Raw genomic sequence first — 72,089 nt, 5'->3', positions numbered from 1 at the left:
TCTATCTCCAATTGACTCCAAATTGAAATGTATATGGTCAACAGCGCATGAAACAATAAAGTGAATGTATAATGTGTTACAGTTGTTCATGATTTAACACATTGATATCCAATTCCTGTATCACTGTGGCTTTGAGTTATCTACCATTACTTTTTATTAACAAAAACAGAATAAAGTCAATTAGAATAAAAAGTAAGCCATGTTAATCTGACATAACCATTTTAGTCTGTACTGCCTGCTAGGATATTTCTTCAACAACATCCTGACAGCATCTGGCTTTCCACATAAATAAGCTTCACCATTTGTAATGAAAGGATGAGTCATTCTTAAAAGGCAGTGACAAGTCCTTACTAATATTTAAACCACTAGAGAGTCAGTGCAATAGGACATGACAGGTTGAGTGGATATTAGAATCCATGGGTTACGGTATTAGAGTGACTGGGAACATCAAAGTTGCCTGTGCCCTATCCCTGCTGGAACTGTGATTGTTTTGAACAGAATGTTGAAACCATATTGTATTGTCAGAGGGCGAAAAGCCAGTCATTCTCGCTGAACACGTAGTGCTGACACGCTGGCATGACAGGGAATTGCACTAAAGCAGCACAGCTGAGTTACTATTTTAGTCCAGATAAACATGCCAGTTTGTAAGCATACGCCAGGAATCCCACAGCAAGATTCGCAAAGAAGCTAGCTTATTAAACTGAAAAGCAGATTAACACCTAGTGTGCTGATGTGCACTGGTTCTTTATGTTGTAACACTCACTTGGGAACAGAGAAGAATAATTATTTTTAAGAAATAAGCAAAACATAAACCTTACTCTGAGGACAATGTGATGTAAATTGAAGCCTCAGAAGAAATTATCTCAACTGGGAACAATACACTTGAAAACTAAGCACTAAAAATTTAAAGATTAAAGCGAGATTCGAGGTGAGCTTTTTTTGTCACATGTACATCAAAACATGCAGTGAAATGTGTTTTTTTATATCAATTCAGTTCAGTGAGGATAGTGCTGGACACAGACTACAAGTGTCTCCACACATCCAGTGCCAACATCGCATGCCCACAACTTACTAAACCTAGCCCAAACATCTTTGGAATGTGGTAAGAAAACACAGCATCTGAAGGAAACCCATGTGGTCACAGGGCGAACACACAAACTCCTTACAGACAGAGGCAGGAAATGAATCTGGATCACTGGTGTGTAATAGTGTCACGCTAACCTCTGTACTACCATGCCTCATGTGTATGTGTTAAGCAGCTATGAATGGCAGCAAACTTAAATGAAACACAGAATGTCATGCAGTCCTTCTAAACTCCAGATTGTACTCATGGGAATTTAGAAGAATGAGAGAGATCTCATTGAAACCTACTGAATACTGAAAGGTGTGGATGGAGTGGACGTAGGGAGGATGCTTCCAGTAGTGGGAGAGGCTACACAGCCTCGGAATAAAAGGATGTCCTTTTAGGACAGAGAAGAGGAAGTATTTCTTTTGCCAGAGGTTGGTGAATCTATGGAATTCATTGTCACAGTCGGTTGTAGAGGCCAAGTCATTGGGTATACTTAAAGCGGAGATTGATAGGCTCTTATTTAGTAAGGGTGTCAAATGTTACAGGGACGAGGTGGGAGAGTAAATAAGACAGCCATAATGGAATGTGGGCCAGACACCATGGGCTGAATGACCTAATTATGCTCCTATAGTGTTATGCAAAAGTCTTAGGCACATATATATATGTATAGCTAGTGTGCCTAAGACTTTTTTCACAGTGCTGAACGCCTTAAGGTTTTATAGATTATTATGTTTGCAAATTTACGAATTTACTTCAGTTCCAAGTATTTCTGATGTGATGTGATTAAAGAGAAACACAGGTCACACTGGAAGTCTGAAAACGTAATAGAAAGTGCTGAACTATTTTCTGTTGAATTGTTTACTTATGCTCATAGTCACTTCAATAAGTAATAGCAATTCACCATTGTTATTGATACATCACGGGTTTGCTGTTGTTGAAGAGATGATAATTTGCGTTTAGAGCCAATGCACCCAAGAATATTATTTATTTTTAATTTATATGGGAAGAAGTTACTTGCTGGTCTTGCAGTTTGGAATCAGCAGTCAACTTGCACTTCCACCTCTATTTTTTTGAAATGTGGTTTTTCTTTGTAAGTTTCTGAACGCAGTAAGCAGAAGGCAAGAGCAGGAAGCCTAAGCAAAAACATACCCTATCATCCCAAAGAAAATGGAAGATAAAATAAACACTAACTTTATTCATTGACACTTCGAGATTTTTAAGACCATAGGTCCATAAGATATAGGAGCAGAATTAGGCCATTCAGTCCATTGAGTCTGCTCTGCCACTTCATTGTGGCTGATCTATTTACTGTACCTCTCAGTCCCACCTTCGACCTTCTCGTATCCCTTCATGCCCCAACTAATCAGGAATCTATCAAGAACCCTCTGCCTTAAATATACCCAATGACTTGGCCTCCACAGCCACCTGTGGCAATGAATTCCACAGATTCACTACTCTCTGGTGAAAGACCTGAGTTAGAGTGGGTGGTAGGGTGGTGTAGTATTTAGCGCGATTGCTTTACAGCAAAAGCGATCACCAGCCGGGATTCAGTTCCTACCACTGTCTGTAAGGAACTTGGACATACTCACTGTGATGGTGTGGGTTTCCTCCGGGTGTTCTAGTTCCCACCCACAATTCCAAAGACTCAGGGGTTAGGGTTAGTAAGTTGTGGACACGCTATGGTGGCGCTGGAAGCACAGCGACACTTACGGGCTGCCCTTGCACAATCCTCACAACTTTGATTTGATGCAAACACCAAATGTCACTGTACATTTCGATGTTTTGATGTACATGTGACAAATAAAGCTAATCTTCAGGCAAGAAATTGAAGGATAAAGTTGAGCAGGGGTAATCTATGAAGCAAGAATGGATTTGTGTGGATTAATAGGTCACTTTAAAACATCTCATGGTCTTATGCCCTCCTCACCATCATATCCAAGAATAAAAGCCTCAAATAAAAGAATAAACGTGATGCATGCAAACTCGATTTCAAGGTTTAAGAGAAGTTTGGATAGGTACATAGATAGTAGGAGCATGGAGGGCTATGGGATGTGAGTAGGCAGTTTAAATGGTTTGCCACGCAGCTGAAGGGGTTTTTCTGTGCTCTACTTTTCTCTGACTCTATGGCTGTATGACTCTAAACTTAAAATCCAATTGCAACATTTCTCTGGAACACCAGGAATGGGGATAAAGCCATTGTTTAGGATTTCAGCAATATAAGGACATGGGCCAACAAAAGGCATGTGATATTATAATAGTGAAGATCAGAGTCTGTCTATAGGATTAAGAGAATGTGGAATTAGAAAGTTGGGGTGAGCTGGAAAATGAGGTCGTGAGCAGTTTGGTTAACTTTGAAATGCGTAGCTTTTAGGGCGTGAGTTAGAATCAATGGTAGGGACTGACATTGTGGTTTACCGTACTCACTTCTTTAAAAAACGATTAGAACATGAGAAAGTTTTTGACAAGAACAGGCCATTTGGCCTAACAAAGCTTGCTATATTCCTCTTCACATAGTGTGTTGAAATAACTATAGAGTTTAGATTTGAAGCAAGGATTGTAGCAATCATTACTGGAAAAGATTAAGGTTATAGATTAGCCTTATTTCCCACATACACATCAAAACATACGGTGAAGTGCATCATTTGCGTAACTTTTTTTGCAGTGTGCTGGGGGCAATCGGAAAATGTCAGCACGTTTTTGGTGCCAACATTGCGTGCCCACAACTCTTGATCCTAAATGTACATCTTTGGAATGTGAGAGGGAATGGGAATGGGAGGAAACCCACACAGTCACAGGGAGGATATACAAACTCCTTACAGACAGTGGCAGGAATTGAACCACGGTCACTGGTGTTGTAGTAGCATTACACAGTGCTGTGCTGCCCACATCTTGTCCTAAAATTGAATAATCTGTCCTTAAGAAAAACAAAAACTTCCAACGTAATGCACACAAAATACTGGAGGAACTCAGGCAGCATCGATGGAGAGGAATATACAGTCGACAAGATTGGAAAGGAAGTGGGAAGAAGACGGAATAAGAAGGTGGCGGAGGGGAAGGAGTATAAGCTAGAAGGTGTGTGGGGAAGGAGGATGAAGTGAGAAGCTGGGAGGTGATAGGTGGAAGAGGTAAAGGGCTCTTGAAGAATGAAAATGACAGGAGTGGAGAAAGGGAAGGAAGGGGGGCACCTCAGCAAGGGTGCTGGCCAGGTGAGGAGAAGAGAAGAGCAAGTGGGAAATTTCCCTACTTTTAAGGAAAAAGAATGGCTGGAACATTCAGTTGGAACTAATGGAATATTTTGCTGGTTCTTCGTACCTGAATTAATTTTTATATGTGTTGGCAGTGATGCATCATGGGGATTAATATAATCTGCCTCTTGAGGTCCCTCTCAACCCATAAGTGACATTATCGTTTCTTAATTTATGTGTCACGGTACTGTTGTGAATGGCTTAGTGCAGTAACTCAAGCATCAGAATGTCATCCTTGTGTTATTGCTAATGTTGTCCTGACCAACTGTAATCTCCAACTCTGGACATCAGCCTGGTCTTCAGTGCACAAACACTCACCAAAATGTTTCACTCTTAATGAGTATGGTTAACATTATGAAATACTTGGCTAATATATTTACAAAATAAATTTTTTCTTCAGGGGTAAAAGAAATGCATCATTGTGAAGCAAGATAGGTTATCAAGAATCCAGTAGTCTCCTTTTTAGCAAATTGGGATGATTTATTTTTCACATGTACATCAAAAACACACAGTGAAATGTGTCAATTGCATTAATGATCACTGCAAACGATAGTCTGTCACTTCCTTGTCAGAATTGTGCTTTCAAGCCACTTGCACGACCTGGCACTTTTGCAGTGTGAACTGAAAACTTGGAGGAGCAGGACAGTTGCAGTATGTCCGGGCTGGAGAGAAGAGAATTGTTGGAGCAGACCTGGAGGCAATTCGATATGAAGTAACTGATGAGAAGAAGAGTCGAGGTGGAGTCCGGGCCTGAGAACAAGGAAAGACCTGAGGTTTGATCGATTTAAGCACCAAGCTGAATTGGAAAGGTTGGGAATAGGCTGAATCGAAGCAGTGGGGCCCAGACCCGAGAGCATATTGAAGTGGCGAGGCATGAACCCGAGAGCGAGGAAAAACTTGAAGTTTGGACGATTTATGCACTGGGCCAGATCAAAATGGTCAGGGTGTCAATGCCGGAGACGGGGGCGACAGGCCGGTTCAGCTCACTGCTCCTCAAGGTTTACTCATCTCTGCGTTGAACTGAGGCTGTGATCTGCAACTAGTAGACTTCTGAATTGGTTGCAGTGATGCTTGGCTTCATGAGCTTCAGTACTGAATGCAATTTGCTTACATTTATTGCTTGCACAATTTTTTTTTCTTTCTAAACATTGGTTATTTGATGGTCTTCTTTTTTTAAAATGGATTCTACTGGGTTTCTTTGTTTTGTAGCTGCCTGTAAGGAGATGTATCTCAAGGTTGTATAAAGCATATGTACTTTGATGTACTTTGAACTTTGAATTTTGAACAACCAACACAAATGAAGGAGACGCTGGGGGCAGCCGGCAAGTGTCACCATACATACTGGCACCAACATAGCAGGACACCATCTTCAGCAGGACAACAGCAACAACAAAACAAAACAATTTTGTGTTGAGATCAAAACATTGATTGAAATCAATGAGGAAGAGAGCAGAAGGCAAGCAGGTGGTTAACACTGTCTGCCTACATTTGACCGGTCTCCCTTTCCGTCCTGCTGCTGCTGCCGAAGGAAGGTGCAAGGCTCTTGGGCAAAGTTTGATCAGCGCAGTTTCTGGATTGAACTTGTTTTTAGAGGACTTTGCAGTTCATGTTATGATGTGTTTCTGGTTATCCTTTTTTATTGCTATTTTGCATGATTGTGATTGGAGTGGACTGGCTCTGCAGCCTACATCAACAAATGACACTGTGAATGAAACAGCGCTAAGTTGAATGCAACTTATCTAAGCTCAACATTGCTAGACTGTTTCAAGGACTCTCTGGATTGACGTTTAGTATTCTGTGTGTTATTCACTTGTGTGTTAGTTGTCGTTTGTGCGATTTGTTCTTTTTTTGCGCATTGGGTCTTTGAACAGGTTCCATGGCATTTCTTTGTCTCATGGCTGTTTGTGGGAAGACGAATCTCAGGGTTGTACACTGCATATATACTTCGATAATAAATATACTTTGTATTTTGAACTTTGGATTGAGTTTTGAATGGTTCAAGTCGCCGCCAGCAGAGAGGCGGCTGGTTTGAGTTGATAACCTTGGAGGGGCCACTGGGTCCCGATGTTCTCAGAGATGTTATCGAGGTTCAGAGATTTATCGATTGGTCTGTAGTTCGTATTGGCCTCTTTGAGTTTTATGCTTTTTTTTGTGTTCTCGCCCGTTCTTTCTTGTTGCTGATATGCAGGCTTGGGGTTTGGGTGATCTGTTAGTTTTTGTGCAAGGGAGTGGTTGAGTGTGTTTGGACTGTGTGAGATTTTATTTCTTTTTCTTTTCATGTGGGGAAAGGGTTTTGATGTCTTTCTTTCAACTATTTATATGATTTTCTGTATTCTATGGCTATCTGGAGAAGACAAATTTCAGAGTTGTATTCTGCAAACATACTTTCATAATAAAATGAACCTTAGAATCTTTGTTGGATCCTGATATTTTTGTTCTTATGTTCTTCGGAAGTCAAGAATGAAATATAAAACTTGTTGTTTGCGGCCATTTCAAGTACTAAAAGAATGAAGGAATTAGGAGAAGAAAGCAGCAAAAGCAGATCCTATTAGTGAGGGAAGGTGAAGGTGAAGAGAGGTTGGTCCAGTGTGGGCTGGCTTTCTTAGACCAATTTGCTAGCAGCAATAAATTCCATTCAAACTCAATTACTTGAATCAACCAATAAGATAGCCTCCACTAAAGTAAATGTGATACCAAAGAAGCTTCTAGAAAGATACAGAGGGACTACAACCATGAGGAAACATGATGAACAATTGCATATACAGTATGTAGGTAACTATATAACAATACAAACAAGCATAAGAAAGTTCCTTCTACCAAAGTGCACGACCATTCACTTCCCTGAGTTATATTCCATATGTTACCTTTTTGCCCATTCTCCCAATCTGTCTAAATCTTTCTACAGATTCTCTGCTTCCTAACATTCCCAGCCCCTCCACTTATCTTTGTATCATCTGCAAACTTGGCCACAAAGCCACCCAAGTGTGGTCTGACCAATGCCTTATAAAGCCTCAGCTCTACAATATCAGATATAAAAGTGGACCCACTGACATCACACCTCATCTTCTGTTTGTTAAAACTAATTTTACTTACTGCTGCAGTAATCTATTTACTGATGAGTCTGTTTTGTATTCCAGTGAAGCACACATAACTTAGAAATCTCTGGTTTCTCTCCACTGGGATCATAAATCCAGCTGAAAAAGACAGACTGAAAGTCTCCTGCCTCTAATGGCTCTCTAAGGTTCCTAAGTGAAATTAATTTGAGGAGCCTTCACACAGATCCCAGTGGGTACAAATTTGGTGTGCAAGATCAACTTAACATTAATAATTTTTACTCAAAGAGGATGACAGTAATTATTGTGGCAAGCTAACTGTCCTCAATTCATTATACATTGCTTTTCTTGTTATACAGCTGTGAAATGCCATAGAACAAAATTTAGTATAATCTATGCCACAGGTTATATCTGAAAAAAGGATCTATTAAAGATTCTTGCTAATTAAAGGTTCAAAGAAAAAAAAGTACTTCATAATGTTCCTCCATTTTGAAGGCTAAGGAACACAATGTTCACCGAAACGAAATTGATTCAATAACAGACAGATTGCAATGCTAGTCAGTAAAATCAGAAATGAGAATAGAAAGGTGAAGGGACTAGCTAGAAGGTGATAGGTGAGGCCAGGTGTTGGGGGAGGAGGGATGAAGTAAGAAGCTGGTAGTTGATAGGTGGAAAAAGTAAAAAGGGCTGGAGAAGAAGAAATCTGAAAGGAGGGGAGAGTGAACCATGAGAGAAAGGGAAGGACCTGCTTATCCTGGATTCTTCCCCCTTCCTAACTGGTCCTGATGAAGGGTCTCGATTCAAAACATCAACTGCTTGTTCATTTCTGTAGATGCTGCCTGACCTGCTGAGTTCCTCCAGCATTTTGTGTGTGTTGGTGTGGGTCTAAGTCCTGTATAACTCAATAATTTTCAAAGTTCCAAAATAACATCTGCAGTGCATGTAGGATGTTGACGCAACCAAAAACAGCACAAATCTGTGCATTTTTCCCCGACTCTTGCAGAGCTCAATGAGGTCAATGATCCCTCTCTTCCATTCCACAATGTCTTTGACCACTGCGCCTGCCCCCCGCCCCCCACCAGGCAGGAGTTATCGTAACAATAGGACAAGGACTGTTAGGATGGGAAACAGCTTCTTCCTTCAGGCCGTGAGACTACTGAACTCCCTGCTACCACCCAGGTCTCATCACATATGAAACGCCAGTAGCCTTATACTGCTTATTTTTTAACTTGTATCGTAAATGCAACTTATGCTAAATGTCAATTTTCTGAAATATATGTTATTATTTGTTAATTTATTTGTGGAAATATTACTTTATGAGTTGTGTGTGAGTTATATGTACTGTGTTGTGCACCTTGGTCCAGAGCATTGTTTATTTTGGCAGTATACATGTGCATGGTTAAATGACTATAAACTTGAACTTGAACTTGAACTTGAGGTTAAATACCAAAAAGACCTTCCCATTACACATGCCTTCTCATGCTGTGTAGATAGGTAGATAGATAGATACTTCTTTATTGACCCCAAAGGAAATTACAATGTCATAGTAGCATTACAGGTGCACAGATATACAAATTTACAAATATTAGAAGAGAAGTAAGAAAGAATAGAAAATATGTTACCACAAACAGTCTAACAGCCGGGGGGGGGGGCGGGGGTCATCATTTCCCTGGCTATAGGTTGACTCATTATAGAGCATAATGGTCAAGGGTAAGAATGACCTCAGATAGCGCTCTTTGGAGCAGTGCAGTTGTGTTAGCCTATGCCTAAAAGTGCACCTCTGTTCAACCAAGGTGGCATGCAGAAATGAGAACATTGTCCAGTCTCCAGTGTGTCCAGTTTGACTCCTATAACAGCTAGCCTTTCTAATCATTTTATTGAGCCTGTTGGCATCATCTCTGTTGATGCCATTGCCCCAGCACATCACCACATATAAGATTGTACTGGTGACAACAAACTGGTAGAACGTGTGAAGGAGAGGCCTGCATATTCCAAAGGACCTCAGTCTCCTCAGGAAGACAGTATGGGGATCATCTGCTACTTACTGAATTGTACTGAGTTTAGTCCTTCGGATTCAGAATCATACACTCAGTAACCACTTTATTACATAGATCCTGTAACCTAATAAAGTGGCCAGTGATTGTGTGTTCATGGTCTTCTGCTGAAGTGACCCATCGACTTCAATTTTCAACTTGTTGTGCATTCAGAGGTACTCTTCTGCACACCAGAATCAGAAATAGCATCATAATCAGGTTTAATATCACCGACATATGTCGTGAACATTGTTAACTTGGCAGCAGCAGTACAATACAATACATGATAATATAGAAAGAAAAAAAATCAATTACAGTAAATATATATATGTATATTAAATAGTTGGATTCAAAATAGTGCAAAAACCAGAAATAATATAAGCAAATGTTGAACCACTGTCGTAACAGTGGCCATTCTCCTCTGATGTCTCTCATTAACAAGGCGTTTTTGCCCACAGAACTGGCACTCACTGGAACCCTAATGCACGTTTCTCTGTAAATTCTAGAGACTATTGTGCATGAAAATCTCAGGGGATCATCATTTTCTGAGAGATTTAAATCACCCTGTCTGGCATCAATTCCATGGTCAAAATCACTAGGATCACATTTGTTCTCCATTCTAATGTTTGGTCTGAACAACAACTGAACCTCTTGACCAGGTCCACATGCTTTTATGCATTGAGTTGCTGCTACATGATTGGCTGATTCATTACTTGTACTAATGAGCAGATGTACAGATGTACTTAATAAAGTGGCCACTGAGTGTAACTTTTGTTGTACACAGGTGCTTTCAACTTGAGCTCTTGTCAACAAGGATAGCGGCCAAGGAATGGTTGATGGATTTTGAATGGGAAATTGGGCAAGAGAGTGGCTGGTAGACTTTGACAAGTGCAAAGTACTGCATTTTGGGGAATATTTCCTTGGCCCCGAAGGTGTCGTTGTACAGAGTGACCTTCAGGTTCACCTGAAAGCATGAACACAGGTAAACGGGCTGGTGAAGGAGGCATGAGACATGCTTGCCTTCAGTGGCTGAAGCATTGAGAATAGTTTACATTTGTATAAAGCATTGCCTAGGCTGCACCTTGGAGTATTGTGTGCAGTTCTGGTCACTATACTATAGGAAGGGTGTGACTAAGGCAGAGAAAGATTCATAAAAATGCTGCCTAGACTGGAGTCGTATTGCATGGAAACAGACCCCCTTTGGCCCCATCTAGTCCATGCTGACCAAGATTCACATCCAAGCTTGCCCCATTTGCCAGTGTTTAGCTGATATCCCTCTAAAATTTTCCTTTCCATGTACCTGTCCAAGTGCCTTTTAAATGTCGTTAATATACCTGTCCCAATCACTTCATCTGACACCTCATTTCATATATGTGGCCTGTTAGTGTAGTAGTTAGCATAACTTATTGAAATGGCAGTGATCTACTGCTGTCTGTAAGGAGTTTGCACATGCTGCTAGTTACCGCATGGATTTCCTTTGGTTTCCTCCTACATCCCAAAGACGTACGGGTTAGTAAGTTAATTAGTCACATGTGCAATTTGCACTGCAGGCTCATACTTGTTACCCTGCTGTTTCTCTAAATAAATAAAAATAAATATTAACCACCCACTGGGTGAAGACGCCCCCTTCCCACCCACCCCCCCCGGTCCTTATTAAATCTTCCCAATCTCACTGATAATCTGGGTCTGCTTTCTCCACAACAGAGGATGCTGAGCGGTGACATGACAGAGGTATACAAAATTTGAGAAGCATAGGTAGGGGAGATATCCATTGTCTGATTCCTCAGTCATAGGTTTAAGATGAGAGGGAGAAGGTTTAAAGGAGATCTGAGAGCTAAAACCTCCAAGAGGGCCACAACCTTGTCGTGGTTTGGAGGTGTGTGTGTGCCTCAGTGACCTGAAGAGCTCTGCAGGCTGGAGTCAGGGCCTTGTGCTTTGGCTCTTGGTAGGGTCACCTACGCCAAATAGGTCAAAGGGTAGGTGCCAGACTAAAAGTTGTCCACTGGTCCTTCAGGTTCGGACGTTCAGCTCAGGGCTAACAACCCTGACTGGTCAAAAAGCAATTGTTCTGGAAGCAGCAACGAAGAATCCTCTGTACAGACAGAGATGGAGGCTTGTTATTGCTGCTCTTAGTGCCAGTGGCATAACAGGGAGTAAGTAAATAAGTGAGGGGTAAAAGTTTAATGCAAAGAGTAGTTGGTATCTGGATTGAGCTGCCAGATGAGGTGGTGGGGGCAGGCAAAGTAGCATCTATACCAGGACCATCTGACTCACAAACAATTACTTTCCCCAAGCAATAAGACTGATCAACACCTCCACCCGCTAACCCACCCCTCCACATTCCCAACCACCACTACTTTATCGTTTCCTCTCAGTCACCTTATGTACAAACACTCCTGCATTACTTTATGGACGTACATTCAATCTCCTATATGTATACACTGTATGTATATAATGTATATAAGCTATCACACGTACGTATTTACTTACTGTGTTTTTATTGTTGTTGTTTTCCTTATTTTATTGTGTTTCTTTTGTGCTGCATCAGATCGAGAGTAACAATTATTTTGTTCTCCTTTAGATTTGTGCATTGTAAATGACTTTAAACTATCTTGAGCAAGAGACATCTTGACAAGTATCTCAATGAGTAGGCAATCTCTGAAACCTCTTGCCCAAGAAATCCTCCTCAAAATCTTGCTCAAGATGTCGTGTGCCCACTGATTCCCCCACAACAGGAATAATCCTCTCCACATCCACTCTATCTAGACCTATCAATATTTGAGAGGTTTCAATGAGCTCCTCCCTCATTCTTCTAAACTCCTCTGAGTACAGGCACAGAACCCTTCAATTGCTCCTCATACGTTAACCCTTCCATTCCCGGGATAATTTTCGTGAACCTCCTCTGGACCCTTTGCCAGCACATCTTTTCTTAGATAAGGAGCCCAAGACTGCTCACAATACTCCAAGTGCGGTCCAACCATTGCCTTATATATCCTCAACAGTACATCAACCAGATTTCATATGCACTTGGCTGTAAAGATATGATTGTGCCTTAAAGTTTTTACCCTGTTAATGTCAATGCCATGGTCGGACCTGTGCTTGGGGAGGTCAATGGTGACATGTTGAATTGTCTGGATAGTCCTCGGAATAAACAGTTATGCTATACTGAGTTGTTGAGTCTGTGTGTCTGTTGGGCTCCTCATCCATAAACACATGAAATTCTGCAGATACTGGAAATCAGAGGAACACACACAAAATGCAGGAGGAACTCAGCAGGTCAGGTAGCACCTGTGGAGAGGAATAAACTGTCACCATTTTGGGCAAAGACCCTTCATCATGACTGGAATGGAAGGGGGAAGATGCCAGAATAGGAAGGTGGGGTGATGAGAAGGAGTACAAGCTGGCAAGAGGCAGGTGAAACTACTTGAGGGGGAACGTAGGAGGGTGGGGCAGGAGGAATGAAGTGAGAAGCTGGGGGGTGATAGGTGCAAGAGGCAAAGGGTTGAAGAAGAAGGAATCTGAAAGGAGAGACATGGGTGAAAGGAAAGGAGAAAGGGCACCAGTGATGGGTAGATGAAAAGAAAAGAAGGGGTAAGAGGGGAGCCAGAATGGGGAGTGGAAAAAGAGAGAAGGGCGAAGGAAGAGAAATTACCAGAAGCTTGAGAAACTGATGCTCATGCCATTAGGTTGGAAGCTACCCGGATGGTGTTGCTGCTCCAACTGGAGGCACTAGAGGAGACCAGGGACAAAGGAGGAGGTACAGGAGCCTGAAGACACACACTCAGCATTTAGGAACAGCTTCATCCCCTCCACCATCGTATTTCTGACTGGGCCATGAACCCTTGAACACCGACTCACTCATTTTGCACGACTTATTTATTTGTAAATCTAATGGGAGCAAAGGATATTGAGAACAGTGAGGATGGAGCGCTGCAGGAGGGGTGAGGGACAGGTGGCAGACAAGGAGTGTCAGGGTGGGGGCTGGTGCGAGTACAGACACACCCAGCCCTGAAACACCAGGCACAATCAATTAATTCTAAACAATTGATCATTATAGAATGTCTCTCTGGTGCTTCCCATTCCCTCCCCTCTCCCTTCCCCTTTTCCCAACCATGATTCCCTCTCCCTGCCCCCTTCCCACTCTCCGTTCACACTGGAGACCCATATCAGAATCAGGTTTATCATCAATCACATACAGTATGTCATTAAAATTTGTTTTTTTTTGTGGCAGCAGTGCAGTGCAATACATAAAATTACTGCAATAATGTAAAAAGATTTTAGACACCCTAGTTGTATCTATGTGCCTAAGACTTTTGCACAGTACGTAATTTACAGTTCTTTTGTATTGCACTATACTGCTCTGATATTAAATATGATTTCAATTCTGGAACAGCTTTATAGGAAAAGGCAGACAGACTCAGGCTGCTTACATCGCACGATTGAATGGATGTAACGAAGTGAAGGAGGCATTTGATGTGGAGAGAATGGAGATATTTTTCTGCAGAAGTGAAATTCTTGAAGTAACAGTAGAGACTTTAATTGTGATAATGATGGTACATGAACTCTTGAATTTTTTTTATTGTCTGAGATTTTAAAAAATTGTGGTTTTCCCAAATAAATGCAATGAAATGTGACGTGAGGGGTTAGCCTAGGAGTGAAAGGGTTAATGTATGAGGGGCGTTTGGTGACTCTGGGCCTGTACTCACTGAAGTTTAGAAGAACAAGCGGGGATCTTATTGAAACCTTTCGAATATTGAAAGGCCTCGACAGAGTGGATGTGGAGAGGATGTTTCCTACAGTGGGGGAGTCCAGGACCAGAGGACGCAGCCTCAGACTAGAAGGACATCATTTTAGAATAGAGATGAGGAGAAACTTCTTTAGCCAGAGGGTAGTAAATCTGTGGAATTTATTTCCGCAGATGGCTGTGGAGGCCAAGTCATTGAGTATATTTAAAGTGGAAGTTGATAGATTCTCATTGAATCATAATGTGTCAAAGATTATGGGGGGGGGGAGAGGAGGCAGGGGACTGAGGCTGAGAGGAATAATAAGTCAGCCATGATGAAATGGCAGAACAGACTCGCTGGACTGAATGGCTTAATTCTGCTCCTATATCTCACCGTCTTTGTTGTATTTTTTTATGCAGGAGCAGACTAAAACTTTGAAGAAAAAGCTGCGTGTGTGTTTTTTTTTAACTGAGAAGCGTGAATCAAATCTTCCACTCAGACAGAGGGGGAATAGAGAGCAGAGAATGTTGGTAATATTGAAACCGCAGATCCGTGGCTGTGGTGAAACACCTGCCAGAGTCTGTGGTGGTTCCTTTTATATAGCTTCTGTCTGTCAGTAGCAGTTGGACAGACTGAGAGTGTCACAGACCTGGGTGCAAGCACCCTGCGTCCACAATGATGAATTTAATAAACTGAGCCCAGTATGAAAGCAGGGTCTCCCCAGCACTTATCATTACACTCGTCCCACAGCAGGACCTTTATTGAAGTAATACGCAATGGCTTGAGGTGAGCGTGGTGGAGCTGTGGTGCTTAAAGTTCAATATAACGGAACAGTAGGAAGCTGAGGGACTGGCAGAAAAGCTTAGCAAAGTTAAAGCTTGTTAATCCATGCCTGAGCGACCATGCCAACTGTGGCAGTATGCTTTATGCTGTACACAAACTTGTGTAAAAGATCTACAAAAAATTGTGTTTACAAACCTTATTCACATATTGTGCGTTCAGTAAACTAGTGCTTGAATTTGCAAGCCTTCAATTAACAATCTGCCCAAGACTGTTAATTCCCCAAATCAAGTGTCCAATCCTTAAATAAAGCTTAAATATATGATCATTCATGGCGATGCGTTAGAAACCTTTTATGTTATTGGCTTCGTTTTTTTCTGATCTTCGTAGCTATATGTTGAAATGAGCAAGGAATTGTCATCGTTCAACCTAAGGTGAAAAAAAATATTATTTTACCTCACTGAACTTTAGGGTGCGAAACAAAATACCTCACTGAAAATTAAAATTATTTTTTGAGAAATCATTACTTCTGCCATAGGACAGATACCATTTCTTCCTCACAAGATGATGTTAATTCTTGAATGCAAAAGCTTTTTAGTTTTCATACACATTTTAAGGCCTGTCAGAATCACCCTGTTTTAATTTTTCTCTATTTACCAATGACAAAATGGTGAATATTTGCCTATGATTTTAAAGTTCATATGACATGCAAATAATTTTGCAAATATAATCCAAATTTACATTTAAAACCCACATGTCAGATGAGCAAACTAAGCCTATAGCAGCATTTTATTTACGAGCCCACAGAGTCATAGTTAAAGATATTTCCCTTACGTGTCTTCAGATTAAATTTTATTTTGACAATAAGCTTTCATCAAAGTCTTGTCCATTTAATAATGCATCTAATCACCTTCTGAGTGACTGTGAATATATTGCAGCTCTGCTACTATCTGCACTCATTCCTCAAAGAGCTAAACCCTTTGACACTGTGGTTTTTAATTAAAATTACATTATGATTAATCTGCTGGAAGAAGACTGCTGTCTCAGGCTGGTTTGATTGTGGAGGTCCTGTGATGGCTGAGTTGGCTGCCAACTTGTTAAAACCATGCTGCTTTAAGTCAAGTTCACGTCACCTCATCGTTCCATTTTTGATGGAAGAGCGATGTATTAGCATTCCTAGGAAAGAGATGACAGTAAATAGGGGCAAATTATTTAGCAATTGCAAAATTTACTCATATCAATCCTTTCTCAAGTGCCAGTTGTGCTTCATTTACTGACTATACAATGGAAAGTAATTTTGAATGCAAAATGTACACACAGTTGCCTCTTTATTAGGTACACCTTCTTATTAATGCAAATATCTATTCGGCCAATCATGTGGCAGCAACTCAATGCAAGAAAAACATTTTTACATAGTCAAGAGGTTCAGTTGTTGTTCAGACAAAATGGCAGAATGAGGAAGAAATGTGACCTAAGTGACTTTGACCATGGAATGATTGTTGTTGCCAGATGTGCTGGTTTGAGTATCTCAGAAACTGCTGATCTCCTGGGATTTTCACACACAGGACTCAAGATTTTGTGGAGAATGGTGTGAAAACAAACAAACAAAAATCCAGTGAGCGGCAGTTCTGTGGGTGAAAACTCCTTGTTAATGAGAGAGACCAGAGGAGAATAGCCAGACTGGTTCAGGAAGGCGACAGTAACTCAAGTAACTGCACGTTACAACAGTGGTGTGCAGAAGAGCATCTCTGAATGCACAACATGTCAGACCTTGAGTTGGATGGGTACAGCAGCAGAAGACCATGAACATACACTCAGTCGCCACTTTATTAGGTACAGGAGGTACCCAAGGAGGTTCAAAATCCATGGCAATGTCACTAAAGTATATTTAAAATGTCCAGATATTGAATTGTACTTTCCAACGACACAACCTAGCACTGTTGCAATATTGTACAGGGGTTCCCCAGTTATGACAGAACTGCAGTATGCATATTCTGACTGTGCAAATTCTCCCATAGGTTCTTGAAGCATTTTTCAAGATAGTAATAATATGTTTCGTGGCATTCATTACTGACAGGATACATGTATATTCCATTCGTGTAATTATGGGTAGGGTTAGGGTGATTTAGAGTCATAGAGACATAGAAAAGTACAGCACAGACACAGACCCTTTGGCTCATCTAGTTCATTCCAAACCCATTTAAACTACCTACTCCCATTGATTTGCACCGGGACCATAGCCTTCCATGCTCCTCCATCCATGAACCTATCCAAACTTCTCTTAAACTTTGAAATCATTTATAGTAAGTGTATATAGAAGGATATGATATGGTTAGAGAATGAATTTTCCAGACTCAGTTCAGATAATGGGCAGAGGCTTGCTGTAATCCAGCGAATGCTGTACTGTAATTTTCCAGCATCTGCAGGATCTCTTGTGTTTATGATTTGCTGCAGTGTTCAAGCTTGCTTTTCACAATTTTTTCACTTGCCGCTGTTTACTTTCCTTGTGATTCACTTTTGTGCTTCCCTGCAGTTGCAGTTTGCTTGATAGACTATAACTGAATATGAATTTACTGTCTGAGAGTTTAGGCTGTAAACTTACATTTCAATATATTGAGAGAAGAGATGATTAGACGATAGATTTAAGAAATGTCTTAAACCTTTCTGGAAAGAGTTCAACATCTCCTCTCCATTTTGGGAATCCCTGGCTAAAGGCCAGTCATAGAATATGAGCTTCATTTTTCAGATGGACATTGAAGTAGGCAGTGTTTCATCAAATCAGCGAGGGTTGTGCTGAGGGCAGCCCATAAGTGTCACCATGCTTTCAGCACCAACAGTTTACCAGCCCTAATCCTGTAGAAGGAAACCTGAGCACCCGGAAGAAACCCATGCGGTCACAGGGAGATCATACAAATTCCTGACACAGAACGGCAGGAATTAAACACTGATCTTACAGTTGACGATTAAAACATTGGACTTACTGCTACGCTGCAGTGCTGCCTTAGTGAAGTGAAGGAGAATGTGGGATGTGGTATTGAGAATATCAAGTCTATGAATTGGGAGCACACTGAAACCCAGCTCAAACACCAGACAGAATATACCTTCATACAAATTATGCAATCACCAAGGGGGTCCTTCACCTTTTGAAAAATATGAGCTGTGTGTTATCTCTGGAAGCAGGTTGATAGTCACCACTCAATTAAAATCACTAGACCAGCTTATCTGATTAATATGATGTTGCTGTTGTGGTAACCTGTTATAATGGGGTTTATTGGTTCACATTTCTGAATGGTCCATGAACACTATCTCACTTTTTTGCTCTCTTTTTGCACTACTTATATTTTTTATATATTTCTCACTGTAAATTTTAGTTTTTTATGTATTACACTGTCCTGCCACTACATAACAAATGCCATGACATAGGACCATAATAAATAGGAGCAGAATTAGGCCACTTGGCCCATCGTGTCTTATCTGCCATTTCATCATGACTGACCCATTTCCCCCTCAGCCCCGATCTCCTGCCTTTTCCCCGTATCCCTTCATGCTCTGACTAATCAAGAACCTATCAACTTCTGTCTTAAATATGCCCAATGACGTGACCTCCACAGTCACCTGAGTCAAAGAGCTCCACAGAGTCACCACTCTCTGGCTAAAGAAATACCTCCTTATCTCTGTTGGGCATCCCTCTGTTCTGATGCTATGCCCTCTGGTCCTAGACTTCCCCACCATAGGAAACATCTACTTTATCAATGCCTTTCCACATTCGATAGGCTTCAATGAGGTCCCCCCCACCACCATATTCTTCTGAATTCCAGTGAGTACAGAGCCATCAATTGTTACTCATTTGGTTACCTTTTCATTCCTGGAATCATTCTTGTGAACCTCCTCTAAACCATCTTCAATGACAGCACATTCTTTATTAGATATGTGGCCCAAAATGGCTCACAACACCCCAAGTGAGGCCTGACCAGTGCCTTAGAAAGCCACAGTATTATATCCTTGCTTTCAAAAGCATATTGAAATAAAGTCCAATTTTAAAACCACAATTGTCAGTGATAATAAACCTGATTCTGATTCTAAAAAGTGTGTGGGACCTGATCTAATGAAAGCTGTCATTTGTGGAATTCTTCCTTTAACAGACTCGCTGTAGCCAGAGACTGGATTGGAAGAGTGGTTTGTTCTGAGAACAAGGTATTTTCCAGCACAATGGAAATATTTTGAAAAAGACAGAGGACATTTTAAAGACCTTTACTATTTTTTGAAATCAGAAATCAATTCTGATTTTAAAAAATTAGCTTTATTTGTCACGTGTACATTGAAACAACAAAATATATGGTGAGATGATTATTTGCATTAAATCAACTCAGTGAAGGTGTGCTGTGGGCATCCCACAATTGTCACCACACTTCTGGCACCAATCTAGCATGCCCACAGCTCACTAACCCTAACCCGTACAGCTTTGGATTGTGGGAGAAAACCAGAACACACGGAGGAAACCACAAGGTCATGAGGAAACCATACAGACTCCTTACAGGCCGTTGCAGGATTTGAACTCTGATTGGCGATCACCGGTGCTGTAAAGTGATGTGCTAATTGGTGTGCGATCATAGCCCCCGCCCATGATTATGTGCTACTTTGCATAAAATAATCCTTGACTTCCAGAAAGGCGATATAGACAAAGAAAAATTAGGAAGAAAAGCAGAAAACAAAACACAATTCAGGAAACGACTAAATCAGTTAAACATTCATGAGGCAGTAACAGTGATTGCAGTTTAATTTTCAGGATGTAAATTTTATAAAATATCAATGTAAATATTTACCTGCCCTTTTCTTTTGGCTCATTTCATTTAACACCTATCATGTCTGGCACCCTTCCTGCCAGCTACTATGAACCTGCCAAGCTTGGTGTTGGTAGCAATTATACACTGATCTAAAAGCTTGTAGGTGGCTTTCAGCTGGTCAGTGGCTGACCATACTGTCCAAGCTCGATGCAGACAAAATGAAGTCGAAGGTAAAAAGAGGACCTAAAAGGCACAGATATCTATTGTAGTGTTTCTGCAACCATTCTGCTGTTACTGTCTACAATATAGGTTAGAGGTGATAGGTAAAACAATAGCAACGATGCAAGTTATTTGATTCAGTTTCTTACATTGGCTCCAATCTGCAATCAGATTGGCTGAAGGATTTTTATTTAAATTCAGTGCTTAAAATAAAATGACAGACATACAGCACAAGGTTAGGAAAAAAGTCAGTAAGGCCGTGATGGAGCTTAAATGCGCACAAAAACATTCCTTAAAAATGAAAAAAAAGCAAAAGATTATGAGAAAGAAATCTGGACATAAAAATGATAAACCCATTGAAATACTTTGTGTGTGAGAGGGGATTAAAGGATTAGTCTATTGTCAAGCTAGTCACGTGCTGTTTGATGTATTTATTGACCTCATGACAAGCCATGACTTGATATGAATGTATTTCAGAGTCAGGAGCAGAATCTGGCTTAATATCACCAGCATATGTCATGAAATGTTGTAATGTGGCAGCAGTACAATGCAATACATAACAATACATTAAAAAATCTGTGAATTACTAGAAGAATTATATATATATTTAGTATATAATAGTTAAATTAAGTAAGTAGTGCAATAAAAAAACTAGTAAGGTAGTGTTCATGGGTTCAATGTCCATTCAGAAATCTGATGCTGGAGGGGAAGGAGCTGTTCCTGAATCGTTGAGTGTGTGTCTTCAGGCTCCTGTACTTCCTTCCTGATGATAACAAAGAGAACAAGGCAAGAATCAGGTTTAATATCACTGACATATGTCGTGAAATTTGTTGTTTTGTGGCAGCAGTATGGTGCAATACATAATAATAAAAACTGTGAATTACAGTAAATATTTTTGATCTATCTATTTAAAAGGTTAAATTAAATAAGTAGTGCAATAGAGAAAAAGAAGTAGTGAGTTAGTGTTCATGGTTTCAACGTCCATTTAGAACTCCAATGGCAGAGGGAAGGAAACTGTTCCTGAATTGTTGAGCGTGTTCTGTTAAATTGCCAACTGTGTTCCTTTAAAAGAAAGTTAAAAGAACCAGGTCCCATTTTGTGACAAAATTGGATAATTGCCCTAAGTTCTTTTTATAATCTTTGATTTTAATTTTTTTAATTCTCACTGGTGTCAGACAAGGAGCCAAAGCTGGACTAATTAACCCAAAAGTGATAGGTGGCAAATCCTTCATGCTTTCCCCAAAGGCAACTTTCCTATGTATGAATCTAAGCTGTGGGTGTTAGCAGGGTATTTGACTGTGGATTTAACACTACTGAGCATGAACCACACTGCAAGTGATGAATATAAAGGACTGCTTCCCACATCCCTCGTTAATTTGTCAAGTCCATGATGAAGCAATGATGGCTCCCCACAGCTATTCCACTGAGTTCAGGTAACTCCCCTCCAGACAGAATTGAAAACTGGACATTTGGTGTTGGACACTACCAGACAGTGCACTTATTCACCAATAATACATTATCGCTAAAGACATTGCTTCTCCCAAAAACAAGGTATTATCACTTTTCTCCAAAGAACCTGACAGTTTTAACATCCCTATGAATGGTTCCTATCAGAACTTTAAAAAAAACAATATACCCACTTTATAGGGACAAGAGAGAATGTTCCGTGTAGTGGGGGAGTCTTGGACCAGAGGGCACAGCCTCAGGATAGAGGGATGACCCTTTAGAAAAGAGATAAGAAGGAATTTCTTTAGCCAGAGGGGGGTGTGTCTGTGGAATTCATTGAATTCAGTTGTGGAGGCCAAATCATTGGGTATTTTTTTGTGGAGGTTGATAGATTCTTGATTAGTCAGTGTCAAAGATTATGGGCAGAAGGCAGAAGAATGGTGTTGAGAGAGATAATAAATCAGCCATGAAGAAATAGCACTCTGACTCGATGGGCCAAATGGCCTAATTCAGCTCCTATGTCTTATGGTTTTATGTTTGCAACAATATTGTAGGCCACATAATATCACTCTCCTAGAAGAGTTGTGTGCTGTTGAAGAGCACGTGCTGTTGCAGTTGAAGAGGAAAATAAATTAACCATGGTGGAATGGTGGAGCAGACTTGTTGGGCTGAATAGCCTAAGTCTCCTCCTATGTCTTATAGTCTAATGGTCTTATTCTTATTCTTGATTACATTTGATGCAAAAATCATCTGACTTCTGTCTCGCATATAATCCATGAATAAACCCTCACAGGTAGAGAATTCCAACAATTCACCACCCTTAAAGTTAAGAAATTTCTTTATCTTAACTCAAGTTTTTAACTTGTGAGGTAATGTTACAGCTTTTTAAAACATTGGTTAGACCACACTTGGAATATTGTGTCAGTTCTGTTTGCATCATATATAGGAAGGATGTGGAAGTTTTTAGAGAGGGTGCAGAGGAGATTTACCAGGATGTTACCTGGAGTACGTGTCTTATGAGGATAAATTAAACGAGCTGGGGCTTTTCTCCTTGCAGTGAAGGACGATGAGAGGAGAACTTTAGAGGTATACAAGATGGTGTGTGGGCACGTGGCCACATGGTTAAGGCATTCAACTAGTGATCTGAAGGTCGTGAGTTCGAGCCCCAGCTGAGGCAACGTGTTGTGTTCTTGAGCAAAGCACTTAATCACACAGTGCTCTGAGACGACACTGGTGCCAAGCTGTATGGGTCCTAACGCCCTTCCCTTGGATAACATCGGTGTCATGGAGAGGGGAGACTTGCAGCATAGGCAACTGCCGGTCTTCCATACAACCTTGCCCAGGCCTGTGCCCTGGAGAGTGAAGACTTTCCAGGTGCAGATCCATGGTCTCGCAAGACTAACAGATGCCTTTAATTTAATTTACAAGATGGTAAAAGGCACAGATAAAATGCACCACAAGCACCCTTCTTCTGGGACGGAATAATATGAGGGAACATAATGTTAAGGTGTTTGAGGAGAGTATAGAGGGGATGTTAAATGCAGGGTTTGTACAGAGAGTGGTTAGTGCGTGGGATGTGCTGCCAGGGATTGTGGTAGAGGCAGATGCATTAGAGATATTTTAGAGACTCTTATATAGTCAGATGGATGATGGAAAAGTAGAAGGCTATATGGGAGGGAAGGGTTAGATTGACCCTATAGTATGTTAAAGGGTCAGCACATCATCATGACCTCCAAGAGGGTCACAACTTAGTTACAGTGTTTGGGTGCTTGTGAGCCTCAATGACCTGGAGAGCTACGTTGGCTGGAGTCGGGGCTTTATACTTCGGCCCTTGGCAGGGTCACCCATGTCAAATAGGCCATGGGTAGAGGCCAGATTAAGAGTGGTCCACTGGTCCTCTAGGTTCAGCTCAGGGCTAACGACCTTGATTGGTCAAAAAAAAAATCGTTACGGAAACAGCAATGAAGATTCCTTCTTTGTGGGCAAGGGCAGGCTGAGATGCAGGACCTTCATTGTGGCCCTTAATGCCAGTGGCGTAACAGACAATGAATAATACTAATACAACACTGTGGGCTGAAGAGCCTGTACTGTGCTGTAGTGCTCTATGTTCTTCTCAGCTCAGAGTAAACAGGCAAGCCTTGCTCAAAAACTGAACCTTCCTTCTAAATACCCTAGTCTTCCCCCCTTCATCTACCTTTTTGAGCCTTGTCCTAATTTTTATGTTTTAAGAAGATCACGTCTCATTCTTGTAAAATTTGGAGAGTATATCAGCCCATTGTACTTGATCACTGCTTGTGGGACAGTCGGTCCATCCATCCCAGCAATCAAGCTGATGAAACTCTGCTTTGCTCCCTTTTAAGCCGGTCTGCCTTTCACATTCGGGAGCCTCAGTGTTCCGGGAGGGCTTTCAATGGGGCTCATTGCTATTACGCCATCGTGAGCAATTTTGGGTTCCTTTTCAAAGACAAGATACACCGGCATCAGAGAGGTCTAGAGGATGTTCATGAGAATGATTTCAGGAATGAAAGGGTTAATGTACAAAGAGCGTTTTTGATGGTCTGGAGCTGTACACACTGGAGTTTAGCAGGCTGAGGGGGAATTTCATTGAAACCTATCACATATGAATGGCCTAGATATAGTGGATGTGGAGATGATGTTTCTTATTGTGGGTGAACCCAGGACTAGAGGGCTCAGCCTCAGAATAGAGAGACATCCACTTAGAACTGAAATAAGAAATAATTTCTTTAGCTGAAGGGTGGGGACTGTGGAATTCACTGCCACCGATGGCTACGGAGGCCAAGTCATTGAGTATATTTGAAACGGAGGTTGATGGGTTCTTAAACAGATCATCAAAGGATATGGGGTTGAGAGGGATAATGAATTGGTCATGATAGAACGGCTGACCAGACTCGATGGGCCAAGTGACTGAATTCTGTTCTATGTCTTATGGTTTTATGGTCTTATATTGACAGGGACTGCCTTAGCGCTAAAGGATTAGATGGGGTAGAATCTGCTAATGTGTCCAGAAAAGCTTTCTGAGGACCTATGTAGGGAATGGGCATTCCTGTTATTGTTAATTGTTATTGTTAATCCTGTTAATTCTATACCATTTTTATGTGGCTGGTTTACATTGAGGAGTTTAAGGCATCCGTTAGTCTTGCGAGACCATGGATCTGCACCTGGAAGGTCTTCACTCACAGGCCTGGGCAAGGTTGTATGGAAGACCGGCAGCTGTCCATGCTCCCCTCTCCACGACACCGATGTTGTCCAAGAGAAGGGCAAGGGCCGATACAGCTTGGCACAAGTGTTGTCGCAGAGCACTGTGTGGTTAAATGCCTTGCTCAAGGACACAACACGCTGCCTTGGCTGGGGCTCGAACTCACAACCTTCAGGTCGCTAGTCGAATGCCTTAACCACTTGGTCACGTGCCCTCATTGAAGAGTTACTTACTTGTAACTACCTGAATCTACTTAGAACCAGAAGTTTGCACTTGTCAGGAATTCAGAGATAGGTTCAGGATTCAAGATTGTTTAATGTCATTTCCCATACACAAGTGTAAAAGAACAAAATGATTGTTATTCCAGATCCAATGCAGCACAAAAAAAACAATAAGGTATAGAACACAATTAAGAAAACACAATAAGTATAAATACATAAGTTAACTTATATAAATAGATTGGGTGTAGGTCCCTAAAGTGACTCTAGTCATAGCAGTGTCCGTACATAAGATGACTGACAGTAGATGATAGAGTAGTGGTGGTTGGGGTGTGGAAGGGTGGGTTATTGAGTGGAGGTGTTGATCATCCTGACTGCTTGGGGAAAGTAACTGTTTTTGTTTCTGGTGGTCCCGGCCTGGATGCTACGTAGCCTCCTCCCTGATGGGAGTGGGTCTAACAGTCCATGAGCAGGATGGGTGGGATCTTTTGTGATTTAGTTTCTGGATTATGCAGTTATGCAGCATGTTAATATGCTCTCTATTGTGCATAAGTAGAAGGACGTGAGCATAGGTGTGCTGGACGAAGCTTCTTTGAAGATAGATGGGGAAATCATGCATAAAGTGTATATGCATTTGCTCAAGTACCATTCAGCAGGGTTGTGGGGAAGATAATTGAAGGAAATATGGTGAAATGGTGGGATATATTTTGAGAATAAAGGCAAAATTGACATGAACAACACTTACAAGATGCTGGGGAATGAACAATTGTTGCTTTGGCTGAGACCCCTCAGCAGGGCTCTGAGGATCTTGGCCCTAAGCATCAACTGTTTGCTCGTCTCCATAGACGCTGCCTGTCTTGCCTGAGTTTCTCCAGAATTTTGTATGTGTTCCTCATTTTTTCACAATATTTTTATTTAGGTATTTTATTGATTGAGATACAGTGTGGAAGAGGCCCTTCCAGACCCTTCGAGCTGCACCGCCCAGCAACCCCCGGTTTAACTCTAGCCTAACCATGGGACAATTGACAATGACCAATTATCCTTTCAACTGTCACATCTTTGGACCATGGGAGGAAATCCACACGGTCATGGGGAGAACGTATAAACTCCTGACAGACACTGGCAGGAATTGTCATTGCTGGTACTGTAAAGTGTTGTGCTAAGCACAGCACTATGGTGCCTTGTTAATTAATATCTTTTTGGTTCAGTGAAAAAGCAGCTTCTTAACTTATTTTTGGTAAAGAACTTTGGGTTAGATGGCACCTATTATAATGATAAGATAATTATCAGTAAATGATAATAAAATTTTCAGTTAAGACCTTTCAGTTAAGTGGTGCCCATTGCAATCGTGATAAAATTCTGATTATGAAGTGATTATTTATGAAACAGGCAAAATGAGTAACAGGTTTCAATCTCAATATTAATTAAAAATTCCCACTTTGACCTTCAGTATGAGAAGTCCCATATTAAAGTGTTCTATTGAAGAGAGCAATGTATTTGCAGATATTTCCCTATTATGTAAGTTACATGCATGAGCATATAACACAGGTATTTTTTTTCATTGATAAGGTTTCACATTGAGTTCCAGTGCTGAACATTTCTGATGGTCCAATAATCATCACTCTAATTGTTTGGAACATGATTATGGTGATGAAGAACTTTGCTCCATTAACTTAAACATGGAACTGTAATATTCTGGCATAAATAACTTGCCCATTTGAAAGCTAAGGCTTTACAGGGTATTGGTCAGACTACATTTAGAGTATTGTAAGCAGTCTCTGGCCCTTTATCTAAGAAAAGATATGCCGGTATTGGAGAGGTTCCAAAAGACGTTCATGAGAATAATTCTGAAAATGAAAGGGTTAATGTATGAGTAGTGTTTGATTGCTGTGGGCCTGTACTCTTAGGAGTTTAGAAGAATGAACGATTATCTCATTGAAACATTACAATTATTGAAAGGCCTAGATAGAGTGAATGTGGAGAGGATGTTTCCAATAATGGGGGAGCCCAGGACCAGAGGGCACAGCCTCAGAATAGAGGCATGTCCATTTAGAACAGAGATGAGGAGGAATTTCTTCAGGCACAGGGTGGTGATTCTGTGGAACTTGTTGCCCCCAACGGCTGTGGAGGCCAAGTTATTAGGTACATTTAAGGCAGAGGTTGATAGTTTATTGATTAGTCAGGGTGTCAGAGGTTATGAGAAGGAAACAGGAGAATGGGGTTGGGAGGGAAAGTAAATCAGCTATGAAGGAATAGCAGAGCAGACTAGATAAGCCAAATGGCCTTATTCTATGATTATGTCTCATGGTCTCATGGCCCATTTCCTGCACATCTGCTGTCACACACCTCTCCCCAGACAGTCCAGAGGGACAGTATGCTTGATCCTCACCTTTCACCCATTAGCCTCCAGGTCCACCCTTTCCCTGCAGCAGCAACAGAATCCCACCACCAATTGCATCTTCTCCTCCCCTGCTCACCACCACCCCCATCATGTTCTTTCTGATTTCCACATGGACCACTCTGTCCGTGACTTCCTGCTTCACTCGTGCTGCAAGTTAAGGTCCATGTGGTCAGGAGGCACGAGGCCAATGACCCCCCTTGGTATGTGAGTCGTTGAGTCTGCAGTTCGAGGGCCGGAGTTCGGGGTCTTTTCATCGGTGAGTCATGGAGCTGGTGTCGAAGATTGATCAGAAATGCAGATGTCAAGGTCTGCGAGAACAATGGGGAGGTGCCCACTGACAGTGAGTCCATGTGTCCACTGAAGGCTGCAGGCAGCCTGCCCTGGGATGGGAGGCGGTCTGTGTGGGTGGGAGGGAGGATAGAGGGTTGTTTTACTGTAGCTATTTTCTTGCTGACGTTGTTGTTGCAGTTGTTATTCTGCTGAGCATTGTTGGCCTGCTGTGTTGGCGCCAGAATGTGTGGTGACACTTGCAGGCTGCCCCCAGCACATCCTTGGCTGTGTAGGCTGTTAACACAAAAAACACATTTCTCTGTATGTTTCAATGTTTGCTCGTTCGTTGTGTGCTATGTCATATGATGTTGGTGATCATGTTCTTTCCATGACCCTGATTGTTCTTGACAACTTTTTCAACAGAAGTGGCTTGCCATTGACTTCTTTTGGGCAGTGTCTTTACAACATGGGTGACCCCAGACATTATCAATACTCTTCAGAGATTGTCTGCCGGATGTCACGGACCCCATCCAGGCCACATTCTCTTCTCACTACTACTATCAGGAAGGAGCTTCAGAAACCATAGGTCCCACATAACCAGGTACGGAAACAGTTATTACACTACAACCAACAGGCTCCCAAACCGAGGTAGATCACCTCAACACTGAACTGATTCCACTACCTGCAGACTCACTGTCAAGGACTCTACAAATCATGTTCTCAGTATTATTTTTATTATTTGCACAACTTTTTTTTATGCATGTTGTTTATTTGTCTGGGTGGAGGGGTGGAGAGACTTCGCTACCGAAGTAGGTGTCAGATGCTCCTTCCCTCTGCTAGCCTGCAGGTTACCCTTAGGCAAAGTGTAGCATCTGCTTAACAACCCCCCACCCCCAGATCAGGGTCATGTGAAGCCATGGGAGCAGGTGGTGGATGGTTGTACGAGCAGCTGGAATGTATCACAAGTCCTGGTTATGTGACCACTCATGCCAGGCAGACGATCTCTGAAGAGTATTGATAATGGCTGTGATCACCCGTCTTGTAAAGACACTGCCCAGATGAAGGCAGTGGCAAACCACTTGTATAGAAAAATTTGTCAAAAACAATCATGAGCATGGAAAGACCATGATCACCCACGGCACACGACATGAGACATAACGAACGAATGGTTATTTGTCAGTCTTACTGTGTCATTTTTCATAAATTCCATTGCATTTCTTTATTTTCCTGTAAATTCCTGCAAGAAATTGAATCTCAAGATAGTATACAATGACATATATTTAATTAGGTAATAAATTTACCTCATTTAATTTAATCTAATTAACCTGACTAGCTGGGCACGTTAGCAGGACATTACTCACAAAGTGTCATCATCTTCTAACTTTTCTCTTTAACGTGTCCTCACTCTATTACAGATTTTGTCCTGTTTGTCCTTCTCTGTAACTTAAGACCTCCTTTGCTTACCTTTCTTTCCCAGTTCTGAGAAAGGGTCTCCAACTTTGGTCTTCTTTCCACAGATGCTAATTTGCTGAGCGTTTCCAAGTTTTTCTATTTTTATTTAAGACCGAAAAGGAGCAGGTTCCTATTGAAAATGGGGCTCAATCTTCACTGTGCCATGAAAAGACATAACACGCCGCCTTTGACTCATCCAACACCTCTCTTTCTATGGAGGTGATTCACATACTCCTTGTGTGTTATGCAATGGAAATAATGGTTCATATTATTTCCTCAAAATTGCAGCAGGAATTCCCCCAAAATGCACTATCCAAATCTTCCACGTATGATTTCATGAACCTGATTTCCTAATGAGGAAGTAGCCTTTTGAATAGTTTACCTCAGGGAACCAGAGTTACAAGGCAAACTCGTAAGAACATAAGAAACAAGAGAAACACACAAAATGCTGGAGGAACTCAGTAGGTCAGGCAGCATTTATGGAAATGAATAAAGAGTTGATGTTTCAGGCCAAGACCACTCATCAAAACTGAAAAGGAAGAAGGAAGATGCCAGAATAAAATGGTAGGGTGGGGGGTGGTGGGGGGAGAAGGAGGATAAGCAGAAGGTGACAGGTGAAGCCAGGTGGGTGGGAAAGGTAAAGGGCTGGAGAGGAAGGAGTTGATAGAAGACAAGAGTGAACCAAGGGAGAAAGGGGAAGAGGAGAGGACCGAGGGAGAGGTGATAGGTGGGTGAGGAGAAGATGTAAAAGGAGAGAGTTCAGCAGGAGGGAAGGGGGAGGGAGAAAATTTTACCGGAGTTAGAGAAATCAATGTTTATACCATTAGGTTGGAGGTTACACTGCCGAAATATGAGGTGTTGCTCCTCCAACCTGAGAGTGGCCTTATCATAACAGTAGAGGAGTCCACGGACCGACATGTCAGAATGGGAATGGGAGAAGAAATTAAAATGGTTGGCCTTCAGGACATCCTGCATTTTGCAGATGGAGCAAAGGAGTGAAACATGAGTAGGACATCGTATCCTTAGTGACTTCTCACCATTTATCAGGAACATGGCTAATCTTCCTCAACACCGTTTCCCACCACTGCCACAATGGCGGGATCTCCCGGTGGCTACCCATTTCAATTTGACTTCAATATGACATGTCCATGGCCTTCTCTTCTGCCTTGATGAGCAGGTTGGAGGAGCCATACCTTATATTCCATCTGAGTAGCCTCCAGCCAGACGACATCAGCATTGATTTCTCTAACTTATTTTAACTTCTCCTCCCTCCACTTTCTCTCAGTTACCATTCCCTACTCTGATTCCCCTTTTCTTCTCCTCATCTGCCCATCACCTCCCTCAGGTGCCCTTCCTCTTTTCCCTTCTTCCTTTGTCCACTGTTCTCTTCTCTCAGACTCCTTCTTCTGCAGCCCTTCATCTCTTCGACCTATCGCCTCCCAGCTTTTCACTTCAGTTGCCTGTTTTAAACTCTGCCTATTTTTTTGTTTCCAAAGTAAATTTCATCTCCTGGGTGTCTACACTGCCGATAATATAGAGGAAAAGAACTGGCTTTTGATATTAATTTTGGATATTTGGTTTGGTATAACCTTCATCCCGTCGACAAAAGAATGAAATGAAAACATGTAGTGATTTAGTGAGAGGAGTCTGCGAGCAAAACTGAGAATCAATAGCAATGAAAATCTAACCCATCATAGTCTGTTGTTGAGTACTGAGCTCTGCGTAGCCTGACCTTGTCTTGAACCTACTGTCCTGCAATTTATACGTATCACTTACTTCATAGCATTAATTGATTTATGGATGAACCAGAGAGGCGTGAAACACGTTGTGATGCTCAATCACAGCAGAATGGCTCCACAAGAAAGCATTCACATTGACAGCAGAGCCAAAAGACATGGAGACACAGGGTGAAGTAATGCACATCCCTCTGGGCATTAGAAGCATTCAGGCAAGACTCCTGCCACTTACAACCTCACCATTCAGTAACCTACGAGAAAATGGACAGAAGCCATTTAAAAGAGATGGTCTCTGTGGCTTCATTTCTCCAGGAGCCTGAAACAATTTCAGATTTGCGTGACCACTGACTTGTGAACTATAATGGACTTTTGGACAGATAGTTGTTAAGAGCTCCCCAGACTGGTTTTCTTTTTGCCAAGGATCGTGAGAAGTTCCACTGCACTCACATTCATGTAGTTCTTGCAGTCGGCAGCAAGAGGACACATCCTTCCACATGGTGTGGACCATGTGTCGGTCTGAAAAGGCAACATCCAGTTCTCTGTTGGGGAGAAGCCAAGCATCCTGTGTCACTGTTGATAGAGTGGTTGCTGTTCTACAGGCTGCAGTCATCTTCAGAAATGCCATAACCTTCTCAAGCAGAAGGATCCCACTCAATAAAACCACAACCACAGCCTCTTCGAGGAAAGAGTTAGATTGATCTTAGAGTTGGTTATTGTGTATATTTAAAGCAGAGGTTGATAGGTTCTTGTTTAGTAAAGCTGTCAAAGGTTATGAGCAGAAGGGAGGAGAATGAGGTTGAGAGGGAATAATAAATCAGCCATGATGGAATTGGTGGAGCAAACTCAATGGCCCGAATAGCCTAATTCTCCTCCTATGTCTTATAGTCTCATGGTCTTATTCTTGATTACATTTGACCCAAAACTCATCTGGTTTCTGTCTTGTATATATTTCACAGCTCTCTTGCATAAAATTCCAACAATTCACTAACTTTTAAGTTAAGAAATTTCTTTTTCTTAACATGTTTATTTAACTGTAGTTCTTAACTCACAAGGCAATGTTTCAGCTCTATAAAACTGACTAGACCACACTTAGAATATTGTGTTCAGTTCTGGTTGCCTCATTATAAGAAGGGTGTGGAAGTTTTCGAGAGGGTGCAGAGAAGTTTTACCAGGATGCTGCCTGAATTAGGGAGCATATCTTATGAGGATAGGTTGACCAAACTGACTACTGCGCTGTAATCTTCTCTGTTCTGTGTTTCATAATCCTAAACATGTTATTGCTGAAGTCTCCCAGCCCATAATCCACCTTCTGGTCAGGTACTATTAATCCCTCAGCCATCTCAAAGTGCTGTCTGTGATTTTGGAGTGGACGGTTTTTACTATCTGCATTAACTGGCAGAGTAGCATAGCGGTTAGTGTAACGCCATTACAACACCAACAACCCGGCTTCAATTCTGCTGTCTGTAAGGAGTTTGTACGTTCTGCCCATGATTATGTGGGCTTCCTCCAGGTGCTCCGGTTTCCTCCTACATTCCAAAGTTGGGTTAATAAGTTGTGGGCATGCTATGTTAGTACCAGAAGCGTGGTGAGACGTGTGGGATAGCCACAGTATATCCTCAGTCTTTGTTGGTCATCGATATAAACAACACATTTCACTGTATGTTTTAATGTACAAGTAACAAATAAAGCTTATCTTTAAATCAGAGAAGTATTTCCCCAATTGCAAATATCAGTACAGTGTGTTGGTAAAGTTGGTAAGTTTGAGTAGGTCTGCGAAGAGGAGCTTGCAACAAGTCACCACACTCCAGCTCCACATCTTGAATCAGAACACCACCTTCAGCAGCATCCTACCTTAGATAAATTTGCCGTCAATCAGATAATGAACCACAGAGATGTAGACTATTGATAGGGTGGTGAAGAAGGCGTTTGATGTGTTGGTCTTTATTAGTCGGGGGATTGACCTCAAGACCCATGAGGTAATGTTGTAGCTCTGCAAATCTCTGGTTACACTACTCCTGGAGTATCGTGTTCAGTTCTGGTTTCCTCATTCATTTTTGAAAGGTTGAATTTGAAGGCAAGACACAGGATTTTTCGCAGTGTGGAGGAACAGGGTGATCTTGGAGTCCATGTCAAAGTTGCCACTTAAGTTGATGAGGTGGTTAAGAAGATGTATGGTATGCCGGTCTTTCAGGGATTGAGTGGAAGCTTTAGATTGGGTGAAGAGGAGGTTTACCAGGATGCTGCCTGGATCAGACCCTGTGTGTTTTGAGGAAAGGTTGAGCAAGCTGGGGGTTTTCTCCCTGGAGCAAAGGATCCTTCCTATAATGAGATGGTCAGAACTGAACACAATATTCCAAGTGTGGTCTAACTGTAACATTATCACTTGGCTCTTGAACTCAATCCCTCAAAGGCCAACACGCCATACACCTTCTTAACCATTCCATTAACTTGTGTGGCAACTTTGAGGAAATCTATGGATGTAGAACATAGAACATAGAACATAGAACAGTACAGGCCCTTCTGCCACAATGTTGTACCAACCCTCAAACCCTGCCTCCCATATAACCCCCCCACCTTAAATTCCTCCATATACCTGTCTAGTAGTCTCTTAAGCTTTACTAGTGTATCTGCCTCCACCACTGACTCAGGCAGTGCATTCCATGCACCAACCACCCTCTGAGTAAAAAACCTTCCTCTAATATCCCCCTTGAACTTCCCACCCCTTACCTTAATGCCATGTCCTCTTGTATTGAGCAGTGATGCCCTGGGGAAGAGGCGCTACCTGTCCACTCTATCTATTCCTCTTAATCTCTTGTATACCTCTATCATGTCTCCTCTCATTCTCCTTCTCTCCAGAGAGTAAAGCCCTAGCTCCCTTAATCTCTGATCATAATGCATACTCTCTAAACCAGGCAGCATCCTGGTAAATCTCCTCTGTACCCTTTCCAATGCTTCCACATCCTTCCTATAATGAGGCGACCAGAACTGGATATAGTACTCCAAGTGTGGCCTAACCAGAATTTTATAGAGCTGCATCATTACCCCGCGACTCTTAAACTCTATCCCTAGACTTATGAAAGCTAACACTCCATAAGCTTTCTTAACTACCCTATCTACCTGTGAGGCAACTTTCAAGGATCTGTGGACATGTACCCCCCAGGTCCCTCTGCTCCTCCATACTACCAAGTATCCTGCCATTTACTTTGTACTCTGCCTTGGAGTTTGTCCTTCCAAAGTGTACCACCTCACACTTCTCCGGGTTGAACTCCATCTGCCACTTCTTAGCCCACTTCTGCATCTTATCAATGTCTCTCTGCAATCTGCGACAATCCTCTACACTATCCATAACACCACCAATCTCTGTGTCTTCTGCAAGCTTGCCAACCCATCCTTCTACCCCCACATCCAGGTCGTTAAGAAAAATCACAAAAAGTAGAGGTCCCAGAACCGATCCTTGTGGGACACCAGTGGTCACAACCCTCCAATCCGAATGTACTCCCTCCACCACGACCCTCTGCTTTCTGAAGGCAAGCCAATTGTGAATCCACCTAGCCAAACTTCCCTGGAACCCATGCCTTCTGACTTTTTGAATAAGCCTACTGTGTGGAACCTTGTCAAATGCCTTACTAAAATCCATGTAGATCACATCCACTGCACTACCCTCATCTATATGCCTGGTCAGCTCCTCAAAGAACTCTATCAGGCTTGTTAGACATGATCTGCCCTTCACTAAGCCATGCTGGCTGTCACTGATCAGACCATGATTCTCTAAATGCCCATAAATCCTATCTCTAAGAATCTTTTCCAACAGCTTTCCACAGACGTAAGGCTCACTGGTCTATAATTACCCGGACTATCCCAACTACATTTTTTGAACAAGGGGACAACATTCACCTCCCTCCAATCCTCCGGTACCATTCCCGTGGACAACGAGGACATGAAGATCCTAGCCAGAGGCTCAGCAATCTCTTCCTTCGCCTCATGGAGCAGGCTGGGGAATATTCTGTCAGGCCCCGGGGACTTATCCATCCTAATGTATTTTAACAACTCCAACACTTCCTCTCCCTTAATACCAACGTGCTCCAGAACACCAACCTCACTCATATTGTCCTCACCGTCATCAAGTTCCCTCCCATTGGTGAATACTGAAGAGAAGTATTCATTGAGGACCTCACTCACTTCCACTGCCTCCAGGCATGGTCTTCCCCCTTTGTCTCTAAATGGTCCTATCTTCACTCCTGTTATCCTTTTGTTCTTCACATAATTGAAGAATACTTTGGGGTTTTCCTTTACCCTACTCGCCAAAGCCTTCTCATGCCCCCTTCTTGCTCTCCTCAGCCCCTTCTTAAGCTCCTTTCTTGTTACTCTATATTCCTCAATAGATCCTTGCTTCCTAAACCTCATGTATACTGCCTTCTTCCACCTGACTAGATTTTCCACCTCACTTGTCACCCATGGTTCCTTCACCCTACCATTCTTTATCTTCCTCACCTGGGACAAATTTATCCCTAGTATCTTGCAAGAGATCCCTAAACATCGTCCACATCTCCGTAGTACATTTCCCCGCAAAAACTTCATCCCAATTCACACCCGCAAGTTCTAGCCTTATAGCCTCAAAATTTGCCCTTCCCCAATTAAAAATTTTCCTGTCCTCTCTGATTAAAGGCCAGGGAGCGGTGGTCACTGTCCTCCAGATGCTCACTCACTGAGAGATATGTGACCTGACCCGGTTCGTTACCTAATACTAGATCTAGTATGGCATTCCCCCTCGTTGGCCTGTCAACATACTGTGACAGTTTCTCTTTCATCAAAGCCTCTTTATATGCTAGATCTGGCTTTACTCCATGCACTATATTTGCAGTTCTCGCATGACCTTTATCCTCCTCCACCTCACTATCCGTGGACCCAAAGATCTCTTTGTTCCTCCATATTCTGCTAAAAATCTTGACATTAACCCTGTATTTTGCCTTCAAATTCAACCTTGCAAAATAAATCACTTCACTCTTTTCCAGGTTGAACTCCATCTGCCACTTCTCAGTACATCTCTGTATCTTGTCAATGTCCCGTTGTAACCTTCAACAACCTTCTACCCGATCCACACCACCAACCTTCGTGTCATCTGCAAACTTACGAACCTATCCCTTCCATTTTCTCATCCAAGTCATTTCTAAAAATCATGTTTGATCATTGTGTTTGCATGTGGCAAGAGTTGGGGACAGGACTGGAACAGAAAGAGGTGATAGATTAAATGTCTGAGAAGCCATTTTGAATCAATCACAGCATTGTAACTTGACAGTGTACCCTGGTGTTAAATTGTAAGTGCAACAAGGTCTGAATGTGTGATTCTCTGCCACAAGCAATAACACTACTCTTAGAAGGAAATTAAATATTTACTTCACACTGAATTAAGTTGAGGAGACTCACACTGCAGGTAGAAATTCTTCCTCAGGTCATAGTATCACATCAGCTATGTATTGTGTTCCATTTCCAAAATTCACATCCGTTCAAAGTGCAAAGCAAATTTATTATAAAGTACACATATGTCACCATATACTACCCCGAAATTCAACTTCTTGCAGGCATTCACAGCAAATACAAAGAAACACAACAGAATCAATAAAAACTGCACACAAAAATGACAAACAATCAATATACATAAGACAGTAAACTAAGCAATCACAAAAAGAAAAAATATATAATAATAATTTAAAAAAATCAAGAACATGAGTTGAAGAGTCCTTGAATGTAAGTCCATAGGTTGTGGGATCAGTGTTGGGGCGAGTGAAGTTGATGAAAGTTATCCCCTCTGATTAAAGAATCTGATGGCTGAGGGGTAATAACTGGTCTTGGACCTGGTGGTGTGAATCCTGAGTCTTCTGTACCTTCATCCTGATGGCAGCAGCAAGAAGAGAGCATGGCCTGGGTGGTAGGGGTCCTTGCTGATGGATACTGCTTACTTGAGACAGCGCTCCTTGTAGATGTGCTCAATGGTGGAGAGAGTTCCAGTGTAACTGAATAGGAAGTCAGAAGCAGGGTTCCACACTTGGAATAATGTGTTCAGTACTGCTTGCCACATTGTAGGAAGGACGTGGAAGCTTTAGAGAGGGTGCAGAGGAGATTTACCAGGATGCTGCCTGGACTAGAGAGCATGTTTTATGAAGGTAGGTTGACTGAGCTAAGGCTTTTCTCACGAGAGTGAAGGAGGATTGGGGGTGACGTGATAGAGGTGTACAAAATGATATAGACCATAAATTGAGTAGATAGTCTGTTCAGCAATCGAATGGCGGAGAGGAATAAACTGTTCCTGAAATGTTGAGTGTGTGCCCTCAGGCTCCTGTTCCCCGTCCTTGATGGTAGCAGTAAGAGGGAATGTCCTAGGTGATGGGGGTCCTTAACGATGGATGCTGCCTTTTAAAGCAACGCCTTTTAAAGATCACAAATGAGGGAAAATCTGCAGACGTTGGAAATCCGAGCCACACACACACAATGCTGGAGGAACTCAGCAGGCCAGGCAGCATCTTTGGAAAAAAGGACAGTTGATGTTTTGGCCCGAAAAGACTGCTTCATGGAGCACCTATGCTCCGTCCGCCAGAACAAGCAGGATCTCCCAGTGGCCCACCATTTTAATTCCACTTCCCATTCCCATTCCGAGTTGTCCATCCATGGCCTCCTCCACTGTTGTGATAAGGCCACACTTAGGTTGGAGGAACAACACCTTATATTCTGTTTGGGTAGCCCCAACCTGAACGCATGAACATAAATTTTCAAACTTCCGGTAATGCCCCCCCCCGGCTTCTCCATTACCCAAGCCCCTTTTCCTTATCTCACCTCTTCTCACCAATCAACTTCCCAGCTCTTAACTTCACTCCTCCCCCTCTAGGTTTCACCTATCGCCTCATGGTTCTCCCTCTCCTCCCTCCACCTGTTAAATCTACTCCTCAGCTTTTTCTCTCCAGTCTGCTGAAGGGTTTCGGCCCGAAACATCGACTGTAGTTTTTTTCCATAGATGCTGCCTGGCCTGCTGAGTTCCTCCAGCATTTTGTGTGTGTTGCCTTTTAAAGTTGTCCTCGATGCTGGGGAGGTTAGTGGCCATGATGTAGCCGGCTGAGTCTTCAGCTTTATGATCCTGTACAGTGGGTCCACCATACCAGATGGTGAAGCAACCAGTTAGAATGATATCCATATTATATCTACAGAAAGTTGTGAATGTCATTCATGACATGCCAAGTCTCCTCAAGCTCCAAATGAAAAATAAATGCTGTCATGCATCAATATATTGGGCCCACAATAGACCCTCAGAGATGTTGATATCTAGGAACTTGAAACTGCTCACTCTTTCCAGTTCTGATCCCTTGATGAAGACTGGTGTGTGTTCCCTCAACTTACCCTCCCTGAAGTCCACAATCAATTCTTTGGTCTTACTGACATTGAGTGCAAAGTTGCTGCCGCTCCACTCAACCGGCTGATCTATTGCACTCTTCTCTGCCTCCTCGACACGTCTGAAATTCTGCCAACCGTAATTATGGCATCAGCAAACCTATCGAGTGACCGTGTTTTAGTACTAGTTACCACCTCTCATGTTGAACTCTCAGTGATTTTATGGCACGGTAACATAACAGTTAGCACAATGCTTTACAGTACTAGCAACCGGGTTCAATTCCTGCTGCAGCCTGTAAGGGTATTGTAGTTTTCCCCCTGAATACATGGGTTTCCACTGGGTGCTGTGGTTTCCTCCCACATTCCAAAGACATAGCAGTTGGTAGACTAATTGGACATTGTAAATTGTCCTGTGATTCAGCCTGTCCTGCTGAGTTTCTCCAGCAGTGCTGTAAAACGATTACGCTAACTACTCTGCCACCATGCCACCACACTCTTCAGCTGCTGTAACTTTGCATAATTTCCCCTGCATTAGCCAGCTGACGGATAGATTTGCTGAATCAGTAGCAGATGTAATTTGAAGCAAAGTGTTTGCAATGACAAGTTGCAGAGTGTGTGTCCTGTATGTTACAGAGAAGTGATACACATTTTGCTTTAGAAGATGAAAACTTTGAAGATCATGGATGATAAACTTATTCTCACATGGAAAAACCTAACAGATTAAAAAAGGAATGCAGGGACAGGGTTAGGCCCTTAGCCACTTCTGGCTGTTGTTCCATTCAATTAGATTGTAACCAATCTTTATGTCAGCTCCATTTGACTGAATTTCTACTGCATCTTTTGACACAGCTATCAAAAATTCTCCAATATGAAGCTGTGAACCTCTTTAATATCCACTACATTTTATATGAATTTATACATCTAAATCAATTTGAAACATGTGATATGCAGTTGGAAGCCAGGTCAATTACACCCTCCTACTTTGCGACTCTATTATTTTACCATACATTTCATTTTAGCTCCTCTTTCATGACAGATTTCAATATAAGGCTCTAGAAAACATCATAACTTTTCTCTTGGAGAATAGTTTTCTGGACCATTACATTGATATCTGTAAGCACTGTACCCCTGCTCCTGAACCAGCATGGATAACTTAACTCACTTCAATACTGAACTAACTCCACAACCTATTGACCTACTTTCAAGGATTCTACAACAGAGTATTGTTTATTTCTTCTCTGTGGGTTGTCACCTTGTCGCAATGGAGAAGCTTGTGTGGTCCTGGGTCCTGAGAGCAATGCTGTCTGGAGCTATGCTCCTGGTAGGGTCACCCATGGCGGTAAGGTCGAGGGTGAGGTCCCTGACAAAGAACAATCCAACCAAGACCTCAACGGTGGAACAGGCGGATGAAGTTGCTTCGAACCCAATGGCTGTGAAGGCGGATGAAGGCTGCAACAAATCCATCAGCTCCAATCGTCATGGTTTCCATGTCATTGGAATCAGTTGGTTGATTTGTGAAGTATCGTGTGCTTCTTGGAGTGCAACATCAAGTACATGTTAAACAAATACACACACAGGCGTCTTCACTCTATGGGCCACTTCTTCAGATCGAAGACCATCATCCTCGACCTCGAGGGATAGCCACGACGACGACGATGATTGTTTATTTACTTTTTTAAAAATATTTCCACAATTTGTCTTCTTTTGCACATTGGTTGTTTGTCAGTCTTTGTAGATTTGCATAAACTCAATTGTATTTTCCTGTAAATGTCTGCAAGAAAATGAATCTCAGGGTGATATATTGTGACATATACGTACTTCAATAATAAGTTTACTTTGAACTTTGATCATCTGTACCTATTCCTGATTTGCTCTCTTCCACAGTTCAAGTATTGCTGATGACCTGTCTAATTGCTGATAAAGACTCACAAATGATTGTGTGATATTGTGCACTGTATTACATTTTACTAGAATTACTTGCCATGTATCAGGCTGGTCAGGCTCACTTAAGATTTTCAAATGGAATTTAAAATTAATGGCAGTATTAGATAAGCTTGTGTGGCAGGGTGGAGATACATTTCCACCAAAGGAGATGTAAGGCGCTCCTTCCCTCCTCCAGCTGCAGGTCACCCTTGGGTAAGGTGTAGCACCTGTTTAGCCCCCCAGTCAGGGTCACATGAAGCAACGGGGCAGGGTGGTGGATGGTCGTTTGAACAGCTGGTGCATATCACAAGTTCTGATTATGTTACCATTGTTGCCAGGCAGACAATCTCTGAAGTGTATTGATAATGGCTGGGGTCACCTGTCCTGTAAAGACACTGCCCAGAAGAAGGCAATGGCAAACCACTTCTGCGGAAAAATTTGCTAAAAGCAATCATGGCCATGGAAGGATCATGATTGCCCACGTCATGCAACAAACATGTAATAAATTAACATTAATTAAACTGATACTGGGAACTTGTATGTCCAAGAACAATTTCAAGGTTGATTTCTGTACATGCTTTTACTTATTTTTGAATATTCAAAAATTCAACTGGACCTCTGAGGTGACTTTGGATATATAGTGTTGGATCCAGATGCTTTTGTGATCCAAAATTTCTTCAGAAATCAACAATGAAGCGTAAAACTTTTTGCTATAATCGTTTAGCTTTGATCTCCAGACAGACCATGGCCCCACATCCTGGGACATTCATGGTCCTTTCCCTCTCTCTCAGCCCCACGATCTTTCTGCTGGTGAGGTGAGGACCTGGCACCATATCTGAGGCACATTACTGCGATTGAGGTGGATTGATGGGTCTCGTTCAGAAGATTTTATTAAGTATTACAACAGCAATGAAGACCAAGAAGAAAAGAGTACTGTCGACGTTTCAGGCTGAAACCCTTCATCATGACTGGAGAAAACTACAGGACTCTTTTCCATAGATACTGCTTGGCCTGCTGAGTTCCTCCAGCATTTTGTATGTGTTTCTTGGATTTCCAGCATTTGCAGCTTTTCCCTTGAATGTGTTTGGGAAGCCCATTGCTGATAACAAAAGTTTAGAAACCATCAAAGAGTTATAATTGTGCACAAAAGGTGTTTGGCAAAGCTTCCATTTTACTTTCCTCTTTTAGTGATCCTCCTGAAGTAAAATTAATGTAAACAGCTCAATACATTCTCCTCAAAGAGAAAGAATGGGTAATTCCCTCTATTTTCTCCCAAATTCATGCTGAGTTTGATTCCAGTATCATTGTGCTGAACATTGTGGACATGCTATGCTGGTGCGGGAATGTCCACGGTAGGCAGGCAGCCCCCAACACACACCTGGTTATGATGGTTGTTGATGGAAATGGCATATCTCACTGTATGTTTCAATGTACATGTGATAAATAAACCTGAATATGAAGCTAAATCTGAATCTAAATCAGCAAGAATCCCACGATTGCCCAAGGCTGACATATTAGTTCACATCTGTACTGGAGATTTGCCTGTGACAGCTGTTGTTGGTAAACCCTACTCTTACGTGGGCAGAACTCAAAGTTCAAAGTAAATTTATTATCAAAGTACATATGTGTCACCATATACTATCCTGAGACTCATTTTCTTGCATGCGTTTACAGAAAAATAAAGAAATACCATAGAACTTGCAAAAAACTATAGACACAAAGATTGACAAACAACCAATGTACAAAAGAAGGCAAATCATGCAAATAATGAATAAACAAACAAACAAACAAATAAATAAATAATACTGAGAACATGAATTGTAGAGTCCTTGAATATGGGTCTATAGGTTGTGATGTCAGTTCAGCATTGAGCAGAGTGAAGCTGGACTTTGTCCTGTTCGTTATCCCCTTTGCTTGGGTGTAAAGGGAATTTGGGGTTCTCCAAATGCTATTATTATGAAATCTTGCTAATTTCACACCGAATTGTGATCAAGCGCCAATAACTTCTTTGTCTGTCTCAGTTGGACATGGGGCTGTATATTTAGTATTTGAACTTTGAGTTCTGCTAAGGTAAGAATAGGCTTTGTCAGCAGAAGAATGGAGTTACCAAATGATATTTTCATTTCGAGAGCTTTGCCTTGGGATTATTTTCTTTGACTCTCGAAGATTCATCCATCAACGTATCTCAATCAAAGAAGAGCTCTTTTTCGGAATTGGTTAACAGTGTTCCATTTAATGAATGTGTAAAAGCTTTGCTTTATTGCACTCCTGACAGAATGACTCAATTATAAGTTTCCTTTACAGGGTGAAGTCCAATGGCTTACCTGGCCTGTTACTTGAAATCCCAATGTTCTCATTAGGTGATTATCTATTTTTCCCAGAACTTAGCCCAGTCCTCTTCACTTGGTATTGTATCTCACAACAGGCGCATTAGCAAAGGATCACTCCACAAGAACGGACACTGCAGTAATTAAATCAGTTTAGACTCTGAAAAGGCAGATGGCAGGGAAGAAGAAAAGACTTGCAGTTATAGAGAAAACAATTGTTCCCTCTGTAACAGATAGAACATATTCATTTTCAGCAGCCTGTCATGCTTCTCTCTTTGTCTGTCTGTCTGTTCTCTCTTGTGAAGCAATAGCTACATCACAGCAAAGAGCTGCATTTCATGAATAGTGTCTCAAGACTTTCTGCCAGGAATGGCCACTATAAAAAGATAATTAAAAACTAATAAGCTTGTAAAGATGTGTTGAGAAGGGAAGCAGGTGTATTATAATTGAAAATATGAACAGATATGACTGGGCAATGTATTGTATTAGAATATAAAAGCAAAAAGTTTTGTTGCATTTACAATACAGAACGATACATAATACATGATTGAAAGTTCAAAGTAAATTTATTATCAAAGTAGGTACATTATAAGACCATAACACCATAAGATATAGGTGCAGAATTAGGCCATTCGGTCTATCAACCTCAGTTTTAAATATACTCAAAGACTTGCCCTCAATGGCAACTGAGGCAATGAATTCCACAGATTAACTACATTCTGGCTAAAGAAGTTCCTTCTCACCTCTGTTCCAAAGGGATGACTTTCCAATGTAAGACTATGCCCTCTGGTCCTAGTAGTGTGATTGTGCGAGTCGAGTACGGCATTCTCCCTAGGGTTTATTCTCTTAATGGAGCACGCCTGTAAGTGATTTTGTTTAACGTGGGGAGGCTGACGCAAGGGCAGCCACCATGGTCCTAAACAGATCGGTGTCAGGTCCCTTCACTGCCTTTGTGATGTGTCATGATCTTCCAGTAGCCCCACCACTGATGTTTTGATTGGATCACTCTTTTTCTGGAACCTCCCCTTTGACCTTTCCGCCATGAGTTATCACCCTATCAGGAATCAAATTCCAGATGGCATCACTTTCGGGGTCTCAGGAACTCCCCAGCATCTCCACCACGACAAAACAACACTCCTCATATAGGCAGATGCCTCTGCTATAGAAAATATCCTCTCCATATCCACTCTCTCTAGGCCTTTCAACATTCGATAGATTTCAATGAAATCCCCATTTAGCACTTCATAGTTCAAATTAAATTTATTATCTAAGAAAGTTTATGTTACCATATACTACCTTGAGAATCATTTTCATGCAGGCATTCATAGTAGAACAGAGAAATACAATAGAATCAATGAAAAACTACACACTAAGACTGACAAACAACCAATGTGCAAAAGAAGACAAAGCGTGCAAATACAACATAAATAAGTAATACTGAGAAGGAGTTTTAGAGTCCTTGAAAATGAGCCCATAGATTGTGGAATCAGTCCAGAGTGGAAGTGAGTAAAGTTACTGGTTCAAGAGCCTGATGGTTCAAGGGTGATAACTATCCCTGAACTTGGTGGTGTGAGACTTAAGGCTACTGTAGCTCCTGCCCAATGGTAGTAGAAAAAAGAAAGTAAGGTATGGATGGTGGGTGTCACATTGAGAAAATGACTTCTTTACCTTCAGGAGCCCAGACATAAAACGGGTAGGAGACAACTCAGAATCATGTGTTAAGTAAAGTTAAGATGGTTACATCAATTTAGCACTCAGTACTTTTGAGTAAAATTGAAATGTATATTCTTTTAATCTGATTGCATTGCTTCTGTTGTGTGTACATTGAGAAAGTAACTTCTTTACCTTAAGGAGCACAGACATGAAACGGGTTGCAGACAACTCAGAATCATGTGTTAAGTAAAGTTAGGACGTTTTCATGTCTGATGATGAATATTGCTTTCTTGTGGAATGCCCCATGTAAATATGCTCAAAGTCGGGAGGATTTTGCCCATGCTGGACTGGGCTGTATCCACTACTTTTTGCAGCCTTTACCGTTCATGAACATTGGTGCTTTCATACACGTCTAACAAGCCACCTCTCATCCTCCATCATGCCAAAGAGAAAAGCCCTAGCTTGCTCATCCTAATCTCATAAGAAATGGTCTCTGATCCAGGCAGCATTCTGGTAAATCAACTACGCACCCTCCATAAAGCTTCCACATCATTCATATAATGAGGTGACCAGAAACAAACACAGTACCCCTCTCTCACTATTCCCCATTCTTGTTTCCCTCTCACACCTTCCCTTCTTACCTGCCCATTACTTCCCTCTGGTACTCCTCCCTCTTCCCTTTCCTCCATGGTTACTGTTTATTTTCATTCATAGATGCCGCCCGACCCTCTGAGCACCTCCAGCACATTGTGTGCATTGCTCTTGATTTCCAGCACCTGCAGTACCTTGTGTGTCTACAGTACACAAGTGTGGCCTAACCAGGGTTTTATAGAACTGCAACATTAGCTCACAGCATTGGAAAGGTGGGGAGTACAAACCTCGGTCATGCACACAGATACTGTATGTGCAGCATCTAAATATTTATGATTTGATGTCACTAACCTAAATACTCTCATGTTCTATCCAATTTCCTGTGATAAATCAAGTTTGTGAATACAGTCTCCAGCAGCATGCACCACTCCCATCTCATCTCACTGCTCCTCCTCCCTACACCCATGCTATAGATAGATTAGCTTTATTTATCACATGTACATCAAAAAATACAGTGGCATGCACCATTTGCGTCAAATCAAATCAGTGAGGGTTGCGCTGGGGGGCAGCCCCCAATTGTCGCCACGCTTCTGGCACCAACATAGCCAGCCCACAACTCACTAACCCCAACCCGTACGTTTTTGGAATGTGGGACGAAACCCACATGGCCAAGGGGAGCATGTACAAGCACCTTACAGGCAGTGATGGGAATCAAACCCTAATCTTATAGCTGGTGCTGTAAAACATTACACTAGCTGCCATTTAATGAGATTATCAATTGGTAATTGACTAGAAAAGAGCGGGTTGAGGCATACTGTTGACATTTGATCTGTGGATGATATTGACAGTTGAGATATCTTGAGGGAATTCTTTGACTGAAAGGATGCTTACTCATCTACTTCAGCCGATGGCTGCATCTCATGGGGCCTTTGAGATCCCTTAAGAATACTACATCCTGATAGGATGAGGAAGCAGATGTCTTGTCAAAACAAAAGCAAGCAGTAAATGAAGAAAAGTTCGGGGGAATTGTTCTCTGTTCGCCTTCTAGAACAGGGGTTCCCAACCTTCTTTATGCCATGGACCAATACCATTGAGCGAGGGTCTGTGGACCCCAGCTTGGTAACCCTTGTTTGAGGCCAAGAAAGAATGTACAGTAAGAAACCATTTCTCAAGGAAGTCCTCATTGGAAATATGACACATACTCCTGCACAAGACAGAGCTAGAACCACCCGAAAGTTAAAAATTCATGTCATTGTGATGAAGAATTTCCATCTCTCTGGGACAGAATTACCATGCCCATGGTGTAGGGGGTAATGTGTTGGGAGGAAGATGAGTAAGGGACTGATAAACATAGCGGGAGGAAAGGTATGAGGCAGAACAGTGGACGATGAAGAGGAGAAGGAACTATTTGGGTTCCCCTTCTGTCCATGCAGTCAGTGAACGAGAGATACCACTCCGAGTCCAATGAAAAGGAGTTGGATTTCCACTGCTGCTCCTCGGTCCTACCCTCAATCTAGTCATCCTCCTGTTCTTCTCCTAAGCATAAAATGCCTTGGTTATTTTTTGATATATTGGATTATCATTGTAGTTTGTACCTTTTAGACACATTCATTCTTTCACTTTTAGGAATTATAAATTAGGAGGTACATATTTCATTATGACATGAATGGCCTTTAACAGAAAACAAAATGTGACCTTGAAGCATGAACTATATCAGGTAAAATAACAAAAGTGTCACTTACATCTGCATTCTGTTTTAATGCCAGTACTGTGCGTCATGTAGTTACAGCATTGTGTAAATTCATATTTATTGCATTTATTCATATCCGTATTTATAAACATTGTGCAAAGTCAGGAAACATACTTCCAAGAAATCCCTGTGGAAAGTGACAATGCTAAAACAACAGGTGACCGATAACACTGGACAACGGAGAGTTTGCTTCCTGAATACTTTTGGTTGTATGTTCTGGAATTTGGGCTGCTAATAATGAAAATCGCTGTGAAATGTCCCTATCATGCAACATTGAAATTGCCTGTATTTTTTATTTCAGTTCATAATTCAAGTCAATTAAAATGTTGTCCACAAAGTAAGCTGCAAAGTTTTCAATCTTGTCCAGGCATACCTGGCATGCTTAGGCAGGATGGATACTGCATGGCAGGGCAGTTTTTAGAAAGGCTATAAATTTCCGTGAAGGATTTTGATATTTGAGACACGTTTCCTAAAATAACTGATGCCAAGATTAAGGAAGGCACTTTTGTTGTTCTACAAGTCAAACAGGTCATCAATGACAGGCAATCCGAAAAACTTTTTGTGGGACCGGGGAAAATCACATGTAAGGGATTCAAGAATGTTGCTGAAAATTTTCTTGGCAACTATAGAGCACCAAATTAGGTGCAGCTATCTGACAACATGCTTCAAGCTTACATGAAGTGCAACATGTCACTAAATATTCATTTTCTGCATTCCTGTTTAGACTTCTTCCCTGCAAATCTTGGAGCTGTCAGTGACGATCATGGCGAAAGGTTTCACCAGGACATTGCGGTCATGGAGAAATGGTGTCAGGGCAACTGGAATCCATCAATGCTGGCTGATTATTGTTGGACACTTAGGTGAGAAGCCTCAGACACTGAGTACAAGCAAAAACCATCAACAAAACATTTTTAGCTTAGTTGAACTATTGCAAAGCGTCAGCATCATTATGCAATTAAATGCGTTAAATTCAATAAAAGTTAATTTCTTGTTTCTCCAAATTCCTATGAGATACAAGTAGTCTGAAATTATATTTATGTTTAGCTTCGAGTGCTCTATCATAAGCAAAAATTTCTGAGGAAGTAACACTTTAGAAAACGTTTGTTGGCCGGTGTAACCAGTGATCTTAATTAAACATGACCCCATCATAATTTCATCATTGTGGTTTTGAAAAGAATAAGTTTTAGGTCAATGTATTTGGACGAGTGCTATATGTAACAAATCTATTCATAATTTTAACGAAGCATTTTTCTGGGTTTTATGTTTCTAGTGTGATTCCACTCTAACACTGCCTCAGAAGATTTTTTTTTCCAACAATGGCCCTTTGAGGAAGTTGAGGTGTTATTCATGGTAATACTGAAGGACCAACAAACTCATTTAATGTTTTTGACAATTTTATCAGGGATACATCCTTGACAGTGCAAAATAACTCATTTAATTTCTGAATTAAAAGAGCAGTCTGCTGGTGAAGCAGCAACCAAAAGTCAAGAAACAAGTGGATACCTTTAGTAATAATAGTTGGCCACAATATGATTTATAATCCATGGGAAACTGAATATGTCCGATTGTAGATCTTCAATATTGCTCTGCAGTGTTATCAGTTCATCTTGAATAGTTTGTCTTGATCCTGAGTAGTTCTTTAAGGTAGCATTTAGTGCAATGCTTTACTGTAACAGCTGTAAGATGGTGGTTCAATTCCTTTTGCTGTCTACAAGGAGTTTGTACATTCTCCCCGTGATCACATGAGTTTTGTCAAGATGCTGCAGTTTCAAAAACATATCAGAAGTCCTGCTTTTGCGATCACTGACACCAGGCAGGCAATCTCTGAAGAGATTGTCCATAGATGTAGCCTGACCTGCTGAGTACCTTCAGCATTTTGTGTGTGTTGCTCTGGATTTCCAGCATCCACAGACATTCTCGTGCTTATAATCTCTGAAGAGTATCGTTAATGGCTGGTGTTACCCACCTTGTAAAGACGCTGCCCAGAAGAAGGTAATGGCGAACCACTTCCGAAGTAAAATTTGCCAAGAACAGTCCTGGTCAAGGTGAGGCCATGACCACCTATATCATACGACACGACACATAACGAATGAATGAACAGGTTCAGGGTTAGTAAATTGCGGGCATGCTATGCTGGCGGCAGAAGGGTGGCAACACTTGTGGGCTGCCCCAACGCAATCCTCACTGATTTGACAGGATCAATGCATTTCACTGTATATTTCAATGTACGTGTAACAAATAACACAAGTACTTAATCAGAGTTGCATGAGGAAATTCTGACCTGGCATCTAGGAGTACGAGAAAAAAGTGAAAGAAAGTCAGGCTGTGAAACCTGGCTGCAGGTGTAGGCAAACAGAACAAACAGAACAGCGGGTTATTACTGGGCACTCGCCACTAATGCTTAAACTGTACAGTCATGGATATTCTGCTCAGCTCCTGGCCCGGGCAGTGCCAGGCAGAAAGATGACAAGCAGAGTTTGTTGTGGCCACAGCAGAGAAGGTGAAGCCAGAGCAAAGGCTTGTGCTTGGCCAAGGTGACCACTGATGATCCCTGAAGGGGCAGCAGGCAGGTCTCTGAATTTTACTGAATTCTGGTTAGTTTAACACTTGGGTCCTAGTGCAACCTGTGCTGCTTACAGTGCTCATGGAATTGAAGGTTGGTGTTATTAGAACAGTCAGTTAATGCTTCATTTGGACATGTGAGGGGATAGACATTCGGAGCAGGTTGACATCAGAAGTACCGACAAGTATCATCAGACCACATCCTCATCCTTTACTTGTTTATTCATCCTGATAATTATAAGACCATAAGACAAAGGAGCAGAAGTCGGCCATTCGGCCCATTGAGTCTGCTCTGCCATTTTATCATGAGCTGATCCATTCTCCCATTTAGTCCCACTCCCCCGCCTTCTCACCATAACCTTTGATGCCCTGGCTACTCAGATACCTATCAATCTCTGCCTTAAATACACCCAATGACTTGGCCTCCACTGCTGCCCGTGGCAACAAATTCCATAGATTCACCACCCTCTGACTAAAAAAATTTCTTCGCATTTCTGTTCTGAATGGGCGCCCTTCAATCCTTAAGTCATGCCCTCTCGTACTAGACTCCCCCATCATGGGAAACAACTTTGCCATATCCACTCTGTCCATGCCTTTCAACATTCGAAATGTTTCGATGAGGTCTCCCTCATTCTTCGAAACTCCAAGGAATACAGTCCAAGAGCGGACGAATGTTCCTCATATGTTAACCCTCTCATTCCCGGAATCATTCTAGTGAATCTTCTCTGTACCCTCTCCAACGTCAGCAAATCCTTTCTTAAATAAGGAGACCAAAACTGCCCACAGTACTCCAAGTGAGGTCTCACCAGCGCCTTATAGAGCCTCAACATCACATCCCTGCTCCTGTACTCTATTCCTCTAGAAATGAATGCCAACATTGCATTCACCTTCTTCACTACTGACTCAACCTGGAGGTTAACTTTAAGGGTATCCTGTACGAGGACTCCCAAGTCCCGTTGCTTCTCCGAACTTTGAATTCTTTCCCCATTTAAATAATAGTCTGCCCGTTTATTTTTTCTGCCAAAGTGCATAACCATACACTTTCCAACACTGTACTTCATTTGCCACTTCTCTGCCCATTCTTCCAATCTGTCCAAGTCTCTCTGCAGACTCTCCGTTTCCTCAGCACTACCGGCCCCTCCACCTATCTTCGTATCGTCAGCAAACTTAGCCACAAAGCCATCTATTCCTTAATCCAAATCGTTGATGTACAATGTAAAAAGAAGCGGCCCCAACACGGACCCCTGTGGAAAACCACTGGTAACCGGCAGCCAACCAGAATAGGATCCCTTTATTCCCACTCTCTGTTTCCTGCCAATCAGCCAATGCTCTATCCACGTATGTAACTTTCCCGTAATTCCATGGGCTCTTATCTTGTTAAGTAGCCTCATGTCTGGCACCTTGTCAAAGGCCTTCTGAAAATCCAAATATACAACATCCACTACATCTCCCTTGTCTAGCCTACTGGTAATTTCCTCAAAAAATTGTAATAGGTTTGTCAGGCAGGATTTTCCTTTAAGGAACCCATGCTGAGTTCTGCCTATCTTGTCATATGCCTCCAGGTACTCTGTAACCTCATCCTTGACAATCGACTCCAACAACTTCCCAACCAACGATGTCAAGCTAATAGGTCTATAATTTCCTTTTTGCTTCTTTGCCCCCTTATTAAATAGCAGAGTGACATTTGCAATCTTCCAGTCCTCCGGAACCGTGCCAGAATCTATCGACTTTTGAAAGATCATCGCTAATGCCTCTGCAATCTCCACAGCTACTTCCTTCAGAACACGTGGGTGCATTCCATCTGGTCCAGGAGATTTATCGACCTTTAGCCTATTTAGCTTCCTGAGTACTTTCTCTGTCGTAATTGTGACTGCGCACACTTCTCTTCCCTGCCACCCTTGAGAGTCCGGTATCCTGCTGTCTTCCTCAGTGAAGACTGATGCAAAATACTCGTTCAGTTCCTCTGCCATCTCCTTATCTCCCATTACAATTTCTCCAGCATCATTTTCTATTGGTCCTATATCTACTGTCACCTGTCTTTTACTCTTTATATACTTGAAAAAGCTTTTAGTATCCTCTTTGATATTATTTACTAGCTTCCTTTCATAGTTAATCTTTTCCCTCTTAATGCCCTTCTTGGTTTCCTTTTGTAAGGTTTTAAAAACTTCCCAGTCCTCTGTCTTCCCACTAATTTTTGCTTCCTTGTATGCCCTCTCCTTTGCTTTAACTTTGGCTTTGACTTCTCTTGTCAACCACGGTTGCATCCTTTTTCCACTCGAAAATTTCTTCTTTTTTGGAATATACCTGTGTCTTGCACCTTCCTCATTTCTCGCATAAACTCCAGCCACTGCTGCTCTGCTGTCTTTCCCGCCAGTGTCCCTTTCCAGTCAACTTTGGCCAGTTCCTCTCTCATGCCACTGTAATTTCCCTTACTCCACTGAAATACTGACACATCAGATTTCGGCTTCTCTTTTTCAAATTTCACAGTGAACTCAATCATGTTATGATCACTGCCTCCTAAGGGTTCCTTCACCTCAATCGCTCTAATCACCTCTGATTCATTACACAATATCCAATCCAGTACAGCCGATCCCTTAGTGGGCTCAACAACAAGCTGTTCTAAAAAGCCATCTCACAGACATTCTACAAATTCTCTCTCTTGAGATCCAGTGCTGACCTGATTTTCCCAATCCACTCGCATGTTAAAATCCCCCACAATTATCATAACACTGCCCTTCTGACAAGCCTTTTCTATTTCCAGTTGTAATTTGTAGTCCACATCCCTGCAGCTGTTTGGAGGCCTATAAATAACTGCCATCAGGGTCCTTTTACCCCTGCTATTTCTTAGCTCAACCCATAAAGATTCTGCACCTTCCGATCCTATACTATCTCTTTCTAATGATTTAATATCATTTCTTACCTATAAAGCCACGCCTCCCCCTCTGCCTACCTTCCTATCCTTCTGATACACCGTGTATCCTTGGACGTTCAGCTCCCAGAGACATGCATCCTTTAGCCAGGTCTCAGTGTTGGCCACAATATCATACTTGCCAATCTGTAGCTGTACGACAAGATCATCCACCTTATTCCTTATGCTGCGTGCATTTAAGTATAACACCTTAAGACCAGTATTTGATACTTTTCGCTTTGATTTCACTGCAACTTTATTGCACTGCAACTCATCCCAATGACTACAAATTTGCTGTTATTTCTGTTGTTGTTTACCGTGTTTCATGTTTTGGTAGAATGTCTGTAAAAACTTTGACAAACCTCTGTTGTTGCATGGTGGAGGGTATCCTAACTGGTATGGAAACACCATTGTCCAGGAATGGAAAGAACTACAGAAAGCTCAGTCCATCACAGGCAAAACCCTCCCCACCATTGAGTATATTTACATGGAGCGTTGCCACAAGTAAATAGCATCCGTCATCAAAGACCCCACCATCTGGGCCATTCTTCTTTTTTCTACTTCCTTTGGGAAGGAGGTACAGGACCAGTTATTACCCTACAACCGTCAGATTTGAACCAGTGTGGATAACTTCAGCGCACCACAACTCTGAACTGATTCTACGATGTATGGACTCACTTCCAAGAACTCTTTACAACTCATGTTCTTGGTATTTTTTTATTTGCACAGTTTGTCTTTTTCACATTGGCTGTTGGGAACTTGAAGGTCTCAGCCCTCTCAAACTCAGCAAAATTGATGAAGACAGCAGCATGTGTACCACCCCTCTTCCAGAAGTAAGTGGCCAGCTCTTTTGTCGGCTTTGAGGGAAAGGTTGTCATTGTGATATCATTTTCTGTTTGGCTTGAGCAATGTGATATACAGTAGTATACACACTCAAGATGCTGGAGGTACTCAGCAGGTCAGGCAGCATCTATGAAGAGGAATGAACAGTTGATGTTTCACATGGAGACCCAGATGAACGGCCTCGGTCCCAAACGTTGACCATTCATTCTTCTCCATAGATGCCGTCTGACCTGCTGAATTCCTCCAGCATTTTCTGTGATATTCAGGATTTCTCAGAATCTCTTTTGTTGGAAGTATACCATATGCTGTATCTGATAAGTTAAAGGTCATACAGTATTCATTTCACTGCTGTGGACCATTCCATTACCATTATCTCCTGTGGTTACTCTTCGACTTTAATGCCTCACTTTTACAAATGTTTCCTTGCATCACTCCCCTGATGTTCAACAGGCAACACATTCCTTCAAAATGCTGCCATAGACGGTCCCAAGCCCGGCTGTGAAAGGAGGAGGGTCGGGCATAAGGCTAGCAACCCCATCCCATAAAAACCCAGAACTCCAGGAACACCAACAGAAGCCTCAAAGGCCTCATCCCTGGGAGAGGTAGGATCTTCGCCTAGGAGATGTATGAAAATGGGCTGTATGTTTTTGCAAATAAAATAATTTTAAGAAAAAAACTGTCACAACATGTTTATTGAACTCCAAAACCTGAACCCAAACCATGCTAATTACCTCAACACGTCAGACCAGCCTCTTAAAGTGAACCCCAACACAATGCTGGTGGTTGTGAATTCTGTACATTTCCACCCATTACATTACCCTACAGAGCTACACCTGGGGCAACTTGAAAGACTGGCCCAGGAGAGAGGACCCTGGTGAGCTGCTGTCAGCCGCCTGTGACCTGGTAAGGGTGATAGGCTTGTGCTGGTTCTCTGTACATGTCGCTGTCTTATCCTTTTAACGCGACTTTAATTTGTGCTCTCCTGTAAGATCGCTTGCAATGTTGAGAAGGAGCTCACAAGCTGCCCCTCCTGTTGTTCCTCTGTAAGATTTATGACCATCCTCCCACATCACAACTGTTGTTCGATTTCTCCATTGCACTGTTTACAAGCAGCCAAATCTGGCATTGCTCTCTGCGGTCTTTGAGAGAAAACTAACAAACTTTTCAACAATTCAAAAAGAAGTAGAAACTTGGCTGCTTGGAGAGCATCATAATTTCAATACTCATCAATACTCACTGCTGTGCACTTGTTCTTGCAAAAATGTGGCTCCAGAATGACATCCCATGCACCAACAGTCTTCAGGCCATGTCACTCAGAGACTTGTTCTATTATTTTGTAATTGTATGTACTGTGTGTGACTGTGTATGTACTGTGTGTGATTGTGTAAGTACTGTGTGTGATTGTGTATGTACTGTGTGTGATTGTGTAAGTACTGTGTGTGATTGTGTATGTACTGTGTGTGATTGTGTATGTGCTGTGTGTGACTGTGTATGTACTGTGTGTGACTGTGTATGTGCTGTGTGTGATTGTGTAAGTACTGTGTGTGATTGTGTATGTACTGTGTGTGATTGTGTAAGTACTGTGTGTGATTGTGTATGTACTGTGTGTGATTGTGTATGTGCTGTGTGTGACTGTGTATGTACTGTGTGTGACTGTGTATGTGCTGTGTGTGATTGTGTATGTGCTGTGTGTGACTGTGTATGTACTGTGTGTGGCTGTTTGTGACTGTGTATGCACTGTGTGTGACTGTGTATGTACTGTGTGTGGCTGTTTGTGACTGTGTATGCACTGTGTGTAACTGTGTATGTACTGTGTGTGATTGTGTAAGTACTGTGTGTGATTGTGTATGTGCTGTGTGTGACTGTGTATGTGCTGTGTGTGACTGTGTATGTACTACGTATGTGCTGTGTGTAACTGTGTATGTACTGTGTGTGACTGTGTATGTACTGTGTGTGATTGTGTATGTACTGTGTGTGTACAGTGTGTGACTGTGTATGTGCTGTGTGTGACTGTGTATGTACTGTGTGACTGTGTATGTGCTGTGTGTGACTGAGTATGTACTGTGTGTGATTGTGTATGTACTGTGTGTGACTGTGTATGTGCTGTGTGTGACTGTGTATGTGCTGTGTGTGATCGTGTATGTGCTGTGTGTGACTGTGTATGTACTGTGTATGACTGTGTATGTACTGTGTGTGGCTGTTTGTGACTGTGTATGTACTGTGTGTGATTGTGTATGTGCTGTGTGTGACTGTGTAGGTTCTGTGTGTGATTGTGTATTGCTGTGTGTGACTGTGTATGTACTGTGTGGTACTGTGTGTGACTGTGTATGTGCTGTGTGTGACTGTCTATGTGCTGTGTGTGATTGTGTATGTACTGTGTGTGGCTGTGTATGTACTGTGTGTGACTGTGTATGTACTGTGTGTGGCTGTTTATGACTGTGTATGTGCTGTGTGTGACTGTGTATGTGCTGTGCGTGACTGTGTATGTACTGTGTGTGACTGTGTATGTACTGTGTGTGGCTGTTTGTGACTGTGTACTGTGTGTGACTGTGTATGTACTGTGTGTGGCTGTTTCTGACTGTATGTACTGTGTGTGATTGTGTATGTGCTGTGTGTGACTGTGTATGTACTGTGTGTGACTGTGTATGTGCTGTGTGTGATTGTGTATGTGCTGTGTGTGACTGTGTATGTACTGTGTGTGGCTGTTTGTGACTGTGTATGCACTGTGTGTGACTGTGTATGTACTGTGTGTGGCTGTTTGTGACTGTGTATGTACTGTGTGTAACTGTGTATGTACTGTGTGTGATTGTGTATGTGCTGTGTGTGACTGTGTATGTACTGTGTGTGACTGTATGTACTGTGTGTGGCTGTTTGTGACTGTGTATGTACTGTGTGTGACTGTGTGTGTGCTGTGTGTGGCTGTTTGTGACTGTGTATATGCTGTGTGTGACTGTGTATGTACTGTGTGTGACTGTGTATGTACTGTGTGTGGCTGTGACTGTGTATGTGCTGTGCGTGACTGTGTATGTACTGTGTGTGACTGTGTATGTGCTGTGTGTGATTGTGTATGTGCTGTGTGTGACTGTGCATGTACTCTGTGTGACTGTGTATGTACTGTGTGTGGCTGTTTGTGACTATGTATGTACTGTGTGTGATTGTGTATGTCCTGTGTGTGACTGTGTATGCACTGTGTGTAACTGTGTATGAACTGTGTGTGGCTGTTTGTGACTGTGTATGTACTGTGTGTGATTGTGTATGTGCTGTGTGTGATTGTGTATGTACTGTGTGTAACTGTGTATGTACTGTGTGTGGCTGTTTGTCACTGTGTATGTGCTGTGTGTAACTGTGTATGTGCTGTGCGTGAGTGTGTATGTACTGTGTGTGACTGTGTATGTACTGTGTGTGACTGTGATTGTGCTGTGTGTGACTGTGTTTTGCACCCTGGCCCTGGAGGAAAGGTGTTTCCTTTAGCTGTTACATGTGTATGCTTGAGTGACGATAAACTTAAACTTGAATTTGAAATACAGTGACAAATTAGTGCATTCTTACAACCTGGTTAACAAATGCTAAGTAGAAACCAAGAACATTTTTTATTTCTTCTTCTGAAGTACTTTGATCTCATATTTTTCAGACTGCACTAAGTAAGCATTGACAGCACCCAGAGATTTTCAAAATGTCTCAACTAACCTAACTTAAAATTCAGCACTTTAATGTATATTTATATCAGAAATAAGGCACTGCTGCCAGAGAAAGGAAAAACTGCTTTCATTCTGATATTTAAGAGTTACTGGAAGCAAACTTATTAATATCATGTATTACAATTTTTATATTATTTATTGAAATACAGCCTGGAATAGCCCCATCACCCAGCAATCCCATAATTTAATCCTAGCCTCATCATTGGACAATTTACAGTGACCAATTAACCTACAAAACGGTACATCTTTGGACTGTGGAAGGAAATCAGAACACCTGGAGGAAACCCACGTGGTCACAGGGAGAACATAAAAACTCCTTACAGATGGCGACGGGAATTGAATCTCGTTCGCCTCTATTGAAAAGTGTTGTGCTAACCACTACACTACCATGCCGCCCCATAATTTCAATACTCACTAATATTCACTGCAGTTTGGTTGTTCTTGCAGAAATGTGATTCCAGGATGATTCCATGCCACTCAGGGACTTGTGCTAATATTGTTTTATTCTTTTTGCTTATTGCATGGTTCACTTTATTGTTCCTTCTAAAGTAAATTAATTATACTGGTAAGTGCTATGGCATTAATGAAGAGAGGCCATTAACGAAGCAATATGCTCCCTTTAGACCACAGCAGATGTGAGCTCATGTTGGAACTCTTTGGTCGACTGTTTTGCTATGGTAACGACAACAGGATTATGGTAAAATATGATCACTTCACTAATCTCCAGTGCCTCTGAGAAGAATGAATGAAATTAGCCAATCAGATTTATTAATACCAGTTTGATATCAGAGCAGTAGTAGATAGTTTTAGAGCAGGACCTTTGATAGCTCATTAATTAAGAACTAACAGATTGGGAATGTCTCATTCTTCATTTTAACATCCACTTTAAAGTAATGTATAGTTTATTTCTTTGACAAGTTTCTTCATTCAACCTGTAAAGTGTGGACATGTCTTTTCTCTGATAGTGAAAGGCCTCCAAAGTATTCAGAGCATTTCCTGTTTTTATTTGCAACTTTGTAGTGTTTTATTATTATTATTATTATTATTACTATTTCTATATCACATTTATATATTCCTCTGTTTTGCTGTTCAGCAAAATGTGTTAATTTCTTTTATTGTCAAGACCTCTGATCTTTGCTCCATTTCTTCTATATCACAGCCTCTCCCACCTCGCGTTAACTATCACTCCTATTTTTATTCTGTGAAACCACGAGACCAGTGTGATGTTAGGCCCAAATTATTTTGAAATTGTGCTATTTATGAATCTTTTTTGTATCTACAGTAGTCAGACAGCAGCCTACATAAACTGTCATGCCAACTACTTCCAAATCTGGGGAACTGGACGCAGAACAGTGTGAAGATGAATTAAAATTTCACAAAGATAATAAACACTGCCTTCTACCCTCAATCTCCCTCTCCCATCCCCCTCCTTTCCTCCCTCTCCCTCCCCTCCACCTCCCCTCCTCTCCCCTCCCTCCCTTTCTTCCTCTTCCTCTCCCCCTCCCCTACTCTCCCTCCCTCCCCTCCTCCCTCGCTCTCCCCTCTCCCTCCCTCTCCTTCTCCTTCTTTCCCCTCTCCCCTCCCCCTTCCTCCCACTCCCTCCCTCCCTCTCTCTTTCTTTCTCTCTCCCTCTTCCTGTCCTATTCTCTCCCTCTCTCCCCCTCGCTTTTTCCAGCACAGGACAATTTAACATTAAACAGCAATGGGTCTTTTAAAGATGAACTTCCCTGAATTGGGGTGGGAATGTTTCAGCGATATGGAGAGACTGTATGGCTGGGCTTGTTTACCCTGGAACAGAGGAGACTGAAGAGAACCTGACAGGGTGTACAAAATGGTGACTGTCATGGAAGGGGTAGATAATAAGAAACTTTACCCCGTGGCAGACATACCTTAGACCATAAGACATAGGAGTGGAATTAGGCCATTCAGCCCATCGAGTCTGCTCCACCATTCCATCATGGCCAATTTATTTTCTATCTCACCCTCATTCTCCTGCCTTCTCTCCATAACCTTTGACATCCGACTAATTAAGAAACTATCAGTCTTCACTTTAAATGTACCCAATCACTTGGACTCAGTGGCAATCAATTCCATGGATTCGAGAGCCTTTGGTGCAAGAAATTCCTCCTTGTCTCTGTTCTAAAGAGATGTACTTCTATTCTGAGGCTGTGACCTCTAGTCCTAGACTCTCCCAATATAGGAAAAATCCTCCTAACATCCACTCTATCTTGGGCTTTCAATATTCAGTAGATTTCAATGAGATCCACCCCCCACCACCCCTCATTCTCCTAAACTGTACACATACTCAAAAGTGATTTGACTAATGCTTTATAAAGCCTCAACATTACATCCTTGATTTTATGTTCTAGTCCTCTTGAAATGAATGCTAATATTGCATTTGCCTTCCTCACTACAGACTCAACCTGCAATTAACCTTGAGGGAATCCTGCACAAGGACTTCCAACTCCCTTTTCACCTCTGATTTCTGAATTTGTTTCCCATTTTAAAAATAGTCTACGTTTTTATTCCTTCTACCCATGCAATGCAATTCCCAACACTATATTCCATCTGCCACTTCTTTGCCCATTCTCCTAATCTGTCTCAGTCATTCTGCAGGCTCCTGGCTTTCTCAACCCTACTTGCCTCTCCACCTATCTAAGACAAGAGGACTAATGTTTAAGGTAAGAGGCAAAAAGGTTGTGAAGGCACCTAAGGAAGAGTGTGGTCACCTAGAGTTGGTTGTGATCTGGAATGCACATTCTGATCATTTGTGGACGTAGGATGCATCTGGATGAGCACTTGAATCATCAAGGTATAGTGTGCTACACCTTGGGGTGTATGGGAAGTCCATGGAGGGGTAGCACCTCTGGTGAAAGGGGCTTGTTGTGTTCATTCCAGGGCAGCTCACTCACCTTTGGTCCCCAGTGGACATTCAGTTCTCACCTGTGGCTCCAAGCAGCTGTTTGCATCAGCTACACTACTTTGACAGGTGGGCTAAACCAGGTGAGGGTAGCCAACAGGCCTCATACCCCAGTAAGTTAGGGACATGCCTGTCCTAGCAAGCAAAGTCAGCTTTGGTGGACTGGGCAGATGAGAACTACAGTGAGATCCAGTGGCCAGGAAGGAGAACAAAAGGCATGCCAAGTCACAGAGGATGTCATGGTCAACCACTGCAACCTCAGGAAGACTGCAGTTTGTGACACTTGTTCATACCATTGGACCCGGACTTCGAAGGCTGAAAGTGGAAATACTCCAGTGCAATGGCCTTCCCACTTTAAAAATTCTCCTGTGCAAGTTTCCTGTCATCGTCAGACTTGACAGACAACCACCACGATGAGCTACAGACCAGGTGCTAGTAATTGAAATAGACATTAATAAATACAAGATAAAATGGGATTGATATTGATAGTCAACACAGACAAATTAGGCTGTAGGGCCTGTTTCTGTGCAGTTTGACTTCATGGCTGTCAAGATACCTTCTCATGGTGCATGAAGGGACAATCGCATTTAAAGCTGACACCTAACAGAGTGATCTGTAAAATAAAGGATGTTTATTTGTTGTTTTCTTTTGTATTTACATAGCTTATTGTCTCTTGTGCATTTGGTTGTTTGCCCTTCTTGTGTGCAGTCTTTAATTTCATACTCCAAGTGAGGCCTCAGCAGTGCTTTATAAAGTTTCAACATTACATCTTTGCTTTCATGTTCTAGTGCTCTTGAAATGAATGCTAACATTATGTGGGCTTCCTCACCTCAGGCTCAATCTGCAAATTAACCTTTGGGGAATCCTGCACAAGGACTTCCAAGTCCCTTTGCATCTCAGTTTTTCGTATTTTTTCTCCATTTAGAAAATAATCAACCCTTTCAATTTCTTTTACCAACGTGCATGACGTTACACTTCCCAACATTATATTCCATCTGTCATTTCTTTGCCCGTTCTCCTAATCTGTCTAAGTTCTTCTGTAGTCTCTCTACTTCCTCAAAACTACCTGCCCCTCCAGCTAGCTTCATATCGTCTGCAACAAAGTTGTCAACTCCATCATCCATATCATTAGCACATAACGTAAAAAGAATTGGTCCCAGCACAGACCCCTCTGGGACACCACTAGTCACCAGCAGCCAACCAGAAAAGGCTCTCCTTATTCCCACTCTTTGCCTCCTGCCAATTCGCTATTGCTATAACCATGCTAGAATCTTTCCTACAACATCATGGGCTCATAGCTTGTTAAGCAGCCCCATGTGTGGCACCTTGTCAAAGGCCTTCTGAAAATCCAAGTACACAGCATCAACCAATTCTCCTTTGTGTATCTTGCTTGTTACTTATTCAAAGAATTCCAACAGGTTAATCAGGCAAGATTTTCCCTCGAAACCATACTGACTATGGCTTATTTTATCATGTGCCTCCACATATCCTGTCACCTCATCCTTAACAATCGACTGCAACATCTTCCCAATCACTCAGGGCAGACTAACTGGCCTATAGTTTCTTTTCTTCTGTCTCTCTCTCTCTTCTTGAAGAGTGGAGTGACATTTCCAATTTTCCAGTCTTTCAGAACCATTCCAGAATCTAGTGATTCTTGAAAGACCATTACTAATGCCTCCACAATCTCTTCAGCTACCTCTTTCAGAACTCTGGAGTTTACACCACTAGTCCAGGTGACTCATCTGCCTTCAGACCTTTCAGTTTCCCAAGAACCTTCTCTCTAGTTATGGTAACTTCACACACTTCATGCCCATACTGCTAGTACCTTCCACAATGAAGACTGATGCAAAATACTTAGTCAGGTCATCCACTATTTCATTGTCCCTCATTACTACCTCTCCAGCATCATTTTCCAGCAGTCCGATATCCACTGTCGCCTCTTTTTTACACTTCAGGTATCTGAAGAAACTTTTGGTATCCTCTTTAATATTATTGGCTAGCTTACTTTCATATTCCATTCTTACCTTCTTAATGACTTTTTTAGTTGCCTTCTGTTGGTTTTTAAAAACTTCCCAATCTTTATGAGTTCCCACTCATTTTTGCTCTATTATTTGGTTTGTCCTGTGTTTTGTGATATCACACCGGAGGAAATAATGTATTATTTCTTAATGCATGCATTACTACTACGTGTCTTCATAATCATATGCCCTCTAGTTGATTTTATATTGGCCTTGACTTCTCTTGTTAGCCATGGTTTTTGTTGTCTTTCCTTTAGAATACTTCTTCCTCTTTGAGATGAGCATGTCCTATGCCTTCTGAGTTGCTTCCAGAAATTCCAGCCATTGCTGCTTTGTTGTCAGCCCTACCAGTATTCTTTTCCAATCAATTCCGGCTAACTCTTCTCTCATGCCTCTGTAATTCCCTTTCCTCCACTGTAATACAGATACATCTGACTTTAGCTTCTCCTTCCTGAATGTCAGGGTGAATTGGATCATATTATGATCACTAGCCCCAAAGAGTTTTCTTTACCTTAAGTTCTCTGATCAGTTCTGGTTCATTGCACAACACCCAATCCAGAATAGCTGATCCCCTCGTGGGCTCAGCCACGAGCTGCTCTAAAAAGCTATTGCGTAGACACTCTAGAAATTCCCCCTCCTCCAATCCAGCATCAACTTGATCTTCCCAATCTAGCTGCATATCGAAGTCCTCCTTGACTATTAAAACATTGCCCGTTTGGCATGCATTTTCTATCTCCCACTCTTATTTGTAGGCAACATCCTTAGTACTGTTTGGGGGTATATATACAACTCTCTTGCCATTCCTTAGCTCTATCCACAATGATTCAACACCTTCCGATCTTATGTCACCTCTTTCGAATGATTTGTTTTCATTTTCTACCAAAAGAGCCACACCACCCCCTCTGCCTTCTGCCTGTCCTTTCGATATAACGTGTATCCTTGGACAATAAGCTCCCAGCCATAATTCCGTGAGCCTACAATATCTTACCTGCCAAATTGCAACTATGCTGCAAGTTCATCTACCTTATTCCGTATACTGTGCACATTCAGATACAAAACCTTCGATCCTGTATTCACCCTTTTCAATTTGGTCGCACCATGCTCAAACTTTTGATTCCTAGCTTTGTGCGAGGTCTACCAACATCTGCCTCCACAACCTCTCCCCTCACTGTTCTGACACTCTGGTTCTCATTCACCTGTAACTCTAGTTTAAAACCCCACCATGCCCTGAAACAGGGCTATGGCAGGTGACATCTTCCTGCCCTACACTAATCTCTGGAGCATCTATATCAGACTATGTTTATTGGCTACAGCTTGGCTTTCAATACTATCATTTCTAACAGACCTGGGAATCAACACCTGCCTGAATAAGATCTGTCAGTCAGGAAGTCAAGGATCCATTTGCAAAGGACAGGCAGTAAACAATAGCTAGTAACATCTCCATCCCACAAGGATGTTTTCTCAGCCACCTACTCTAATCCCTGTACACTCACAAATATGTGGGGCCAGGTTCTGGTCTAACTCCATCTACAGCCTGAAGATGATATTACCATAGTGGCTTGTATCTCAAATAACGATCCAGAGTACAGGAAGGAGATAGAGACAGGACATCATACTTACTTACTTACTTACTGCCCATAACGTCGCTGGCTTTTAGGGCAGCAATAAAAGCTCTCCATCTCTGTCTGTCCTCTACCATTTTCTTTAGCATGCCCCAGGTGTGGTTCAGGGTCCTCATTTTGGACTCTATGGCACAGCACCAAGCTGATTGTGGTCTCCTGTGTTTCATCTGCCCCTGAAGTGCTGTCTTGATGATTATGGCCTCTCTTCTCATCATGTGCCCAATTCACCTCCAAAGTTTCCTCATGATGATTGTGACCATGTCCTCTTGATGACGCTGAAGGAGTAGGGCATGGTTGGAGATCTTTCTCGGCCAAAAAATACGAAGGGCCTCCCAGAGACTCGTGATGTGGAATGACGACAGTTTGGCAAGGTCGCTCTCTGCCACGTGCCAGCATGCTAACCCGTACAAGGGTACGGACAGAGCACAGCTCCGGTACAGCTTCACCTTGGTGTGGGTGCTGTACTTGGTTGATCCCCATGTGTTGCTCATCGATCTGAAGATATTTCTAGCTTTGTTGAATCTGTACTGGATGTTGTCCTTGTTACAATGATATCACAAAAACAACCTTTTCCTCGATGTTAACAAAGCAAAAGAGTTGGCTTTTGACCTGGAAAGTGGTGGAGGGAGAGGTGCACATGCTCCTGTTGATACCAGTGGTGCTGAGGTTGAGAAGTTTGAGAGCTTCAAGTGACTGTTTCCAGTATCCTCTCCTGGTACGAAGGTGTTGCAATTATGGCCAGGCAAGCTTACCAAGACCTCTACTTCTTCAGTAGGCTAAAGAAATTCAGTAAGTCCCCTTTGACACTTGTCAATTTTTATCAATGTACCATATAGAAAGCGTCTTATCCAGATGTATCATGGTTTGATACAACAACTGGTCTGCTTGTGACCATAAATAACTGCAGAGAGGTGTGGACATGGCTCAGCACATCACAGAAACTGATCTTCCCTCCACGGACTCTGTCTACACTTCTTGCCGCCTCAGTAAAGCAGTCAGCATAATTAAAGACCCCACCCACCCTGGACCCTCCCCAATACAAAGGCAGGAGATACAAAAGCCTGAAAGCATGTATCCTTAGGCTCAAGGACAGCTTCTATTCCCCCTGTTATCAGAGTCTTGAATGGACCTTTTGTACGATAAGATAGACTTGTGACCTCAGCCTACCTCGTTATGATCTTACACTTTATCGTTTACTGCACTGTTACACTTTATTCTGCATTGTTACTGTTTTCCCAATGCACTGTGTTATGATTTGATCTGTATGAACAATATGCAAGGTGAGTTTTTTACTGCACCTCTGTACATGCAACAATAATAAACCAAAAAACCATTAAATCCATTCGGGACCATCCTGACTCCCAGAAGGACACTGCAGTTTTCCACATTAGAGTGGGACCATGATGAGCCTATTGGTCCCAAATAGATTGAGCAGTGTCATATAAACCCTACAAACAGCTTCCGTCTCACTGCTGGAGATATATTCATAAGGACTGTGGCATGTGTAGGCCATTGAGCATAAAACATAGAAAAGTACAGCACAGTGCAGTTCCTTTGGTCCACAATGTTGTGCTGAACTTTTAACCTACTCCAAGATCAATCTAAGCCTCTCCTCTATTGACCTCTGTTCTAATTTCATCCATGTGGTTATCTAAGAATCTCTTAAATGTCCCTAATGTATCTGCTTTGACCACATCCTTGGCAGGTGTTCCATGCACCCACAACTGTGAGTAAAAAATCCCGTCTCTGACATCCCCCTATACTTTCCTCCAGTCACCTTAAAATTATGTTGTTCTGTTTCAGGCATGTCAACCCTGGGGAAAATGTCTCTGGCTGTCCCTTCTATCTATGCCTTGTAACATTTTGTACAGTTCTGTCAAATCATATCTCACTCTTCTCTCCAAAGAGAAAAGCCCGCAAGAGAACAGTACACTAGAGAGCAAACAACAGGGTCATGAAGTAAATGCTTAAGATCTTAAAGAATTAAATAAGTGATCTCCATCACCGAAAATTAATCAATATGATTCATTTTGGTAAATCTGAATATAGATTACAGGCAGCCATACGTGTTCATATTGAGTCATCGGTGAAAATTCAGAGATGAAAGACTAGATAAAAAGTGAATAATAATTTTGCCATATCAAACCATATGAGAAAAAAACAAATAATAAACCAAGTGATTCTTTTCAGGCGCCGTCCTTGGGCAGCCACTGTCATGACACCTTCCTGCAGCTTTTTGTACAATCTTCTTTCTCGTGCCAATTAACCAGCTCACTGTAGTGTAAGCCATGTTATCAATTACTATTCCGGGAATAAATTAATCACCGTCCTCAAAATGCTGACTGACTCTGTCATCCTTTGGCAAGGCAGTTGATGTGCTTCAGGGATAAAGCAACGTCAACTCCAATGGACAGGTCATCATTTGGATGCCTAACTCCCGTCTCCCCAGAAATATCCTTTAATCCCTGTTGATGGGAGTTCAGCAAGCCCCTGGTGGGATAAGGAAACGCTTCAAAGATAACATCAAAATCAGCCTGAAGAAATCCAACATGACATCTAAAAGCTGGGAAGACATTGCACTCAATAGATACCTGTACACCTGGAGGAAATCTCTTCAAGAGGCAGCTGTGCTAGATGAGAACAACCTCCGCTGTTCTACATAGAACAAGCAACAGCTATGAAAGTCCAGACTGAACAGCCGAAAGACTCAGCCACCACTTACACTTGCCCACATGGCACCAGAATAGGTGGTCCCAGATCAGCCACTTGAACACCCACCAATAAACAACCCCTTAGGAGAGCATCATGCTCCACTCGAGTGACTGCACTACTACTACCATGATATCATGAAGACTGACTTTACCTCTGTTGCAATGTTTTCCGAATTATGAATTTGTAGTTCACAGTTCATGAACGTAGAACATCTATGATATCTGCTGTGCTGTAGAGAACAAGCAGTAGCTGCGAAAGGAGAGACTGAACAACCAAAAGACTCAACCACCGACCACAGCCACCATACCGGCCTCTATGGCCATCTGAAGACCCATCAATAGACAACCCCTTTAAGAGAACATCATACGCAACTTGAGTAATCGCACGACTACGCCTACTTCTATTACTACTGGGAGTGCTTCACCTGCCACTGGTTTGCCCCTACTATTTTCATCCAATCACATTGGTAGCAGTCAAACTATCAGTTGGAAGTAGGTCTCCTTCTGTCAGTTCAGGGTAGGACACTGCAATAGGAAAAGCATCCAATTTGGCCCATTGCTTTCTTGAAATAAAGGCTCATTCCAACAGATTAAAGAAAGAACAGAATACCTTTAAGGTTAACGTTACAGCCTTGTCATCCATTCGCCTGATATTTATTATTTTATTTACTTTTTATTTATTTAGAGATACAGCGAGTTACACCAACCAGCCTCCCATCTATTTGTACTGGAATCCACCAGATCCTCCTGTATGTATAGATCGATTGGGTGTTGAAGAGATCAGAGAGAGTGAGTCAGACTACGGTGCTGCAATGAGAGGACTGGAGAAGCTAACCAGATAAGATGCCCCTTGTCTCTACCTGGTTGTGCTGTTTCCCTATAACTTAGGTCCCCAAGCACTGGAAGTATCCTTGTACATTTTTTCTGTACTCTTTCAGTCTTATTTAGATCTTTCCCACAGGTAGGTGACTAAAATTGCACACAATGCTCCAAATTAGGCCTCACCAACATCCTATACAATTTCAACATAACATCCCAAAACCTCAATACAAAGGCCAATTTACCAAAAGCCTTCCTTACAACCCTATCTACCGGTGATGCCACTTAAAAGGAATTATGGATCTGCATTCCCAGATCCATTTGGTCTACCATACTCCTCAGTGTCCGTCCGCTCAGGTGTAAGACCCAGCCCTGGTTGGTTCTATCAAAGTGAAACATCTCACACTTGTCTGCATTAAATTCCATCTGCCCTTTTTCCAGCCGGTCCAGATCCCACTACAGGCTATGATAGTCTTCCTCGCCATCCACTACACCTCTGCAAATTGTAGGTGTAATCTGCAAATTTACTGATCCAGTTTATGACATTATCATCCAGGTCTTCAATATACATGACAAACAGCAATATACCCAGCACTGATCCCCGTGGCAGTCCACTAGTCACAGGCCTCCAGCCAGAGAGGCAACCATCTATAGCCGCCCTCTGGCTTCTTCTGCAAAGCCAGTGTCTAATCCAATTTACTACATCATCTTGAATGCCCAGTGACTGAACAACCTCCCTTGTCAAAGGCCTTGCTAAAGTCCATGCAGACAATGTCCACTGCCTTGCCTTCATTAACTTTCCTGGTAAATTCCTCAGAATACTCTCTAAGATTGGTTAGACACGATCTACCACGCACAAAGCCATGTTGACTATCCCTAATCAGTCCCTGTCTAGCCAGTCCTTTATATATCTTACAATAACTTTCCCACTACTGAACTCACTGGACTATAACTTCCCGGCTTGTTTTTAAAGCCTTTCGCAAACAACTGAACAACATTAGTTATTTCTCAGTCCTCTGGCACTTCACCCGTGGCTGTGGATGTTTTAACCACCTCTGCTAGAGTCCCTGCAATTTCTGCACTGACCTCTCACAGGATCTAAGGGAGCACCCTGTCTGGCCCTAGGGATTTATCTACCCGAATTTGCCTCAAGACAGTGAACACCTCCTTCTTTGTAATCTGTATCAGGTCCATGACCTTGCTGCTGCATCTTGTCACGTCTATCGACTCTGTGTCCATGTCCTAAGTAAATACAGATGCAAAAAATCCATTTAAGATCTCCCCCGTCTCTTTTGACTCCACACAGAGGTTACCTCTCTGACCTTACAGAAGACCAATTTTGACCCTTGCTATCCTTTTACTCTTCTTTACTCTGGAAGCCCTGATGATTCTCCTTCATCTTGTTTGCTAGAGCAACCTCATATCTGCTTTCAGCCCTCTTGATTTCCTTCTTAAGTGTTCTCTTGCGTTTCTAATACTCCTCAAGAACCTCATTTGTTCCTGCCTGTCTATACCTGCTATGCACCTCCTTCTTTTTCTTAACCAGGGCCTCAATATCTCTAAAAAACCAAAGTTCCATAAACCTGTTATCCTCACCTTTTATTCTAACAGGAACGTATAAACTCTGTACTCCCAAAATGTAACTTTTGGGATCCCACACCTTTGCCAGAAAATTGCTATCCCAATCGACACTTGCTAGATCCTTTCTGTTACTATCAAATTGGCCTTTCTCAAATTTAGAATCTCAACCCGAGTACCAGACCTATCTTTTTCCATAATTACCTTGAAACAGATGGCATTATGATTACTCAATGCAAAGTGTTCCCCTACATAAACTTCTGTCAACACACAAAAAATGCTGGTGAACGCAGCAGGCTAGGTCTCGGCCCGAAACGTCGACTGTACCTCTTCCTATAGATGCTGCCTGGCCTGCTACATTCACCAGCAATTTTTGTGTGTGTTGCTTGAATTTCCAGCATCTGCAGATTTTCTCATGTTTGCGTTTTTAAACTTCTGTCACCTGTTTTGTCTCATTCCCTAATAGAAGATCTAGTATTGCCCTCTCTCTCCAGTTGGGACTTCTATGAACTGATTAAAGAAACTTTCCTGAACACATTTGACAAGCTCTTTCCCATGTTGCCCTTTTACAGTATGGGAGTCCCAAGCAATATGTCGAAAGTTAACATCACCTACTATAACAACCTTATGTTTCGTACAACAGTCTATAATTTCTCTACAAATATGCTCCTCTAAGACCTGCAGACTGTTGGGTGGTCTATAATATAATCACATTATCATGGTCATGGATTTCTTATTTCTCAGTTCTATCCATAAAATCTAGACAAGCTCTCCAGTCTGTTCTGACTGAGCACTGCCGTGACATTTTCCCTGACTAGTAATGCCACCTCTCCCTCTTTAAACCCTCCCACTAAAACAATGGAACCCCAGAATATTGAACTGCCAGTCCTGCCTCTCTTGTAGCCAAGTCTCACTCATGGCTACAATGTTCTAATTCCAGGTGTTGATCCATGCCCTAAGCTCATCCGCCTTTCCTGCCGTACACCTTGCATTGAATTACGCACAGCTCAGAACATTAATCCCACCATTCTCAACCTTTTGATTCCTGATTTTGTATGTAAGCTTAGCAACATCTTTCTCTACAACCACTCCACTATCTGTTCTGGCTCTCTGGTTCCCATCTCCCTACAACCCTAGGTGATCTGGAGGGTCATTCCATTAGACGCTATTCAATTTGGAGGGCCAGAGTGTTGAGGCTTTTGAGGTCGGTGGGCATCTCCTAGGGAGATAGCTCATCTTTCAAGTGCTCCGAGAGACCGTGATGGTAATGGGCCAGCAGGGCTTCCACATTCCAGCCGTACTGTGCTGGGTGGGCCCTGAGTTTCACAGTGTCCAGCACCTAGAGTGAACCTTGACATGGGAAAACCATCCAATCAGCTCCTCTATTCCACTTCCTGGATAATTGAAAACCCAGTGCATCACATTGGTGAATTCCTCATATTTACTGTAGCTGGTGGCTTCATTGTCCCAGTTAGCAGTGGCTCAGGTCAGAGCTTGCCCAGTTCGGAGAGAGATGATGAAGGCAATTTTGGATCAGTCCGTAGAACACAGAGGTGGCTAAAGCTCAAATTGTAAGACGTATTGGGATAAGAAGTTGTGGCATCGCATTGAGGATCCATAAAGTGTTTGAGCACCAGAATCCTGGACTCTGAGGGGGAAGTTGACTGGCATTAGGTTGCTGTATTGAGTTGGTTGAGGAGGGCAAGCAGATGGTCAATGGTTTTCTGCTGCTTTGGGATTATGTGTTCCTGTTGACGGCTGACTTCCCTTGGGTAAACATACTCTGTTGAGTCAATTATTGGTTTACTTATCCTGTAATGAAATGTAGAGGAGGCTTGACCAAAACAGAGAAGCAGAGATGATTTAGCAGTAAATGATACTTTACTAATACTGCAAAATAACAAGCCACGAGGGGCCACAAAACAAGAGAGAACAGGTACTTGACACAACAAGCCAACAAGGTAACTGAAGGTGAGGAGCAACTGGTTGAGGCTGGCTAGCTGTACAAAGGACAGTGGATGAGAGTTGGGTTTAAATAGGCTGCAGGTGATGATTTGGAAAAAAGTGGCAGGTGACTCTTGTTACTTGGGTGGAGACTAGGAGGTGCCTGTCTATCCAGGTCTGACATAAGTCGTGCGAATAATGGAAAAAAAAAATAAATAATACTGAGAACATGAGCTGTAGAGTCCCTGAAACTGATTCTACAGGCCATGAAGTCAGATCCACACTGGTGAATGAAATTAATCATACCGATCCAGGAACCTGATGGTTGTAGGGCAACCATTTGCACAGCTTATTGTCTTCTGCTCTCTGGTTGAACGCCCTAGTTGGGTTGTCTTTCATTGATTCTGTTATAGTTATTATTCTGTAGATGTATTGAGTATGCCCACAAGAAAATGAATCTCAGGTTTGTATATGGTGACATATGTGTATTTTGATCATAAACTTTACTTTAAACAATTGTTCCTGAAGCTGGTGGCATAGGACCCAAGGCTCCCGCGTCTCCCAATCAGGTACCGTGAGCTTGCTGCCTGAGAAAACAAATGATTCAGGCAGGCGGAATTGAATACGAATCTCAGCCATATTGCATTTGCCAAACTAACACTGTTCGTTTTCCAAAAAACTAGGTCAAACTTGTAACTCAATCTTTACTTTCAAGGTTGTGCCTTTGCACCTGCTGAGTGATATTAGAAGTCAACCCGTCCATGCAAAGTTGGATACTGTCATTTATATTTCCTTGTCTTTGGCGGAAAGCTAAGTGCAATAGTCTGCTGACTTCAGTGCTGGTAAGTGTTTCCAGATCAGTGTATTCCTCCTGAGTCAGGAATCAATCCTCAATATTTAATTACATTTAACACTTTTAATCAAACAGGATGCATGTTCAACATAAACACATTTTAACAGATGGTTCACTGTTCTGAGGATCACAGAATTCAATCAGGATGCTTCTACTAATAAAGTGGAACTGCTTTGCCAAGCACATGCGCTAATATACTGTATAAACCAATTTAAAATATATTAAACATCAAAATGGAATAGATGTAAAAATATAAGAGACAATTTACAGGATAGCCTTCTTAGGTTGAGGAAATGTATTGATTCCACAACCTATGGACTCATTTCAAGGGCTGTACAACTCATGTTCTCAATATTATGTATGTATGTATGTATGTATTTATTTATTTATTTATAATTTTGTTTTTCTTTTTACATTTGCACTGTTTGTTGTATTTTGCACATTGGTTGTTTGTCTGCCTGTAGTTTTTCATTGATTCTATTGCATTTCTCTGTGTCTACTGTGAATTTGTGTTGTTGTTCCTTTCCACACCTTGTGGCGCATTGGGCAACAGCCTTGCCGAATCTTTAGCATTTGTCTGTTTTTTACGAGGTTGAGTTGCTAGCTCAACGCTCAATCCAGCACAGATGGAAACCATGCAGGGAACTGGCCATATTTGAACTCAGGACCACTCGCCTCGGTCGGGTGCGGATGCCACTGCACCACCAGTTGGCTATCTGCTGTTTATGCCTGCAAGAAAATGAATCTCAGGGTGGTATATGGTGACGTATATGTACCTCAATAATAAATTTGAACTTAGAGCTTTGAAAAGAATGGGAGCAGAATTAGGACACCAGCCCCCTCAGACCTGCCCTGACTTTCAACACAATCGTAGTTCATCTATCCAGTCTCAACTCCTCCTCTCTGCTAGGTGCTTGTAACACTCAGTTCAGAACTTTGATCTATTATAAGGACGAAAGGGAAAACAATCATTAGGGCATCTATTATTAAGGACCCTCATAACCCAGGACATGCCCTCTTCTCATTGCTACCATCAGAGAAGAGGTACAGGAGCCTGAAGACACACACTCAATGTTTTAGGAACAGCTTCTTCCCCTCCACCATCGGATTTCTGAATGGACAATGAATTCAAACACTAGTTTTACTATGACACTCACTATATTTTTTTTGCTCTGTTTTTGCACTACTTATTTAATTTAATTTTATGCATATATATACATATTTCTTAATGTAATTCATAGTTTTTTAATTTATTTGCAATGTACTGTTGCCGCAAAACAACAACTTTCATGAGATATGCCAGTGATATTAAACTTGATTCTGATTTTCATTTTTGGGATGAAGA

Source organism: Mobula hypostoma, chromosome 17 (assembly GCF_963921235.1).
Source record: "Mobula hypostoma chromosome 17, sMobHyp1.1, whole genome shotgun sequence".
Lineage (NCBI taxonomy): Eukaryota > Metazoa > Chordata > Chondrichthyes > Myliobatiformes > Myliobatidae > Mobula > Mobula hypostoma.
Note: the sequence above shows the minus strand (reverse complement) of the source record.